The following is a 72089-nucleotide window of genomic DNA, read 5'->3' as shown; positions in this document are numbered from 1 at the left end:
CTAAGAAACAAGCAGGTGTGGCCATACTAATTTCTAACAAAGTTGACTTCAAACTTAAATCAATCAGAAGAGATGGAGAGGGACATTTTATACTCATAACAGGAACAATTCGTCAGGATGAAGTCTCAATCCTGAACATCTATGCCCCTAATATAAAAGCACCCACATACATAAAAGAAACATTGCTAAAACTCAAGGCAGCCATCAAACCACACACACTTCAACACTCCTCTCTCACAAATGGAAAGGTCAATTAGACAGATACCTAACATAGAAATAAGAGAATTAATGGAGGTAATGAATCAAATGGACTCAACAGACATCTATAGAACATTCCACCCAAATAGGAAAGAATATACCTTCTTCTCTGCAGCTCATGGAACCTTCTCGAAAATTGACCAAATAGTCAGTAACAAAGCAAACATCCACAGTTACAAAAAAATATTAGTAACTACCGGTGTCTTATCAGATCACCATGGATTAAAGTTAGAATTCAACAAAAATGCAAACCCCCAAAAGCCTACAAATTCATGGAAACTGAACAGTCAACTACTGAACCATACCTGGATTGAGGAAGAAATTAAGAAGGAAATTAAAGTCTTCCTGGAATTCAATGAAAATAAAGAAACAACATACTTAAACTTATGGGACACTATGAAAGCAGTCCTAAGAGGAAAGTTCATAGCACTAAGTGGCCACTTAAGGAAAACAGAGAAAGCTCACATTGGAGACTTAACAGCCCACCTGAAAGCTCTAGAAAAAAAAAAAAAAGACGCAGACTCACCTAGGAGGAGTAGAAGACTGGAAATAATCAAACTGAGGGCGGAAATCAACAAAATAGAAACACAGAAAACAATACAAAGAATCAATGAAACAAAAAGCTGCTTCCTGGAGAAAATCAACAAGATTGACAAACCCCTATCCAAACTAATCAAACGGCAGGGAGAGAATTTGCAAATTAATAAGGTCAGAAACGAAAAGGAGGACATAACCACAGACACAGAGAAAATTCAGAGAATCATTAGATCTTACTACAAAAGCCTATATGTCACAAAACTAGAAAATGTAAAGGAAATGGACACTTTTTTAGATAAATACCATATATCAAAGTTAAACCAGGACCAGGTGAACAATCTAAATAGACCTGTTAGTCGCAAAGAATTAGAAGAGGTTATCAAAACCTCACTACCAAAAAAAGCCCAGGACCAGATGGTTTCAATGCGGAATTCTACCAGAACTTCCAAGAAGACCTAATACCTATACTACTTAATGAATTTCACAATATAGAAACAGAAGAATCATTGCCAAGTTCCTTTTATGAAGCTACAGTTACTCTGATACCAAAACCGCACAAAGACTCAACCAAGAAAGAGAATTATAGACCAATCTCACTCATGAACTTCGATGCAAAAATCCTCAACAAAATACTGGCAAACCGAATCCAAGAACACATTAGAAAAATTATCCAATATGATCAAGTAGGCTTCATCCCAGGGATGCAGGGCTGGTTCAACATACGAAAATCTATCAATGTAATCCATCATATAAATAAACTGAAAGAAAAAACCATATGATCATTTCATTAGATGTGGAAAAAGCATTTGACAAAATTCAACATCCCTTTATGGTAAAAGTATTAAAGAGATTAGGGATACAAGGGTCATACCTAAATATAATAAAAGCTATATAAAGCAAGCCGACAGCTAACATCAAACTAAATGGAGAGAAACTCAAAGCCATCCCACTAAATTCAGGAACACGACAAGGCTGTCCACTCTCGCCATACCTCTTCAATATAGTGCTTGAAGTTCTAGCAATAGCAATAAGACAACATAAGGGGATCAAGGAGATTCGAATTAGAAAGGAAGAAGTGAAACTTTCGTTATTTGCAGATGATAAGATAGTGTACATAAGCGACCCCCAAAACTCCACCAAAGAACTTTTACAGCTGATAAACAGCTTTAGTAATGTGGCAGGATACAAGATCAACTTCAAAAAATCAGTCGCCCTCTTATACACAAAGGATATGGAAGCAGAGAGGGAAATCAGAGAAGCTTGACCTTTCACGATAGCCACAAACAGCATAAAATATATGGGGGTAACTCTAACCAAGGAAGTGAAAGATCTATTTGACAAGAACTTTAAGGCATTGAAGTAAGAAACTGAGGAGTATACCAGAAAATGGAAGGACCTCCCTTGCTCTTGGATTGGGAGGATCAACATAGTAAAAATGGCAATTCTACCAAAGGCAATTTATAGATTCAATGCAATCCCCATCAAGGTCCCATCAAAATTCTTCACAGATCTTGAAAGGACAATAATCAACTTTATATGGAAAAACAAAAAACCCAGGATAGCCAAAACAATCCTATACAATAAAGGATTGTCTGGAGGCATGACCATCCCTGACTTCAAACTCTATTACAGAACTACAGTGTTGGAAACAGTGTGGTACTGGTATAAAAACAGAGAAGTCGACAAAAGGAATCATATAGAAGACCCGAATTTTAACCCACAAACCTATGATCACCTCATTTTTGATAAAGGGGCCAAAAGTATACAATGGAAGAAAGAAAGCATCTTCAACAAATGGTGCTGGCACAACTGGATGTCAACCTGTAGAAGAATGAAAATAGACCCATATCTATCACCATGCACAAAACTCAAGACCAAATGGATTAAAGACCTCACTTTCAGTCAGAACACATTGAACCTGATAGAAGAGAAAGTGGGAAGTACCCTACTACAGATGGACACAGGAGATCGCTTCCTATGTGTAACCCCAGCAGAACAGACATTAAGGGCAACATTGAATAAATGGGACCTACTAATACTGAGAATCTTCTGTAAAGAAAAGGACACTGTCACCAAGACAAAAAGGCAACCTATTGACTGGGAGAAGATCTTCACCAACCCGGCAAAAGACAAAGGTCTGATCTCCAAAATATATAGAGAACTCAAGAAACTAGACATTAAAATGCTAATTAACCCAATTAAAAATGGGACACTGAACTGAACAGAGAATTCTCAGCAGAGGAAGTTCAAATGGCCAAAAGACTCTTAAGGTCATGCTCAACATCCTTAGTGATAAGGGAAATGCAAATAAACAACTTTGAGATATCATCTTACACCTGTCAGATTGGCTAAAATAAAAAAAAACTCCAATGATAAGCCTTTGCTGGAGAGGCTATGGAGGAAGGGGTACCCTCATCCATTGCTGGTGGGAATGCAATCTTGTGCAACCACTTTGGAAATCTGTGTTTCCGTTTCTCCGGAAATTCAGGATCAACCTACCCCTGGACCCAGCAATACCACTCCTGGGAATATACCCAAGAGATGCCCTATCATATGACAATAGCATTTGTTCAACTATGTTCATAGCAGTATTATTTGTAATAGCCAGAACCTGGAAACAACCTAGATGCCCTTCAATGGAAGAATGGATGAAGAAAGTGTGGAATATCTACACATTAGAGGACTACACTGCGGTAAAAAAAAATGACTTCTCGAATTTTGCATGCAAATGGATGGAAATAGAAAACACTCTCCTGAGTGAGGTAACCCAGACCCAAAAAGATGAATATGGGATGTACTCACTCATAATTGGTTTCTAGCCATAAATAAGGGTCACAGAGTCTACAAGTGGTGATCCTAAAGAAGCAAAGTAAGAAGGTGAAAAAAAAAGGACAAACATATAGTTGTCCTCTTGGCAATGGGAAGTAAACAAAATTGCCGGGGAGAAAATTGGGATCTTGGGGGTGGGGTGGGATGGGGGTAAGGGGAGATGGGGAGAGAAAAGTGAGAATGGGAGGATGTGGGGAACTTGGGGAAAAAGGAGGATTGGGATAAAGGAAGGTTGGATAGGGGAGCATGGAAGCACAATTCTTAGTTAAGGGAGCCACCTTAGTGTTGGCAAGAGAATTGAACCTAGAGGAGGTCCCAGATGCCCAAGCCGAGGTCCCCAGTTAGTTCCTTGGGCAGATGAGGATAGGGAATCTGAAATGACCCTATCCTAGAGCAATACTGACGAATATCTTGCATATCATCATAGAACCTTCATCTTGTGATGGATGGAGATAGAGACAGAGACCCACACTGGAGCACTGGACTGAGCTCCCATGGTCCCAATGAGGAGCAGTAGGAGGGAGAACATGAGCAAAGAAGTAGGGACCATGAGGGGTGCACCCACCCACTGAGACAGTGGAGCTGATCTATTGGGAGCTCACCAAGGCCATCTGGACTGTGACTGAAAAAGCATGGGATAAAACTGGACTCTCTGAACATGGCGTACAATGAGGGCTGATGAGAAGCCAAGGACAATGTCACAGGTTTTGATCCTACTTCATGTACTGGCTTTGTGGGAGCCTAGCCAGTTTGGATGTTCACCTTCCTAGATATGGACGGAGGGGGGAGGACCTAGGACTTTCCACAGGGCAGGGAACCCTGACTGCTCTTTGGACTGGAGAGGGAGGGGAGAAGAGTGGGGAAAGGGGGAGAAGGGTGGGAGGAGGGGGAGAAGGGTGGGAGGAGGGGGAGGGAAATGGTAGGCTGGGAGGAATTGGAAACTTGTTTTTTTTTTCTCCTTTTCTCAATAAAAAAAAGTAAAAAAAAAAATAAAAAAGACACGCCCCTCGTAATCATCTAGCTTCTCACTAGATATCAGCCCTTTAAATGTTCAACACCACCCAGACAAATGAGATAAAGACCATCCTTTATCACACGGCCTTGGGAAACATTCGATATACAAACTAAAGCCAAAGTATAGTGCATGTTTAAATTCTTCCTAGACATTAAATATAATCTAATAAAGGATCAAAGGCAGAACTGTAAAGCTACATAATGTTTTGAATCAAACAAGATTCATAGTCTCAGATTTCTTTGAATTATGGAGACTAGAGGCAGAAGAATCACCTAAGGTTTGTAGCCAGCTTTAAATTCTTGGCAATTCAGTGCTGTAAAATGAGAGCCTATTTATTGAAAGAAAGCAAACAGAAAATACATTAAATACTTACATAAATCATAAAATAGCTACTAAAATTACTAAATTCTAGGAGAAGGAACATAGAATTTTACGAGCACAGAATATATACAAAAATGGAAGTAAGAAATGGAAAGAAAATATAGACTGAACCTGGGGTGCAGAAGGAAGGAGAGGAGAGGGAGAATTACAATTTATTTACAAAACAAGATGAAAGGCTGAAATGATTCTGACTAGAGAAACCCTGCACCAGCACTGGTCTCTCCAAATGTTATACAGGATCTGTCTGTTTCAATATTCTATTGCTCTGTTATAGCTATGACAATGATGTGAAATCTAATAGTATGATCCTATAATCAAATAAATAAAAATACATCTTCATTGTTGTTGAAACAACATGCAACAGAAGTAAACCATTTAAATAACTAGACCATCAGACTAATTCATTACGGATCATAAAACAAATTCCACACAGTATTGCACAAAATTAAATTTGAGTTATTAATGTTTCTATTGAAAGGGGAAGTAAATAATGATTTTCACTGTAGTCAAATGAAGATAGCCTAAATGTTAATCTCTCTCTATCTGTCTATCTCTCTCTCATATTCATTCTCTCTCTCTCTCTCTCTCTCTCTCTCTCTCTCTCTCTCCCCTGTCTGTATCTTGCACACAGACTTTAAGAAACATCAAAATGAACATTCATTATATGATGCAATTAGAAATTATTAGACACGAGCAAATACAAATCAAAACTATGACACAATGCCATTAAAGCAGAGTGTTAATGCCGATAGACTAAAATGTTCATAGCTATCAAGGACAGCTGTGAACAAATGGATTCTCATTCGATGGCTATGAAAATATAACTTTATGCATTTATAAGAATTGTTTGATAATCAGTTATGCTGAATGGAATGTACTTATAAAATAATCCTGCATTTCTCTAGTATATGAACATTCTTATTACTAGTGATCTAGTAATACCGAATGATATTGTTCAAAGTAAAGTTTTATAAAATAAAGCCTGGATGTGTCCCGTGGGTTTCAGGGCTTGTCTAGCATTAGGAAGAATGAGCTTGATTATCAGGTAGTGATGGAACTCATTGTGTGGAACTTAGAACTGGAGAATTGGAGGCAGAATGATCAGAAGTTCAAGGTCACCCACTACTATATTAAAATGCTAGGGACAGAATAGACTACACAAAATCCTGTCCAAAGTAAGAAAAGATAAAACAAAAGGAAACTTAATTAATTATAAATACAGAGTAAATTCCAAATACAATAACATGATTCTTTGATGTAAAATCTTATATGGAAAAAATGTAATGAATAATGCTTGTGTAGTAATGTTTATTTCTGGCATTGAAAAATGGTTAAATAGAAGGAATATCACTGTGGCTTGAAGGAAAGCATCATTGTTAGCTACTGACTCTGAAACAGTTAAAGATGACGACATTTTGACAAATTCTAGTCATGATTTTAAAGCATAGGAATAGACGAGATAAAGACTTATGATAGATTTGAGTTAATTTGATGGAGGACCAGTCAGGGTTCAGTAGAAAGATGTATATATATATATATTGATATAGGCTGCCAACTGAAATTATGTTTGAAACGTGAAATAAAAAAAAGTATTAATTGGGTAAGGAGATCCATTTCATTACACTGACAATTATATGTCATGATAATTTTTTACTTTCCATTCCACAAAATGTATCATGAATACATTTACATGTTATCAAGAATAATGTGAACTTAGTGAGTTAGCAGATGAATTGTGTTCATATCAAAAGTGAAAAATGGCATCCTTAATCAGAAACTAAGTCCATTTATCGGCAAAGCTGACAAATAGAGTTTAAAAGATGACATTAAGAAAAGAGAGAAATAGCCATGTATTTAAAGATTTACCAGTGGGAGATTTCATAATATCTAATAACTAAGCAACCTATGAACAATTGACAATCCAGAATCTGTTAATAATGGAAATTTGTAGAGATGCAAAATGAAGAAAGAAAATGAAGGTTTACAGTCTACAAATACTCATATATGTGCATGTACACACACAAACATATGTACATATATGTAAATGAGAAATTCACATCACAAACATATATATACATACATATATGTATGTATATCTTTTCTTATTTTGCATTTGTGTAAATCTCTAATTTTCCAACCATAGAATAATTAATCTCACAGACTGGTTCTTCTAAAGTCAGAGGTTGATAATTAGCTGTGGTGGGTTGGTGTCTCCTATGTGTATTGCAACAGTGCTTTGGTAAGGGAGTCTTTTCATACATTGTGTCGTGAGTGTCTAACTATGTCATATGCAAGTTGTTGACTGGCTTCTCTCTTTACCAAGATGTTAGGGTTATAATGTCTAAAATTTTTCTTTTTTTCCATAGAGACTGAATAATATTTTTTTCTTCAATCATATTATCTTGTTTCTGTGTTTGGTTCTATTTGATGATTTTTGTTTGTTTGCTTGTTATGGCTAGTTTTTTTTTTTGAAATATAGTCTCATATAACTAAATATGGGCTGGGATGTGTTATGTAGCTCAAATGGATTTGCAATTTTGATTCGTCTTTCTCTACCACATACATGTTTATTTACAGTTATGTGTTAAATGGCAGGTTTTAAAAATATAAAGCTGTTCGAATGCTCACTCATTTTTCATGTACTTGCTTTGAAATGCTATTACATCATGAATAAGGCATGTTAAAACATGTAGTATTTGCTTTTATTTACAAATATCAGAGGAAGCCATGTGACTACAATTGCAAAATCAGATGCTCTACAACCTACATTTGATTGAGATTATATAACAAAAGTAGAACAAACAGCAATAAGGTGATGGATTCCTTTCATGTGTTACTACTATCTGTCAATCAGTGAGAAAAACTGGGTGAGGAAATACAACTTAGTGATCTCTGACACATCTATACTGATGATAAATCATTTACAAAAATGTGTCCCACGTTGCTCTTGTTAAACTCAACAAGTGATCCTCTGGAGATTATGACAAATAAATATTCTACGTATCTCTAAGCATTGTTAGATAATAATTTTGGAGAAATACAGAAAGAAAAGTAAACAAACAATTTTAAAAAAAGGAATTAGGTCCTTCTCTAATCAAGTGGCTATGTGTCACATATTTTTGTAGTTATTTGTTTCTGGTAGGATCTAAGTAGTTTATATTTTTAATACACTAGGGATAGTTTTGATATGTAAAGCAGTAACAGTATTCCAGTGAAGTAAATTAAAACATAGTTTTTAGTATGCTTGGTTACCTTTAAAGGACAGCCTTAGTTTTTTGTTCTATTAATTGCTGCCAAGCAGTGGCAAAGAACCATGTAATAACATCTTCAGTCTTGGCCACCAGGGACAATCGAAAGAAAAGCCAGGACCTCTGCTTTCTAATAGGTGACCTTGTTCTTTTGATTATCAGGAAGTGGGAGGAGACTGTCAATTAATTTTAGTTCATATTTTTTTTTACTTTTACTTTAATTCACTTCTTGACACCTCTTGTGATTCAATGAATTATTGTATCAGCAGGTATGAGGTACTGAAGCATGCAATTTCATGCAGAGAGAAATGAAGCAGTTGAACCATTAAAACTAATGCAAATCGCCTGTTTCTATTTAAGAAAGAAAAGAGAGATAATCTTGAGGGTGAATTTATACACACCGTAATAAAATTCTCTATAAACTACACTTAAATTTTGTACAATTTTCATAAGTAATTATATTATTTTAAAACAGCAATTTTCTTTTCATATATATTATCTAATCTTATATAAATTAAAAGTTCACTTTAAATTTGTCAATTTAATATTATCTCCATCTTGCTATCACCAAAATAATTTTAGTGTATTCACAAGATGCAAGATTTAAAATACATTTGTTTACATTTGTGACAAAATGGCATAAATAATATAATGCCCATGGAAAAGATTCATTGCTATTCTTTGAAGACTTTCTTCAATCATTCTGAGTTTATGTCACAGTGAGATTAACTCCATCATCATATAATCTTTGCATCTAACCTTGGTTCATTGACACAAATAAAGTAAAATGAGATTTTAAAGTCAATAGGGTCTATGGAAGACAAATATAGATACTCATCTCAAAATTTGATAAATCTTCTGTTAGATCTTATCTGCAAATTTTCTTTTATTTAAAAAATTAATCTGTCTATTTCTCACAATATGTAAAGTGAACCTTTTCATGAGTGTATTATCAAGTTAAAGTAAAGATACTCTACTGGTGAAGTTCCTATTAGGTAGAAATTAACAACTGTAGAACATTTGATTTGCCAGCAATTGCTTACTGAAAGGAGCATCACTGAATCCTCTTCAGGTGTGTAATCACTTTGGCTGGATCTACAGGTACTCTTATTAGCGAAATGAATCAGCTAGGATTGTGAAGAGTTTCAAAATGGATAACAACGGAATCATCTCCTGTACATTACTACTGCTAATAATAATAACAAAAATGGCTCAACCTAATGATGGCGGGAGAGACAGGTTCTGCTCCACCTAGCAGCAGCAGGAGCTGATATTATTGCTTACTGCTTGCTTTCTATTGCAAAATAATTATCTGAGGCAGATAAGATCACAAGCTGCTTAGTATCACAGACTGCCCAGCTGCTAAGATGATTATATCAGTAACTGACTGAGCACTTTCTGCAGGGAGGAACCAGACAGAACTGGTGGACTTTTTTTTATCCCCCCCCCCTTTTCTTTTTAAAACCCATTCTAAGGGAAGAGGCAAATGTGATCTACCAGAGTAGTAAAAAGAGCTTCCACTCTCTTATGTTTTTCTGTTAAATATTTTGCTCAGAGAGCTATGTTTACCTCATGGGACTGCAGCCAAAGGCAAAGGTTCAATTCCATGATGCTGAAATATATCATCATGTTTTGGCATAATTATATTTCTAATGGGCTTTCAGAGAAAGGAATGCATAAGTGCCAATTACAGCATGGTACAAATAAAGCATTATTATGTGCTCGGGAACAATCTGCATTATGGCAATATACTCATATTATGCTCTGTTATTTCTATTCCCTCTATTTGAATCTCTGTCAACAACTATATTTTTTTAAAATTTTTTTCCTAATGGAAGGCTCCAGACATGATGTGATTTGACTGCTATAAAAATAATAATTTCTTTATCAATAATGTATATAAAGACATGAGATTATATATTCCGTATACAGAAACCAATATAGACCCATTTGCTCAGATATGCATATAAATAAAAATTAACAATGGCTTAAAATAAATCAACACCCTCAGGTTAAAGTGTTTGATGAGAATAAATTCTGTTTTGTACATCTGAATATAAATAATAATTAGCCTAAAATTCATTGATACATGAAACCAAGGAAAATGAAACCAGGAAAAAAAAACAAAAATCATAACACTTGCTTAAGGTGTGCCAAGGGTCAAATTCATCTTCCAATAAATTTTATGAATATAAGGAAAAACATGTTGCTTATTTTCTTCTGGTCAAAATTTAATTGTCATGATGTGAGTAGAGGTTCCAAGCTCCCAGCTTGTTTAAAGCAGGATCTTTTTGTTTGTTCATGTGTATGCAAACTAGCTGTCCTGTGAACTAATGGTGTTTTTCCTGCATCACTTCTCCTCTAGGCATGTAGAATGGGGGTTTACAAGTGTGAGCCTGTCTCTATATGGGTTTCTAGGAATAAAAACCCCAAGTTATCATAATTGTATGGCATGAACTTCATATAGTTAATTATCTCAACAACCCTATTATAGAATGTATTTTGCAAAAAATAAAAGCAAAATCACAAATGGCAGTTCAAAGCAATATGTAAGAAAAAGAGAAAAAAAAGAGAAAGAGAAAACAGATACTGGTACTAATGTAAGAAGAAAAACTATTCATTATATGTTGCAGCAATTTCTTAAGAAGGTGTTTTGAGAAAAGCGAATTAGTCATATGAGAGAGAAGACCCATTAGAAACAAATGAATCTCATATGCAATAAATAAGCCATACAATAAGGCATTACCTTGGAATAGAAACTTTAAAATTTTATTTGACATGTCACAGGAAATTTAAAAAAGTTAAATTCGGGCCTAATAATTAATTAAATTATAACTTTAATGTTGGGTTAGAAAATTAATTAATTTAGATTACTTTTTATTAAAAATAAAAAAAATAAATTAGAAAAAAAATAAGTTGACAAATAGCATTTAGTGTTAATGACTGTCAAGAAATGTTATCTAGTGCTCTAGATTTAGGTTATATTCTTAAAACTTTCTTTTAATTCAGTAGAGTTTATACTCAGGTATCGCTATAGATGATATTTCTGTACTTAGGTAACTAAGTGCTGCATGAAAATAGCAGATTCCAGAGTAAATGGCAATGGAGACAGTTTATAGAGGAATTCACAAAAAGCATATGCACAGTAATATATTAACTATTCATCATTTGGGAAGATTAAGTAAGCATGCTATGTGTATAAGCTATAGAATAATTAGAACATTCTCACTCTGCTATCCTACAAACACATGTGTTTTCTTAGAGCTTTAAAAACTTGCTAGAAAATCCGGTGTCCTTAATATCTGACACTACAGTGTGCAGATTATCATAATAATGATTTCCATATTTTTTGAAACAAATAATAAATGGAAAATATCATTGACATCATCATTTTTTTCTGTTGATTTTCTGTAAATGCTATTATGTGAAAGCAATAATAGCACACTTATCCCAAAAGAGACCATCCATCTTGCTGGCTCTGTAATCATTTCGGGAAAACATAATTGTCTGCTTTGCATTAAAACGGTCTATTAACTTTACCTCAGAGGGAGACATCCTTTCTGAATTATGCCTTTTGGTAAACTCACCTAACAACTTTAGAACCTAACAGCAACTGCCCTACCCTCTGCCTACAGAAATAAACATTAAGATTTGGATTTAGAAACTGGTTAAAAATTCTTGTCACAACGTATTTTATGATGTAGAACTGGAGTTTTGGCATAGTGTTAAAGATCACTTACTGATTTTTCAGAGAGCACAGAGATGTTGATTTTATTTAATATAACTCTCTTTTCAGAAACATTATTGTGTTTTCATTTATATTTTTTATTTGCCTAACTTGGCCAGTCCTTGCCATGAATCTTTCTTAGTATTTTCTACTCCTCAGTCATCAGTGTACATCTTATAAGTGTGACTAGTTACTTAGAGATTTCTAAAACTACATATGATAGTTGCACTATTTACAAATCTGATTATAGGGAAGGTCAGCGAGGGAGTCTTCTCCGTATTGCTAGGAGTCTTATCTGGGGTCATCTTTGTGGATTCCTGGGACTTTCCCTAGCACCAGGTTTCTCTCTAAACCCATAGTGGTTCTTTCTATCAAGATTTCTCTTTCATTGCTTTTCCACTCTCTTCCCCACTTGCACAGTCTGTTCCCTTATGTTCTCATCTCCCATTGCCTCCCTTTTACCACGCCCCCTTGACCCTAGTTTTCCAAAGAGATCTCCTCTAATTACCCTTCCCTAGGCAATCCATGTTAGGGCCTTCCTTGTTTACCTACTTTCTTTGGAGTTGTGGATTGTAGTCTGGTTATCCTTTGCTATTCACCTAATATCCACTTAGGAGAGAGTGCATAACATATTTTTCACTAAGGATGTTTTTTTTTTCTAGTTCCATCTATTTTTTGAACATTTCATGATGTCATTACTTTTTATAGCTGAGTATTACTCTATTATGTAAATATACCACACTTTATTTATCCATTCTTTAGTTGAGGGACATTTTGGTTGTTTTTTTTTCTAGTTCCATCTATTTTTTGAACATTTCATGATGTCATTACTTTTTATAGCTGAGTATTACTCTATTATGTAAATATACCACACTTTATTTATCCATTCTTTAGTTGAGGGACATTTTGGTTGTTTTCATATTCTGGCTATTATAAATAATGCTGTTCTGAGCATTGTTGAGCAAATGTCTTGTGGTATGATTGAGCATCTTTTGTTTATATGCCTAGGAATGGTACTGCAGGCTCATGAGGAGGTTTGATTCCCAGTTTTTTTGATAAACTGCCATACTGATTTCCAAAGTGACTGCGAAAGTTCACACTCCCACTGACAGTGGAGGAATGATTCCTCTGACTCCACATCCTCTCCAGCATAAGCAGTCCTAAGTACTTCTGATCTTAGTCATTCTGACAGGTGTAATATAGTATCTCAGACTCATTTTGATCTGCATTTCCCTGATGATTAAGGATATTGAGCAATTCCATAAATGTCGTTTAGGCTCCAGAGATTCTACTGTTGAGAAGCCTCTGTTTAGCTCTGTGCCCATTTTTAAAATTGGATTATTTTGTGTTTTCATGTAGTTTCTTGAGTTCTTTTTATTACTTTATAAACAATACCAATCAAAATTTTCACTTCCTCTACTCCTCCCACTTCCCTCCTACTCCCCCACTTACCCTTGCCCTTTCCTGTTCCAGCCATAAGAGAGGCCAGGGTACCCTGACCTTTGGGAAGTCCAAGACCCTCTCCCCTCCATCCAGGCTTAGGAAAGTATGCATCCAAATAGAATGTGAGGGTGATCTGGCTGTGACATCTGTCACCCCATTGATCACCAGTGTAGATTCGGCTGCTCTGGCTGGCTAGGTGGGTGTCCCCGTCCTCCATCACTGCTCCATATGCATCCCTCCCAAAGCTGCATGCTCTGTCAAAGAGAATGACCTTCCCTGAACAGAGGAGGACCAAATGCTCTTAGGTCAAGGATATATGAGTATCTGAGCTCCCTGCTAGAACCTCCAAACAAGTTCTCAAGTCTTTACCCCTTTTTAAAGCATTAACTTAATTCTTCCAATCCTACATACATTTATCCAACTCCATGACTCATGTGGATTTGTCTTTATATCATATCTGTAATTCTTTACTGTCTTGAAGAGCTTTTAAAATGGTAAGCAGCTTGGTTGCAGCCACTCTGGATGCTGGCTCCACCACTCTCACTTTTCAATTGGTGGAGGCTCTGGGGTAAAAGCTTCCAGGTAAAAGCTGAGCTCAGCACTTTAACTCTGAGGATGAGCGAGCAACACATAAACCCTTTTTATCTGAGTAATAGTTAAATATGCCCTGTAGCGCACTGCACGGCCTAGAAATATCTTTGTGCATGATGTCAGAAATCCATCATATTCTCCTGTCTGTGCAAGTCGGGTAGACCTGCTCTGCGATGTGGTTGATATATCTAAGTGCACTGAAAAAAGAAAAACTTTCCTCTAAAAAGCTTTGAGTTGTGCCAAGTTTAAACACACCCACTACCCCCCCCTTCCCCTGGGAATTTGCCTGATTTGAATATTTGGTTGTGACCATAGTCTCTGTAAATTCATCTGCATTAATCCTCTTGTGCCTAGAAACTGTCTTCCATCTTTGGGTCTTACAGCTGATCAATCTCTTCTGTATAGATACATAAGCCTTGAAGGAGTGCGGCATGTTGATAAAGACATCCCATGCAAGTTTGAAAACTCCAGTCTCTTACTGTTTATTGTCCAGTTGAGGGACTTTGTTAAATACCACATACTTCAAGAGAAAGAACACTTCTATGATGAGGGTTGAGTGATGCACTGAACTATGAATATAGCCATATGTCACCAGATGTTGAGTTCTTGCTGTGTTCACTTAATTCAATAGCATGTTTTCTGCTTGTGCCAATGACCTATCTAGACTCAGTTGTTTTGGACTCATAAACTGTGTCATCTATGGTTTATATCCTATGAAGTAGGCATTAAATCCAATAAAAATGATTATTACTCCCATAACATTTGTGCCACTATTATACCAGTCATTATATTTTGTAGACACAACACTATTATAGTTCACAGCTTGGTGAAAATGATGATTATTTTTCATTTCCAGTAACATGTATAACACCTTCCAGCATAATAAATAGTAGTCAATATAGTTGAAGATTCATTTGGATACTATCTCTATTTCTCCATAATTCTGAGGTATCTTTAGCAACAGGGTTTTACTAATCAGACTACAGATATTAACCCCCACCTCCCCCCTCTCTCTTTCTGTGTGTGTGGTGTGGAGTATACGTGTGTGGGAGGTGCAAGTTTCTTTGATAGTATCCATATAGATTTTTAAAAGGCCTTTAGAATTAGTTAATCTTCTCTATATCCTATTTCCTTCCTTACTCCCCTCCCATTACCTACCAAAGTGATATTAGATCTGGGGAAAGTAAAATATTATTTTCAGAAATGTCACTATAAATTTCTGGCTCTTGATTTAGGATGGAGCTCTACTAACTGTAGGTTTAGCTTATGGGGAGAGAATTTGCCTATCATTTCCAAGGTCTTTAGTTTGATCCCTAATGTTTCAATAAATAAAAAAGTAAGCAAAGCAATGAAACATATTTAATTCTAATTTATAAACTTATAAAATTAATTTTATATGATTGGCACAATAAAGTTTTAAAAGATCATTTTGCTTATTTTAACTCTTTTATTTACCATCAAAGCCTCCTAAACATATTTGTCTTTTCAGATAAATATTATTTATATTTCATTGAAAAAAATAATCATAGCAGACCTTGCATCATGCCTTACCTGTGTCACGCTTGCCAATATAAGTAAACTGGACAAGAATTCATTTTTTTCACATATCCTAAGAATTCCAGATAGATATTTTGATGAATATTCCAAGGTATTACTGATGAACTTGATGAATTTTCAAGCATCTATCTTTCATGGTACATCATTAGCAGAGACTTTCCGCTGGATCACTCATATATAAGAATATTCATATTCAAGTCAATCTCATGTCTACAACCGATGAGGCTGAATTTCCCCTGAATTCCCTCCTTACCAGTTTTTATTCTTATATCCATTTTCTAGTTTCATTCGTTGAAAAATAAAATTAAATGAACTAATTTTACTTCTTGCATCCTGTTCTTCTGCTTCTATTCTCCCTGGAATACATGCCTGTGATTATTTATGCCTCTTACCACTGCAATGTTATGCATTTTGACAAAGATGCTAATGACTTCTACATTAATAAGTAAATAGCTGATTCTAAGTGCATAATTTATTTCCCCTCTACCATTTGCATAATTATCCAGCCATTCTTATTCAATACACTTTGTGACTCCTCTGATGATATTATTTCTCGGATATATGATTTACTTATCATTGCAAAATGAGAATCAAGAACTTATTTTTTAAGTTCAACATTTTTGCAGAATTCTAGGACCCAATTGGAAAGATGTATTGTAAATGACAGCTTGACAAATGAGGTCCTTTGATTGAATTAGATTATATATTGATACTTTCTTTTTTGTTTGGTTGTAGGTTTTTTTTGTTTGTTTGTTTGTTTTGTTTTTGAGACACAGTTTGTTGTAACTTTAGGGTCTGTCCTAGAACTAGCTCTTGTAGACCAGGATGGCCTTGGACTCACAGAGATCCACATGCCTCTGCCTCGTGAGTGCTGGGATTGAAGACGTATGCCACTGCCACTCAGCTTATATATTGATACTTTCTAAACTATATATTTACTTAGCCTTTACCCTTGGAATCAGATTTTGAGCCAATACACACTGATCTCTGAAAATTAACTGTTAATATGTTCTAAATTATGTCCTTACTATTTTATGAATCAAGTCATTTCCACTTACTATAGGCAATTTTCAAACATTATCTAATTTGTAATGTGTGTATGTGTGTATATATTAAAATTGTTCATATTAATTGTATGATAAAAATTTCCAGATATCTTATTTCTTTAGTTCAAGTATTTTCCTTTCAGAATAGCTTCAAAGCATAAATGGCTTTCTTCTTCACCATAGGAAGAAAATATTTCCCCTTTCCTAAATAAATATTTTGGTGAACTACCATTTACCTTAGACAATAGCCCAAGTACTTATATTGCCAATATAAATTTATTTACCTAAAATATTTTTATGCTAAGTATATGTATTGAGTCCAAGATGTACGTTATATTACACATGCATGCAGGTATGCATTAGAGGCCAAAAGATACTGGCAAATTTATTCTTAACAGGCAGTTTTGAGGTCTCCTCTGTGATGCTAGGGAATGAACCCAGGTCCTCTGCAAGAAAAACAAACACTACGCGTGGAGCCACCTCTCCAGCCCCTTGTTTAAACTCATAATTAATTTAACATCACAAAGTCTTGAATATACCACTCTATGTACATGATCTTTTTTTGACTTTTAAACTTAAAAAAGAATGAAATGTTCCATATATCTTTCTGCAATGTAAACTCCAACAATGGGAACAAAGTAAACATTTTGTGACTATATCAAACCTTCATAAAATATAATCCCATGGACATTATTCTTTAAAACCCATCTTTATTTCCATATCATATCACTTTTTTAAATTATGTATTTATATCCTCTGTCACATATTTTTTTCAAATTGTATGTTTATTAACTTTTTCTGTGTATCTCTTCAGTAGGAAATGATTCCTATAAAAATAAAACCAATGTATCTGAAACATAGCAGATGAATGATATTATTTATAATGAGTTATCATTAATATTAATAACTTCATTTTCTTAATTGCCATTGTACAACTTACCTTGTTTGTTTTTCCAGAATATTTTCAAATGTTCACTGTTTCTCATGTCCATTACTGGAGAGTTGTACATAAAATCTTAGTGTTCTCTTTGCTTTATCTTTCCTAGCCCATTTGGATTAGTCTTATTACAGTATAAATGGTGAAATGGATATTACCCAGTGGTTAAGAGCACCCACTACATTTTCAGAGGACTAGAGTGTAGCTCCACATCTGGAAGCCCACAAACACCTGAAGTTCCAGTTGAAGCGGAGATGACAATCTTTGAAACATCACATGTGTAAGTGATTTAGATTTCCTGAAACTTAAATCCCATCACAGCATTGTACTACATATTCCTATGCTTTGTCTTACCATTGACAACTTAACAGCAACCTTCTTCCTGAAGTGAGTACAAGACCAACATGTGAGTTTTCTACATGTTACACAAGTTCTAACCCTCAGATTAAATCTGCTGCAATTTATCTTTCCCTTTCTCTATCTTTTTGTAATACCAAGCCTCTGCTTGCATACAGAGAACTCACTCAATTCAAATATTTATAATTTACATTTGTGAATTCTTTTTTGAAAGCACTTCTGTTAATACATTTCAAGGAAACTATTTTGTTATATGTAATTATCAGCTCTAATATTTATTTTTCCATGCTGTTATGTGAGTATACAAGTCATAGTACTATTAACCTCATAATTAAAAATAACTAAAAGTATTACCTTGCTAATGCTTATTTTTAGTGTCAATTAGAGGCATTATTTCTTTAAGCAGTCATTTCATTGTTGCTAAAATCTATGATTACCTTCTATGATTTTTCATTTTATGTTTCTTTTGTCCATACTGCCATAACAGATGTTTCTGAATGTTTAGCACAAGAATTCAAATTTGAGGCCCTCTGTCATTTATACTTCTGGCTAGATAAAGTTGTTGTCTATTGACAATATCACAGGTTATTATTACCTATGAGCTATCGTTTTTTTTTTCCAGAAATACGCCTTCCCCAACAAAATGCAAGTTCAATTTCACTTCAAACATTAATATCTTTATCCTCATATGGCCTAAATCTTCTTTAGCACATGTTGAAGACTGAGTTTTCTATAATGTGTACCTCCACAGAAGATGCCCTCCATTAGAAATCAGCCAGCATTTGACATTCTGTTTCATTATTAGTCAGGACACCGGTATGATGGTGAAGTGAAACACAAAGATAATTTGTACTTTCTCACTCTGATACTACTTCAGAAGAGGCAATTGTAGTCTCCACAGAAAAAGTTTGCTGGAGAAGGATGGAGAAGCTATTAATTAGCACTGGGCTTTGGAGGCTATTAGAGTAGGAGACAAATCATATTGGTAATGAATCATCATAACAATTTCGGGACTCTATATCTCTAGTCTTTTCTATTCAGTGTTTTAGATCTTCATACTATAACATAAATGCTTTTACAATAATAGGGAAAAATCCCATTACACAGAATTTAATATGAATTGTAATCTAACAAGTAACAAGATAAGTTTTTTCCATTCTTTTGGAGTAGGTGCAACCTACAACAAAGGAGGCAAAAGTTTTTATCAGAGCATAAAAGGTGAAGTTTAATGTTCTTTTATGGAAACTTGTAGTGGTAATTCCAATATCACATTTCTGGTTGTATTTTACTACTTTGCTCAGTAATGAGCTAAATTCATAATTTTATTTATATTGAAAAAATATATCTAATTGTTATGTACCTACTAATTAAATTACCTTTTTCATGTAAGTTGCATATCAGAACTATACAATAAATGTATTTTGAAAATATATACTTCCGGACAAGACCATGCACATAAAATTTTCTATTTATTTCTGGAAGTACAATCACTAATGTCACAAAAATCACATGTCATTAAATACCCAACTAGAATGCAAAAGTAGAAATATTTTCAAAATTCTAATTTTTCACACCCTGAAGTTTAGGGACCACCTAAGTTTTCCAGAGGGAACACATCACACACACACACACACACACACACACACACACACACCTTTTGACCCCAGCACACAGCTATTGAATATGACTTTATTCTAACCCCTGAATCTTCTAGTAAACCTCATGGTTATACTCTGCAACATACATTTTATTTTGCGAAATTGTGTTTTCAGTATGCCATCTTGATTTCCTTACTGTTCATTCAGGCAGTGCGTATTTTAAATGTGCAAGGTGAGACGTTTCGCTAGCAGTCTTCAGGGCAATGGCAGAAAGTGTCCTCAATTCTGTAATTTATATATCACATTGAATAGTCTGATGTCTTCTTGTTGTCAGAAAAATAACTCCCAGGTGCTTCATAAAAGTTAACAACTCTAGCACCTGGGCATAGATTCCAGAGGCAACAATATCACGGTTAATGGACTCTGTAGAAGTATTCACAGCTGGAAAATACATCTGGATGATATTTATAGTAAGTATAGTAATTGATTATTTCTTACAAATTTGGTATACCAGTTTATTTGGATTTTGGATGCAAAATTCTTGAACTTTGTGATATATTTATCTCATAAATAGCTGCATGTGTAGCTTGGCTTCAAATTAGCTTTGAATTTGTAGCTGTATCTCAGCAGCCTTTGAAACTGGGAAGCTGATTTTCAGCCCTTCGTCCATTATTTTTGATGAATTCACAAAGTTGAGAGAGGTGATGATTAGTACAGCTCCAGATTAATTTTGAACAGTCAAATATCCAAACTCAAAAAAGAATCACAATACAAAAAAAAATTGTAATGGCATATTATATTACAGAAATCTAATTTCCTGTTGCTGTTACAGATTCACTTACTAAAAATGTCAAGACAATCCTATTTCATGTTTTTAACACAATAGTGGAGAGCTGTAATAATAGAGGGAGTATTTATGATAATTAGGTTTTGCTGAATAATGTGCTTCTTCAAAGATGATAGTTGTGGATATTGATTTTCCAAATGGACTGAGCCATTGATTGAATGCAATTTGAAGAGGAACCAAATTAGTCTCTTGAATTTACCTGGAGCTGCAACCAGTGGAATACATTATCTGAGGAATCCCATAGCTGCAGTTAATAGGTCAAGCACGTCCCCTGTCTATTGGCATACTGTGGAAGCATTTTCTAGTTAATAATGTTTACCTGAAAAACCACAGGTACCCACCAGTATGTTCATCAGTGATTGGCATTTTTTTTCCCCTGTGGCAAATAAAATCTGAAGTAGAATAAGAAGTGCGAAGCTTTTGCTTCATGTATCTGAATAGGAGGAAGGGGTTAGTAGTTTGCAAATACAGATTATTAGTGGAGGATATATGACTTATGTTTTCCTTATTCATCAGAGATTACTGACGAAGTAGCAAAACACAGAGCAACTTCTCAGAAAAAATAGGAAACATCTTGATTTTAAAAATCAGGAGACTATTATGTAATTCTTATTTTGTAAGGGGGGCAGAGATTGAGACAGGGTTTCTCTGTAGCTTTGGAGTCGGTTCTAGAATTGGCTCATAGAGAAAAGGCTGGACTTGGACTCATAGAGATCTGCCTGCCTCTGCCTCCCCAGTGCTGAGATTAAAAGCATGTGCCTCTACCACCTGAAATATTATGTATATTTTTTTTGGACTTTTGTTGGTTTGTTTGTATTTTGAGACAGGGTTTCTCTGTAGCCTTAGAGCCTGTCCTTCTTAATAAGCAATCAAGCTTTTGTTCAAGAGACTCTCATAATTTCAGGCAAATAAAAGAAGTCCAACACCTTTTGTTGGCTATATTTCTCATCATTGTGCCAAACAATAAGCAAAAGTAACTTAAAATAGGGAAGAATTATGCTGGCCCATGTTTTAAAAAGTTCCCTGAATTGGTTTCAAGTGGGTGAGTAGCCATCATCAGCATTATTCATCACATGGAAGCTATGGCAAAGATTTGGGAAGAGCCCCCAAACAAGAGAAAGAGCTTGAAAACATGGCCCCATGGCTGGTTTTATACAGTTGTTTCTTCTCCTAAAGTTTTCTATTCCCCCATAACTACTCTCAAAGTTATAGGCAGTACGTTGATACATGATGCTACAAATTATTTTTTATTTCACTGTATTTTTATTTTTACTCATGCTTTAGCAAAAAATATAATGTCATTATGGTGTTAATAAAATGAATATGCTTTTGGAATAAATAGGAATTTTAACTTTAGTGTAAGAAATATCATACACAAAGGAAGGTATTTAGAAAATAAAATTTGAATTTTTTTCAATAGTATTCAACAGAAATAGAAATGAAAGATAAAGTTGAATGTGCTTTTTTGTTTTTTATCATAGACATATTTTAAATAAATTTCCATCATATTTAAAAGATGAAGATGAGTAAGTTTGACAGACATCATGCATGTTGATATTCTCACAATATTATATGAACATATGATTTTTGAGCATGTGTGAAACATATAAAATGATATGTTATCATATTATGACATTTTGTTTTCAAAATTTGATTTATGCTTTACATTTTATTATTACTGGCTTGTCAATGTTTATAATGTGCTTTCTCTTATGAGATTTATTCTAGGTCATTCAGAGGTTCATCATGATAGATTCTATGTTTTATTTTACTGTATATTTCATCTTTTAATATTTTTGTATTAATCTGTATACACATATATTAATCTGTATACACATATATACTATATACCCTAGTAAATTCTGTAGACATTTTTCAAAAGGACCTGAATAATTCCACCTTTGGGTGTCCCAAGAATATTTATTGTTAATTACTTCTCTTTATACCCTCAAAGTAGTTACTAGTATGTTCAATCAAGTCTACCCATTGACTTTTTAAGCATTAATGGTCGTAACTTCTCACTACATTATTTGATTATTTTTATAATCAAAAAGAGATCTTTTTGTTTTGTTTTATTTTTTCACATTGCATCCACTTTGGCTGTTTTGTTTGTTTGTTTGAGACAAGTTTTCTCTGTAGCTTTGGTCTGTCATAGAACTAGCTCTATGTAGACCAGGCTGCTCTTGAACTCACCGTGAACCACCTCTCTCTTTCTTCTGAGTACTGGGATTAAAGAAGTGTTCCACCACCACCTGGCGTTTCCACTTTTATATATAAGATCATAGCTGGGTCTTGTATCTTTCCAGTAGTTGACATTTTCCCAGAATTACAGGAGCATAATCTTTTCATTTCAATGATGCCTTATCTTTCATGCATCAGAACTCACTGATTCAGTAATTATGCTGTTCTTGCCTTTATTATTATTAAAAAAAGAAGCTGACCAAATGCTGCATCTCTTGTTTGTTTGTTTTTGTTTTCATCCTGGCTGAATCTATAGCAGTGTGTAGGGCAAACTTACCAACTTTGTAGTTGAAACTACTTAAAAGTCACATGGACACCAGCATCTTATACCCTGCTAAACTTGTTTTCAAATTATTTCTTCTTCTTTATTTTTTCTCCTATTCATCCTTAATATTATATGTTATAAAGAATGTGATGTTAAGTTTAATTCCCAAATCTTAATTCAAATACCTGTTGTGGAACATTTGTTTCTATGTAAAGATGTGTTGCGTTTGCTCAATTATGTAAATTATGCTATTATTTTCAACTATGTAAAGATATGTTGCCGGTTTTCCTGGACTATTGAAGGTACTTGATTGATCTAATAAAAAGCTGAACAGCCAATAGTGATGGAGGAGGCATATGCAGGACTTCTTGGCTGGAAAAATAAGTAAGAGAAGAAATTTACACTCAAGGGAGAAAGAACAGGAGATACCAGGGAGTACCCAGGTGTCAGTCAACCAGACACAGAAGTGGTAGGAGAGTAGGACGTACGGAATGAAAGACAGATAAAGAGACCATGAGTCAAAATGTAGATGAAGAAGAACAAGTTAAATTAAGGCAGAAAAGCTAGTGGGACAAGCTTAAACTAAGGTCAAGTTTTCATAGTTAGTAATAAGACTCTGTGTCTTTATTTGGGAGCTGGTTGGCAGCCAAAGACAAATCGACTGCAGTCATATGCCAAGTCATATAAAGTTCTATACTCTTAAATTCAACACTTTTAAATTCAAATAAATCTCTAATTATCACATTTAACAATCTATTACTTTTTAATAAACCCACTATATTAATTTAAATTGTATTTTAACCTTAATACCAGCTATTATTTTTAGCTACTTCTATCAATTTTTCCTAGGAAAGATCATCCATATCCTTTCATATGGTGATATCTTGCTTGTACAAATAAAGCTCGCCTGAAGATCAGAGGGCAGAGCGAGTCCCTAGCTAATCATAGAGGTCTGGTGGTCTGTACTGATTAGACAAGAATTGATATGGATGGTTGGAGACAGAAGGTGATAAGGCAAGAGAAGACAGAAACTCAGTCTCTTTTCAGTTGAAAATCTGAGCAGTTAAGGTTGTTGCGATTTTGCTCCTTTGTCTTTCTGATCTGTCAGACTTTATCCCTATGTCTGACTCCAGGCTTTTATTATTAAGACTTATTAGAAGTCATGGTGCATATTTACGCCTAACTTAGAGGCACAAATTCATGGAAGAGTTGCTTGCCTGTGACTTTGAAGACACAGGCCTAGGTTGAAGCTGCATGCTGGGCTCCTGCCAGTGTCTCCACCCACCCTGATAGGTTTTCTTTGCTTTTTTTTCCCTAAGCCTCTAAGGGAGTTTGTGAAATTGTGTTGTTGCTGTTGCAGCCTCTCTGGAACAAACTCTACAGGTACAAACTCCACAGGCACATGGGTTCTAAATGCCACAGGACTTCCACACCCACCCTAGACCTGCTTGTTGTGCATTTGGGCAGCCACTGTCATATGTGCTTTTTCTGCACTATCCCATGTGCATTTTTTTCTAGAGAGTCATCTCTCTCACTCTCTCTCTCCACCAAGATTTGCAGACTTTTATTACACTTCCTCTCCTTGAGCTGCCACTCATAGCTCACGACTATACACTAGCAGCCACAACTGTCTTCAGCCCAACTGTTCTTCACCTGTGTTCTCCACTCAGACATGCTACGTCTCACAGTTCACTGACATTGTAAGCAGGTTCGGTAAGAAAACTGGGAATTCCTGATTCCTAAAAGAAAGAGTTTTTCCCACATTAAAGAAAATGGAAAACACAACTACAATGGAGGGATTTAGGTCTCTGAAGGATAATATGCATTTTAGAAATGGACATTTTAAAAATGGAACAAAATAAGAGGATAATTGGTTATAAATATTATTCATTTTATCATTTTTGTCCTACCATTAAAAAGATGGTTAATATGAGAGCTAAGATACAAGTTTTAGAAAAACTTAATAAAACAAATTATAAAGATATTCAGATCCAGACAGAGGAATTTAATGGTGAACAATTTTCAGCATTCCATTTTGGGTTTTGGGAGGAATAGCCTAAGGTTTTCCATCAGCAAACTTTAATTTATTCTGTCAACTTATAGGAACAAACAAATGATAGATATCCCAAGACTGTTTAAAACTAAAATCAACTCCTGTGGAAAATTTCAACTTAAGGAATTTTAAGGAATTGGTAGTCTCATATGCATGCCTTCACCTTTTGTAAAGCAGATATTAAACTCATCATAAACTTGTAATATAATTATTCCTAGAAACTGGAGAGGCTTGGTTAAAATAGTCTTGTAGCCTGGTCCTCAATTATAATGGAAGACTTGGTAGAAAGATGAGGTTGGGGCCATTGAGGGCTAGAGGTATAGAAATCTCCTAAGACCGACTCTTGGAGAGGGCACTTACACTGATGTACAAAGGCACTCTCTATATTATGACCACATCATAGATTATGCTACACATCAGTTTTGAATGCTTGGGAACAGAATTGGAGAAGTATGAAAGAAAATTGAGTTGTTTAATAAAGTTATACAGGGCCAACAGAAACCTTCATGGGTTTCTTATGAAGACTAACTTCAGCAGTAAATAGAATGATACCAGGTTCAGAAACAAGACAAAAATTATTGAGTCTTGGCTTCAAAAATATTAATACACTATGCAAAAGTATAATTAGGTCATTAAAAGCAAGATCAACACCCTTGGAAGAATCGATCTCAAATACAATCAACATTGAATCATGACCATGATGATGATGATGCCTGCATAGAACAGGTCATTTCTAGAGATTTGATGAAAAAAAAAATCAAAATGTTAAGTGTTCAACTATGGTAAACCTGATCTCCTAAAAAGTAACAGTAAATAAGGCATTTACAGGAAACAATGCTTTTTCTTATATAACAGACTGGCCTCGAATTCACAGAAATCTACCCGCCTCTGCCTCCCAAGTGCTCCAGTTAAAGGCATGCGTGACCATCCTCTGGCTTAACAATGTTGTTTTCTAAACATATTCTGAAGAGAATGCCTCTCACTTCTTGATTTTGTATAAGGTGTGGCAAAGGCAACATAACATGTAGTTCAACAAGGATCAGTCTAGGTAATTCTTTGCTTTCAGGAAACTCTTTGAGGGGCCTCTCACATGTCCCTGTGTCAAATTCAGTTTAGTCATTTCCAATAACCATGGAGGAGACTCCTTCCCAGAGCAAATTGCTTCTGAAAAATATAAACAGGAGAATTTGTTAATTATTTTGTTTATAAAATGTTACAAAATATTAGAACCTAAAAAGGAGCAAATGAGGAGAGAACCATTGCAGATTATTAATAACTTTCAACAATAAATTGTAAAAATTTTCTATCTATAGCTCACCATTCAAATAAAAACTTATAACTGTGTAATTTGGTTAAAACCTTAGATGGTTACAAGAAGTTAAATAATATCAAGAAATTATCAGACGAAATTGAGAGACAATTGACTTTGGAGGAAGAACATTTAAAGTCTCATTTTGAATACTCCCACTTTTTCCATTAAGAGTTTGTTAACAGGTGACTATACATGGTGTCAAACTACATTAATGGATAGCCCGAAATGCCTTAATGATAGTGACTAAGGAAATGTAGGACCCTCATAGATAGGGAATACAAAGGACAGATGATGTATTGTGGACTACTTTTGACCCTGGAGAGTATATGGGAATGATTGATAGAAAGTATGGGACACATTTGAAAAGTAGATAATGGAGCTTACCATGCACAGTGATGACTGACATGGCCTATTCAGAATGAAGAAAACTGAGTGAGAGACAAAAATCTATAAACATTGTAGGTGGAAGTTGATGACTTGAGCAGATACATTCCAAGAAATAGTCTGATGTTCAATGAGCTATGCGCCTGAAATAGTAGTATAAAGTAGAAATTAGGATGGTTACATAATCAGCACCACATAACTGAATTCTCTATTACTATCTTGGCTTGGCATTGCCATGTGTTACTGGGTACTGTTCTGAATAGCAGATTTTTCATGTATAGCAAACAGTAAAATGTAACTACACAAATAATGACAAATACTCCCTGGCCACATACTGAATAATTTAATTGTACACAACTGGATTAATTAATTTTATAAAACAGTTAACTTATTAGTATTGTTTATAAATTACACACACAAGGTAAAATGTATTTCATTTTGATACATGCAAACATTTCTTATGTACCTGTGAAGTAGTCATAGAAACAACATCAAAGTTAAACTGTCCCTATGAAGAAATGATTTGTCTCTCACATATTGCTTGAGCTATGTCAATTTAGTTTTCTTAACAAGGCATGTCTACATTGTCCATTAAAATAATAAAGTCAAGAAATTATGTAGTTTTTATTATTCTGATGGCAAGAACATGTGAACTGTTGCACCTTGCCTAATTAGACTAAATAAAAAGTCAGCATGGCTGCTCATGTTCTATTTTAAAATACCAATCATTCAAATGTAAAATATTTATGTTTATGTGTTACAAACTGTAATAGGATGGAAAGAAGCTTTATTGGTTAAAAGTTCTTGGAATGAGTCTCTTTCTTGAACATTTTTGTGGATTCATTATCAGGGTGACTGTGGCATATTAAAATAATTTTTTAATATTGCTTCAATCAATATTTTGTGGAATAAACACTTTCAGTAGTGTAGTAGGATACAAGATTTACTCAAAAAAATCAGTAACATTCTTATACATAGATGATAAATAGCCTGAGAAAGTAATCAGAGAAACATGACCCTTCACAAGAGCCACACATAGCATAAAATATCTCATAGTAACTCTAACCAAACAAGTGAAAGACTTGTATTATAAGAACTTTAAATCTTTGAAGAAAATCACTGAAGACACTAGAGAGTGCAAAGATCTCTAATTCTCTTGGGTAGATAGAATTAACATAGTAAAAATGGCAACCTTACCAAAAGCAATCTACAGATTTAATGCAATGCTAATTAAAATTCCAACAACATTCTTCCCAGACTTCAAAAGAACAGTAATCGACTTCTTATGGAAAATCAAAAAATCCAGGATAGCCAAAACAATCTGGTACAATAAATGAACTTTTGGAGGCACCACAATTCCTAACTTTATTTTTTTTTCCTGTCTTTGAGGTGTTACACTTTATTTTTTTTTTAATTTATTATTTATTAAGGATTTCTGCCTCGTCCCTGCAACCGCTTCCCATTTCCCTCCACCTCCCCCGATCAAGTCCCCCTCCCTCATCTGCTCGAAGAGCAATCAGGGTTCCCTAACCTGTGACAAGCCCAAGGACTGCCCACCTCTATCCAGGTCTCTTAAGGTGAGCATCCAAACTGCCTAGGCTCCCACAAAGCCAGTACGTGCAGTAGGATCACAAACCCACTGCGATTGTTCTTGAATTCTCAGTATTCCTCATTGTCCGCTATGTTCAGCTAGTCCGGATTTATCCCATGCTTTTTCAGACCTAGGCCAGCTGGCCTTGGTGAGTTCCCATTAGAACATCCACATTGTCTCAGTGTGTGGGTGCACCCCTCGTGGTCTTGAGTTCCTTGCTCGTGCTCTGTCTCCTTCTGCTCCTGATTTGGACCTTGAGATTTCTGTCCGGTGCTCCCATGTGGGTCTCTGTCTCTGTCTCCTTTCATCACCTGATGAAGGTTAATATTCATGAGGATGCCTATGTGTTTGTCTTTGGATTCACCTTCTTATTTAGCTTCTCTAGGAACATGAATTATAAGCTCAATGTCCTTTATTTATGGCTAGAAACCAAATATGAGTGAGTACATCCCATGTTCCTCTTTTTGGGTCTGGCTTACCTCACTCAGGATAGTGTTTTCTATTTCCATCCATTTGTATGCAAAATTCAAGAAGTCCTTGTTTTTTACTGCTGAGTAATACTCTAATATGTATATATTCCATACTTTCTTCATCCATTCTTCCGTTGAAGGGCATCTAGGTTGTTTCCAGGTTCTGGCTATTACAAACAATGCTGCCATGAACATAGTTGAGCATATACTTTTGTTGTATGATAGGGCCTCTCTTGGGTATATTCCCAAGAGTGGTATTGCTGGATCCAGGGGTAGGTTGATCCCGAATTTCCTGAGAAACAGAAACACTGCTTTCCAAAGTGGTTGCACAAGTTTGCATTCCCACCAGCAATGGGTGAGTGTACCCCTTTCTCCACAACCTCTCCAACAAAGGCTATCATTGGTGTTTTTTATTTTAGCCATTCTGACAGGCATAAGGTGGTATCTTAAAGTTATCTTGATTTGCATTCCCCTGATCGCTAAGGAAGTTGAGCATGACCTTAAGTGTCTTTTGGCCATTTGAAGTTCTTCTGTTGAGAATTCTCTGTTCAGCTCAGTGCCCCATTTTATAATTGGGTTGATTAGCCTTTTGCGGTATAGTTTCTTGAGTTCTTTATTTATTTTGGAGATCAAACCTTTGTCAGTTGCGGGGTTGGTGAAGATCTTCTCCCAGTCAGTGGGTTGCCTTTGTGTCTTAGTGACAGTGTCCATTGCTTTACAGAAGCTTCTCAGCCTCAGGAGGTCCCATTTATTCAATGATGCCCTTAGTGTCAGTGCTGCTGTGGTTATACGTAGGAAGTGGTCTCCTGTGCCCATGTGCTGTAGAGTACTTCCCACTTTCTCTTCTATCAGGTTCAGTGTGTTCGGACTGATATTGAGGTCTTTAATCCATTTGGACTTGAGTTTTGGGCATGGTGATAGATATGGATCTATTTTCATTCTTCTACAGATTGACATCCAGTTTTGCCAGCACAATTTGTTGAAGATGTTCTCTTTTTTCCATTGTATACGTTTAGCTCCTTTCTCGAAAATCAGGTGTTCATAGGTTTGTGGGTTAATGTCAGGGTCTTCTATTCAATTCCATTGGTCGACTTCTCTGTTTTTATGCCAATACCAAGCTGTTTTCAATACTGTAGCTCTGTAATAGAGTTTGAAGTCAGGGATGGTAATGCCTCCAGACAATCCTTTATTGTATAAGATTGTTTTGGCTATCCTGGGTTTTTTGTTATTCCATATAAAGTTGATTATTGTCTTCTCCAGATCTGTGAAGAATTTTGATGGGATTTTGATGGGGATTGCATTGAATCTATAGATTGCTTTTGGTAGAATTGCCATTTTTACTATGTTGATCCTCCCAATCCAAGAGCAAGGGAGGTCTTTCCATTTTCTGGTGTCTTCTTCAATTTCTTTCTTCAAAGACTTATAGTTCTTGTCAAATAGATCTTTCACTTCCTTGGTTAGAGTTACCCTAAGATATTTTATGCTATTTGTGGCTATCGTGAAAGGTGAAGCTTCTCTGATTTCCCTCTCTGCTTCCTTATCCTTAGTGTATAGGAAGGCAACTGATTTTTTGAAGTTGATCTTGGATCCTGCCACATTACTAAAGGTGTTTATCAGCTGTAGGAGTTCTTTGGTAGAATTTTTGGGGTCGCTTATGTACACTATCATATCATCTGCAAATAAACTCTACTACAGAGCAACAGTAGTTGCTGAAAACAACCTGGCATTGATATAAAAATAGACAGGCATGTTAAGTCAGGAGCATAACCTTAGCCCCTGGTATCTATCCCAGCCCCCTTGTCTGGGAGTTGCATTGGTTTGACTGGAAATCCCGCAGGGTATTTACATAGCCTTTCAGTGGAGAGTTGATGTAGGAGGGTCTTCTGTTTTGTGTTAATTTCTTTGGTTAAATAAAGAAACTGCCTTGAACTTTTGATAGGACAGTAGCTTAGATAGGCAGAGTCGACTGAACAGAATGCTGGGAGAAAGAAAGCAGAGTCAGGTAGACACCATAATTCTCTGGCCCTAGATGGACACAGGCTAGACTCATACTATGCCCACAAAATGTACTATGGATATTTTTCTTTGTTAAAACAAAACAAAACAAACAAACAAACAAAATAAAAAAACAAAGGGACAATTGTCTGTATTCTGTTAATCATGTTTTACATAAACACTGATTGGCCAGACAGAAAGTATAGGTGGGTCAACCAGTCAGAAAGTAGGGGCAGGGCCATGAGAACACTATTCTGGGAAGCAGGAAGCTCCCTCCACAGTCCTGCCTAGACCAAGGAAGAAGCAAGATGTAATCAACCTGGCTGAGAAAGGTACCAAGCCATGTGGATAATATAGATAAAAACAGTGGGTTAATATAAACTATAGCAGTTAACAAGAAGCTTGAGCTAATGGGCCAATCAGTTTTATAACTTATGGGGATCTCTGTGTGTTTTTTCTTTGTGGTTTGCCAGCTATGGGGTACTGGGAGGGACAGAAACCCCAACAAGCAGGCCCCTTCATGTTACAGAGAATACCTACTTCAAAGCATAGGATGGAAGAGCAAACAGACTATCCTGTGATATCAACCTCAAGCTTCCACATTCTTGATGAAACGTGTGCACTTAACTTCATGACACACATGCACATGCATGCATGCATCCATCCTAATGAACACACACACACACACACACACACACACACACCATGAACAGGAAAAAATTGTATTTCCATGTAGTGGGAGCTGTGGGGCTGCATTCTGCCACTCAACTCCCACCACCGGCTAGCTTATGCCCCGAAATAACAACACACAAACTCTATTCATTTAAACACTGCTTGGCCCATTTCTATCTAGCCTCTTCTAGTCTAATTCTAACATATTAATTTAGCCCATTTCTAATCATCTGTGTTGCACCCCAAAGTGCACTTACCAGGGAGATTCTAGCCTACGTCCATCCTGGGTCAGAGCTTCATCGTGTGTCTCTGCCCAGGAGAGGAGAGGATGGCATCTCTGAGCTCACTTCCTCTTCCTCCCAGCATTCTGTTCTGTTTACTCCACCCACCTATGTTCTAAGCTATGAGCCCAAGCAGTTTGTTTATTACTTAGCCGATGAAATCAACAGATTGATATATGACACTCCCACATCATTTCCATGAGTCTACTTATAAGTTATACTCACTTCTATTTTGAAGTCAATTTGAATATTATAATTAACATTCTCAGTGCTTCCTATGAACAAATATCCACATTTGGATTTGGTCACTACAGGTTTAATTGAAAAAGTAAGTATGTAGAAAATATTTAGAGATGTCTATCAGCAGCAATTAAAGGTCTGTCAGTGGTCAATTTTAGATTATTGGAAATGACAAAAACTGCTAAAGACTGGCAATTGAAATTATTAAGAAACATTCTACAAGAAAGAAATTGTGATGGATACCAGAGTGGTAGCTAACAACAATTTGGACACATGAAAATTAAGTACAAAATAATCTTCCAGCAAAGTCTCAGTGGGAATACAGTGACTGGCTGGTGTGTTTGTGTTGAATTCTGGTTTTATTGCTTATGCACATAGCAGAGTTATAAATACATACCCCTGGTGATGTAAACCCAACTTAGAATTCATTCTTTTAACTCCACATTAAGTTTCCTGTAGAGATATGTTCTGTTTTATTTGACCTTTATGGTATGAATGTTTTCATGGAAGAAATATATTAGAATTATGAAGGATCATTTTATAACTATGAATAGTTGCTGAGGAATAGGGCATAGACTCTGAGGAAAAGCAAATAAAATGCCATGGGATTCCTAACATATGTTTCTAACACCATGTTTCTCTTCATCATAGGTAATATAAATTATACACACATGATACAGGCTATAAAATACACTTAATTTCTCTAAATATAGCATTTTCTAAAGCTTGTGATTTTATAGTTTTAGCTTATTTTTGAAAGTGTCATATATTTATTCAGTATGTTTCAACTATATCAACTCACAATTACTTCTCACTAATGCCTCCTGTGTTTTCTCTCTCTCAAATTAATATCCTTCATTTTTTGTGATTAGTAATTATGAAGTATAGTAATTACAGTAAGTAATACCATTTCCATATAAGTGGGGGACCATCCATGAGAATATAGACACGCTTTTACAAATCATTTCTCCAAATGAGAGAGTCCTACGTTTTTCAGAAGGCGTCAAATGCTAATCGATTCCCAGCCAATGGTAGGACAACAAGAATCTCCTCCAACATCCATGTAAGAATTTTAATTGGCATGGTATTCTACAGAGTTTGTAAAGTTCTCACCAATAAATTTAGAAAGAGTTGTGATTTATGAATTTATTATGTTGTTATAAAAACTTCATAAAACTGCTCTCAGTTCGATATATGAGTTTAGAGAAACTGAATCTGTGATCCTGATTCATTGTTATTTCTATATGGTTTCAGAATGATTTTCCATGTCATTTCAAGGGTGAACTCCATTATTTTCTTTTTATATTATTGAGTGTATGTTTGGTGCATATATGTGTGGTGGTGGTGGTGATTTTGTGTGCTATGGCATGCAAGTAAATGGCAGAGTATTACTCTGTGGGGTTGGTTGTCTCATTAAAAATTACATAAGTTTTGGGGCTCAAACACTGACCATCAGACCCGTGGCAAGTGCATTTACCCATTCAATTATCTTGACTGCCTAATAATTTTATTTTTATATCATCAAAATTCCAAGAAAGAGACCTCTCAAACTTTTTCAATTTCTTTCAATGGTATGGAGACTCCATTACAGGTCACAGATCTGCAGGCTGGTTGAGGGTTTCTACCAGATCTGCCATGCATAAACTTCCATGCATGCATCAGCTAGTAAGGCTATAAATAGAGAGAAATAAATTTTTGGTTGTATGCCCACAAGCAAAAATAAAACCAGAATTCTTAGTCCTTGCCTCATTGCTTATTTAAAGGCCTGATTACTTGAGATGTAAAATCTAGAGATCATCTCTGTACTTCTTTTATTTTTTTTTTCTGCCAGCTTTTTCTCTGTTTATTCTGTTGATGTCCAAGTAACTTAACCTCCTGACTTCAGTAGTCTATTAATGTGCCTCCTATACATTTTTCCACTCTTGCTACTTTCATTCCATTCACAATCATTTAAATAATTTTCTGGAAGTGATGTGTGTTGTTATTTGAAAACCATATTTTATCCTTTTTTGTATAAAAGACCAAAATAACAACATCATTAATAAGTATATAAATGATTAAAAGAAAAAGTCTATTTTGCTGTATCCACCTACCATAGTTTCCCTGCATTTAACATCTAATGTTTTCCTTGCATTTACTAAACTTTGCATTTTCTCCACTCTCAGAATGGTCAGATGACTTTAATTCTTCCTGTGTTTGATACAGCACTCTGCAATAAACAGTCATTTAGCCCTGCACACTTTGATGCAAAAAAATAATGCTCTTATACACATGTGTGTCCACATGTATTTTAGTCTAGCTATTATTATCTGTTAGTTTTCCTTCTCTGCACATCTACTTCTTTTCAAAGTTCATCATAATCTATAGTTATATATTTAATTTTATGTCTTGACATAAAAGAACATATCTGGTTTAATGACTATTGAGAAGGTGAGTTATACTGTGACAAAGGCCACTTAAGTCTGGAAATAGGTTCAAATTGCCCAGGGAAGTCTGTTAAAGCAAAGATAGTGTTATAGCCACAGCTATGAGCATCAGAGATCAAAACTGACTCCTTAGTAACAATTCAAACAGTAAAATAGAAAGTGTCTAATTACATAGCATTACATTAAAGAATGTTTCTACATTGTCCTCATAATGGAAGAGAATAAATAGTTAAGGTAATTGCTTTAATGCCAGTGTTAAGTTGGCAAAACTTCAGTGTCCTATATAGGGCTCTGCAGTTCTCCACACTCCCCTGTTCTGGAGCATACTGATGATATTTTCAACCACCTTCATTTGCAGTATATTGATCTCCAAATGTTGACTGGCTTCACAACCATTATCTCGAGTATTTAGCTCAGCCCACACTGATACACTTTTATGTAATAACAACATGCCACTCTCTTGTGTTAAATGATGAAACTTTGGATCTATTGCTTAAATTCTTTCCTATGTCAGCAGTCTGAAATATGAATTCCCCGATACACCTTTGCTTAGCTGGTTTTCTTTCTTCGACTGTGCATTTCTTTTGCATAATTTAACATATAAATTATTTTTTAAAAGGACACTTATTTCAGCTACAACTTCTAGGATCTTAACCAAGGTTCTTTGCATAATAAATTGTGATGATGGATTTTTGAATACATAAAAGTCCTATAATTGTCATAAGTCTTATTGTTCAGAAGCAGTCTGATCTATTATATTAAAGTACAATAAGGTAAATCATGATTTATGGAGGAAACACCTGCAAGCTTAGAGTAGTTTTGTAAGATGTAGCATCTCTGTTACAGCAGATGCAACATTTAGAGTGAAATTCTTTGCGGAAATCTTAATTCATGAACTATGAAACTAGAGCAGGAAGTGGTGACTGTCACCATAATTCGGGATTCAAATAATACATTAATTGGAAAATGCTACTTTTCTCTCTTCCCTCTTATATTTTGTGGGTTAAGAATTCACAAGAAAGGTCTAATTTGACAAGAAAAAAATTTGCGGTATGGGACAAATGGGAAAGAAATGCTGGGTATTGGTTCTTTCTTGTGAAATTAAACCAAAAAAAAAAAAAAATGAAGCAGAAATCGTTCTGATTAATGTGATTTGTTTTTATGAATCAAAAAGTGGTTTTCCACTCACAACATCAGAGAATGATCATCAAAATCTCATTGACCCATCTATACTCTCTACTGATTATATATATATATATATATACGTATACATATATATATATACATGTATATATATATATATATCAATAGATACATATATGAGGAGCCAGAATATTCTCTATATCAGCATCTTTACACAGGGGGAATCCTAAGACCATTAGAAACCACTAGTATTTACATTACAAGTCATAACAATAGCAAAATTAATGTAATAAGCAAGCAAAGAAGATAGTTTTATGGTTAGGGGGTCACCACAACATTAAGAACTGTATTAAAGGGCTGCTGCATTATGAAGTTTGAGAACCACTGCTAAATAATAAAAAGCAATGTGGTGGAGGCTTATTGCCTTTTAGATTAAAGTGTTTATATAGAAGATACATTCATATAACTGATAATATATATTATAGCTTCTAACTTTTAACTAATAGCATATAAAACTACATTAAATGTTTTCATACATAACACAAACAAGATACATTATGTTACTTTCTTTTCTCATGATATTTACATAAGACTGAGCTCTCATTTGTTCAGAAATTTACCACCCCATAAATGAAATTCTCCTGATCACTTCTTAATTAAAGTGCTTGCACTTCAGACAAGACATCTGGAGTAATTTAAAAGAGCACTTGGTGAAGATTTAGAAATTTCAGGTGTGTAAATTAGCTTTGCTTTTCACTTAGCAATGCAATATTGTAAGACTTTAACTGTTTAAACTTGACTTGGATGGAGCTAGAAAACATCATTTTGATTGAGGTAACATAGACACAAAAAGACAATTATCTGATTTCTTTCCCAGCCCTTTTATCATCTGTGTACAGGAAGGCTACTGATTTTTTTTTTGAGTTAATCTTATATTCTGCTACATTACTTGAAGTGTTTATGAGTTGTGGAAATTCCTTGATAGAATTCTTGGGGTTGCTTACGTCAACTATCATATCATCAGCAAATACTGAGAGTCTGACTTCTTCCAATATGGACCCCCTTGATCTCCTTCTGTTGTCTTATTACTCTGGCTAGGACCTCAAGAACTATGATGAACAGATATGGAAAGAGTGGACAACCTTGTCTTGTTCCTGATTTCAGTGGGAAAACTCAGAGTTTCTCTCCATTTAGTTTGATGTTGGCTGTTGGCTTGCTGTATATTGCCTTTATTATGTTTAGGTATATTCCTTGTATCCCTGCTCTTTCCAAATCCTTTATCATGAAGGGATGTTGTATTTTGTAGAAAGCTTTTTTTTGGCATCTAAAGAGATGATGTGGTTTTTATTCTTCATTTTGTTTATATGGTGGATTATGTCGACAGATTTTTGTATGTTGAACTATCCCTGCATCTCTGGGATGAAGTCCAATTGATCATGGTGGATTTTGATTCTGATGTGTTCTTGGATTTGATTTAGCAGTATTTTACTTAGTATTTTTGAATCAATGTTCATGAGTATGATTGGTCTGTAATTCTCTTTCTTAGTAATGTCTTTCTGTGGTTTTGGTATCAGAGTAATTGTAGACTCATAAAAATAATTTGGCAATATTCCTTCTGTTTCTATTGTATAGAATAATTTGAACAGTATTTGTATAAGTTCTTCTTTGAAAATCTTGTAGAATTCTGAGCTGAAACCATCTGATCCTGGGATTATTTTGGTTAGGAGACTTTTGATGAATATTTCTATTTACTCAGCAGTTATAGGTCTGTTTTATTTGCTAATCTGGTTCCCAATAGCCAAAAAGATATCATAAAATATCTCAGAGTAATGATAACCAAACAAGTGGAAGACTTGTATGATAAGAATTTAAATCTTTAAAAAGAAATTGAAGAAGACACCAAAAAGTGGAAAGATCTCCCATGTTCTTGGATAAATAAAATGAACGTAGTAAACATAGCAATCTTACCAAAAGCAATCTACAGATTTAATGCAATGCCCACTAAAATCCCAGCAAAATTCTTCACAGACCTTGAAAGAACAGTTCTCAACTAAATATGAAAAAGGAAAAAAATAAATAAATAAAAATAAAAATAAAAACCAGAAGAGCCAAAACAATACTTTACAACAAAAGAACTTTTGGAGGCATCACAATCACTGACTTCAAACTCTACTACAGAGCCACACTCTGTAAACAGCCTGATACTGGCATAAGAACAGAAAGGAGGACTATTGGAACCAAATAAAAGACCCAGATATTAATCCACGCACCTTTAACCACCAGATTTTTGACCAAAAAAGCAAAGATATCAAATGGAAAAAAGAAGGCATATTTAAAAATGGTGCTGGCATAACTGGATATCAACATGTAGTTTAATGAAAGTAGACCCATATTTATCACCATGCACAAAACTCAAGTCCAAATGTATCAAAGACCTCAACAACAAGCCTGCCACACTGAAACTTATAGAAGAGAAAGAAGGAAATACACTTGAATGCATTGGCACAGGAGAACACTTCCTAAATATAACCCCAGCAGCACAGACAATGAGAGAAATAATAAATGGGACCTCCTGAAACTGAAAAAACTTCTGTAAAGCAAACGACACAGTCAACAAGACAAAACTATAGCCTACAGAGTGGGGAAAGATCTTTACTAACCCCACATCAGACAGAAATATGATCTCCCAAATATACAAAGAACTCAAGAAATTGGTCATCAAAAGAACAAATAATACATTAAAAAAAATGGTGTACAGAGCTAAACAGAGAAGTCTCAACAGAGGAATCTAAAAAGACTGAAAGACACCTAAGGAAATATTCACCCTCCTTAGTCATCAGAGAAATACAAAACAACTCTGAGATTCCATCTTACACCTGTAAGAATGGCCAAGTTCAAAAACACTGATGGCAATTTATGCTGGGAAGGTTGTGGGGAAAAAGGAAACACTTCTGCATTGCTGGTTGGAATGCAAGCTGGTACAGCCCCTTTGGATGTCAGTATGGTGATTTCTTAAAAAATTAGGAAACATCCTTCCTCAAGACCCAGTAATACCACTTTGGGGTACATATCCAAAGGATGCTCAATCATGCCACAAGGACATGTGCTCAACTATGTTCATAGCAGCATTGTTTGTCATAGCCAAAACCTGGAAATAACTGAAATTCCCCTCAGCCAAAGAATGGGTAAGGAAAATGTGGTACATTTATACAACGGAGTACTACAATGCAGAAAAAATGATATCTTGAATTTTTCAGGAAATTGGATGAAGCAAGAAAACATGATTTTGAGTGAGGAAACCCAGACACAGAAAGACAATTATCACATGTACTTACTCATAAGGGCTTTTAAACATAAAGCAAAGAAAACCAGCCCACAAATCACAATCTCAAAGGACTTAGACACCAATGAGGACCCCAAGAGAGACATCCATAGATCTAATCTACATGGAAAGTAGAAAAAGACAGGATCTCCTGAGTAAACTGGGAGCATGTGAACCTTGTAGGAGGGTTGAAGATTTGTGTTCATTTGTAAAATATTCCTTGGCCATATATATATATATATATATATATATATATATATATATATATTCCCTACATGACCAACTTCTAATCATTTTTCCGATTTTACATTTGTACATAATTATTACATAAAGATACATGAATTTATATATATGTATGTATATATATATATGGCATATAAATAGAATTATTTTGGACACATGTTACATAAATGCAGGCAGACAATATAAAGCACAACAACTTAATTAAATGCATTTTAATAGTGGTTAGTTTATAGGATTCTACAAGACATTTTAAGGTTCTAAGTTTATTTTATTTGTTTCTTTCTTGATTTTGACACATGTTTATCCTATATTTTTGCATTAATAGAAATTTTTGAGTCATGTTTTATTAAAATTTATATGATCAAAATAAGGTTAAGTTGCTTGTAATACCAAATACCTACTTATAAGTAGTTCTTACAGAGAAATGAATAGGTTTATCTTCTGAACTTTCTTGCCATGTATTAATTCATTACAGTGCATTACTATATTGATATTTTATTCATACTTGAAATTAACTGTAATAGAAATTAACATACGGTTTCTTCTTTCCCAGTAGTAAAGGGATGCAAAAAAACATTTACTGAACTTTCCTGGTCATGAGACTGTAGTTTCACTAAATGCTAAATTATCTAAAGAATCTTGTCTTATTCACTTAATGGAGAAAAATAACAACAAACCTGATTATACAATTTTAGAAATACTATAAATTATGTTCGATACTCTTAAAATTAATGGTCAAGAATTAAAATCATTTTGACATGACTAAGTTCTTGGGACAGATGGAGTTCCATACCAATGTGTTTGTACTTCCTAAAATAAATTATATATTTTCATCATCATTTCAACAACTGTCATATTTATGTAAATATCAATTTTTATGTAATTATTTATACTAAACACATTGTAATATTACAATATAATCAATTTTCATTTAGGATATGGAAAGAAGTTCCTGATATTTGGATAACTGTAAAGAACAAAGATTTTAAGCATTTTAAACCAATGTCACTAGTAGCTCCATAACAGATATTATAAAGTTCAGTAAGAATCACCATGGAACTACTAGATGATGAATATATAAAAAGTATTTATGACTCATTTATTTGTTAAATGGGTATAGTACTGAGACTATGGGAAATAATGAAAACTATAAATATTTGAACCATTTATATTTTTAAGCACAAGAATATATGTAGGAATTGAATGAATCACTAGAGTAATCCATTAAGTTGACAATCTTGGTAAATCAATTGGTATCACTTTTTTAAATCTGTAAAACAAATTATAAAGGAATATGAGTAAAATTACTTATCAAATAGTAATTTTTGATATCATTTTTTTAAATTTAACATTTATTTTTCCCCTTTTAAAAAATTATATGTCCAACCTGAAAATAATACTAAAAGAAGCAAAGAATATTATTATCCTAGTAACAGAGGAACATTAACAAAAGTATGCCTTACAGATCTTTTAGTACACACACGCACACACACACACTGTACCTTATAGAATAAAAGATGAATGATTCTCTAGAATTACATTTTAATGCTTGATCTGAGTATTGTTGTAAACAATACCACTGTAGAAATATTAAAGAGATATTGATGAAATATTAAACTTTGATTCAAAAACGAATTTACTGCGAAGGATCTGAATAAAATAGAAGTAAAGTGTAGATGCCAATTCTTCCTGAAAATGAAATCCAAAGTAAATAAGTATCATGCAAATATCGTACCAAAAAAAACGCCATTTTAGATCTAAACAGAAAAATTTATTAAAGAAAGAAATTATATATTTCAAACTTTAGTTTTGGAATAAAATATTCTTTGATAATTTTATAGCATATGTGAAGGGAATGGTTACTTTGAATTTGCTGGTGGCTTTAAAGTCAGTAAAGAAGATATACATCTATTCACGCTGATCAAACTAATTAATTACTTAAATCGACAAAGAAAAATGAGTACAAAGATATTTTATTGGTGTATTAAATAGAAATTAGATTATGATACTGAGTTATGAAGTATCAGAGTATATAAACTATTAAAGAAAAAGTTTTGGAAGGGTTATTTAGAGGGTGCTCAATATTCACCATTAAATACAAAAAAAAAAAATCTGATTCTAAGTACAGAATGTACTCAATTACAAGTCAGAGATACCAAGATAAAAATCAAATTGTTCTTATTTTAAGGGAACAGAAGAAGAGATCTATTGCAACTCAGTGAACTAAGTGTTTTGATAGAAATGTGCTACCGCAGTGTAGAAAAATATACCAAATTAAAGCATGTGATTCATGGTAATCCTGTCTGCACTGTGCTACAGTTTGAATTATAAATTGTCTATAGCTATCTTAAATGGAAGGCCAGATAAACTGTATATATAAAGCTGTGTTCAGAAATAACTTTCTGGATTACAGAAAAATTATCAATTGAATCTCACAAACAATAATCCGCCAAAGGACTGTGACTCCTATATTTTGAAAGGAACAGCTTACATGTCATTTATGAGGTCAAGGCTTTCGGTTCTTAGTTGTGGAATTGAACGACTGTACATAATTTTAAGTTTAGAAGTTCTATTTTTGGGTTTATTTTCTACTCCGTTGTTCAAATGCTGGGTATTTAAAGTATATTGTATACTCCATTCTAGCACAGAAGTGTACAAATGGTATAAGATGTTTTCAGTTTGGTATTTCATCTTCCAGAGAACTAATGCTGAAGGCTATCTCTATAGTCAAAAGCACTAAAAGGTCTGGAATTTATCATACGTTAAAAAGCCATTACTTCAGTACCCAATAAAATTATCAAGCTGTTACTCAATGAAACTAAAGATAGAATGACTAATAAAACTTAATTTTAATTATATCATTTTAGTGAATCATTGAGTGTGTCCAGGATCATCTTGGGTATAGAAAAGGATTGGGTAAATAAATCTTTTCTCCATTCTTGCAAATGATTTAAAAAAATAGCTCTTATATTGGAACAAATCAACTGTTCCCAGTATGATTCATCTTAAAGTTAAAAAAAGAAAACACTCTAATTTAAAATTTTCTACAAAGTAGTACCTGTTCTTTCTCTTACAATATCTCAGTAATTATAAAGAAACTTTGAGGCATTGGATCCTTGATTTGATACAGTTGCAAGTTTATTGAAAAACTACAAGATTGCTCATGTTCAGAAACTATGAAATTGTATCTAAATAATAATGATGAAAACAAAGAAAAATTGATCAAAGGAAGGGAGAGAAATTAAAAACATAAAGGATAAATGAAAATTTGCTTGAAACTTACATATGAATAAATAGTGGAAGATAAAAAATATACCCAATTTACTTTTCTGTTCTTCATTTCCTAGTTTTATGTCAACTTGACACAAGCTATAGTAATCTGAGAGGAGGGAACTTCAGTTGAGAAAATGCCTCTATAAAATCAGGCTATAGGTAGGCCTACAGGGCATTTCTAAATTATTGATTGATGAGGGAGAATTCAGCTCATCGTGGGAGAAGCTATCCTTGAGCTGCTGTTCCTAGATTCTGTAAGAAAGCAGGCTGAGAACGCCATAGAGAACAAGATAGTAAAAAACACTCCTTCGTGACCACTGCATTAACTTCTGCCTCTAGATTTAAGTTTCGGTCCTGACTCCCTTTGCCAATGGAGGATGATGCAAAAGTGCAAGCCAAATAAACGTTTTCTTCCCCAACTTGCTTTTGGCCATAGAATTTCAACATAGTATATAACAGTCTAAACTAAAATGAAGTTTATTAACATTAAGAATCTGAAACTAAAGTTTTGCTTATGTAATTAGTAACCATTTAAACATATGTAAGTGAAATTTTAATGAGAGCAAAGAAGAATGGAATTTTATGCACCTATTTTTATATGAGAAATCTATTCATTTTCTCCAAAGAACAATGAATGTGCTTTCATTTAGTAATATATTTTATACTATTTCAGTATTTTCTTATATGTCAGGTCATGACAATATACTATACTAGTAAGCCTATTGTAATTAGATTTAACAAGAAAAATATTGTTCTAGTGTTCAGGATTCTTTGGATGTTATTGTATCAGATATGATCTAATCTAAAGCCAATTTGTATGTGGGTTTATGTATATGCTATTCATGTGCTCGCATGTCTCTATGCATGTGTGGGGGTCTGTGATCAATTTTGGGAGTCTTTGTCTATCATTATCTACCTTACTTTTAATGTCAGAGTGTGGGGGTCTGTGATCAATTTTGGGAGTCTTTGTCTATCATTATCTACCTTACTTTTAATGTCAGAGTCTCACACTAGACCTCTTGCTCAGTGCGTAGCTAATTACTCAGTGATTTCCATCAGTATGCCTAACTTACTCAAGAGTGCAGGAGTCACTTAGTCTTATACACATGTCCTGCTTTATTTATGGGAACTGGGGATCTGAACTCAAATTTTCTGGCTTATGTAGCAAGCATCTTATTCGGCGAACTATCCCTGATAATCAACTTATTTTTAATTAATTAGTTAATTAATTAATTTTGCATACCAGAAACAGTTTACCCTCTCTCATCTCTTACCATTCCCCCTTTTCCCTTCTATCCCCTGATATATTCCTTCTTTTTCTCCATCAGAAGGTAAGGCCTTCCATAGAAGTCAACTTGATGTTGAATTTTTTAAAAGAATTACTATTTTCATAAATAGAGCAACGGCTGATTTATTCATTAGAAGTTCTAAAACAAATTGGAACCAACCTAAGAGACTACCCAACTGATAAGTACATAATGAGAATATGTCACATTCTCACAATGGCTTCTTCCTTATTAAATGTTGTAAGCAATATTAAATCATGAAATTTGAAAGTGAATGAAACTGGAAAACCTTACACTGATTGAAGTCAACCAAGCTTCCAAAGACAAATATGTGGAAATAGGGAAACTCGAAATTTGCCATTGAGGTGAATTCATAGAGGAGAAAGAGCAAAACAGAGGTTAAATGAAAACAGAAAATGGAGACTACTTGTGCAGGAAGGTCCAGGCATGGAATAGAGCGATGGTGACTGGGAAATGACTTGCAGAAAAAAATGGCTATAACTAGATGACACAACTCTTCTAATGAAGATAATAAACACTTTAGTTGAAGAACAGATACATCAATCTGGAAATGTCCAGGAAATTCCTTTCTTTACAAAAGTTTTCATAGTGCTGAAAGTCACTTTTAAGGTTGCAGGAGATAATATACATTAGAGGTTTTAACCAATGCTAGATCATAAATGCTATAACATCATGGCAAGCAAGATATACCTCCTGTTATACCAGTTACAACTGTGTATAGGGTAGCTAAGTACTCTGTTTGGGGATTTGAGGCCCATTGAAGAGGCTGTTAATGTCTGGTACTTGTAAACATAGACAAACACCATGAGTAGGCGAGTCATTAACTCTTAAGGCAAAACTATTAATGATATTTTCTTAATGGTGTAGTTGTATAACAGTTCTACTTTTTTTCAAAGTATTCTCTTCATATTATGTTCAGATCCATTGATTTGGGCTGCTTTCAGATTGTCCAGAGAATCTACCTATTGTAGTGGTTTGCAGTTATTGTAGAAGTCCAAAACCATTCCCAGGACTGAAAAAGTTGTATAATTACTCAGTCTTTACAAGAATATTATATATCTGGCAAAGTGGATTGGAAGACTGCAAGAGCCAGAGGATGTGTTATGTAAGAACAATGTTATGAAATTCTATCTTTTGTCCTTGCTATGGAAATAACATGTAAGCAAAGTGTAATGTAAAGTAACCACAGAAATACTCCTCCATAATTGAGGAGGTTTCTATTGTAGACATGACAGAGAGAATAGACAGAGGCATCTGAGAGAGTCAAATTCAGCCTGGTCATGGCAAGGGATATCTCTCAGATGTTGTATGAGAGAGGAGTGGGCCTGCTTTTTGTCCCAGCTGCCCAGCTAGCTTACATCCGAAATAATTACACAGAAACCGTATCCATTATCGCTAGCCCCCTCTTGGATAACTCTCACATCTTGATTAACCCATCTCCATTAATGTATATCACCACTTGACTGTGGCTTCAGCCTAAGCAGCATTTGTCTAGGGTAGGAGAAGCATGGTGTCTGCCTGTCTCTGCTTTTTTCTTCCCAGAATTCTGTTCTGTCTTCCCGCCTATCTGAGGGCTGCCCTATCAAAAGGCCAAGGCAGTTTCTTTATTCAACCAATGAAAGAAATACATAGAAAGAAGAAACTCCTACACTACTCAGAAACAGAAATTACAGTGGAAAAATATTGGAGAAAAGCCATAGAAGAGAATAGGAGAGAGAGAAGCAAGGGAGAATAAGAGGCGGTGAGATTATCCAGATAGGGGTAGGGCATGAGGACCTTGCCATTATAAGAGACCAGCACCTCTTTCTAGGAGAGTGAGAACTAATTTGGAACAGCCTGGGATGTACCATGGTGAAAAGGAGAAGGAGGAACTTGGGAGATTTGAAGGGTCAGGAAGCTACTTTGATATTCATCAAAGGTACATGTTACTTGAGGCCTGAGGACCCTGGAGGTTAGCTTTGGACTTTGATATGTAATCACTGGAAGTGGAATATTCTGGCAGGCAGGTCAGTCTCACAGGTTCCTGAGGAATGTTGCAACTTTGATCTAGCTTACTGAGCTCAGGGTATCTTCTTGGTGTGATCAACTGTCTTTAGGGGAACTAGGGATTGCTTTGGACTTGGTACGGCATATATGAAATTACTGAAAATGGCATTGCCTTCAAAGAACCTTTACAAAGTCAAAGCAGCTAAAGTTTCTTGCATAGACCTAGAAAAGGCTTCAGAGACCCTAAAAGCTGAGAAGCTGTGGCACTATATGGAGCCTGAGGAGAAAGAGAGTCACTCTTCTTTGGGAGATGACCACCACTAAATTAACAATGTCTCATTGTATGACTTCAGAACAATTATCACATGAATATTGCTAATGATGTCTGTATGCTAAGGGGAGAAAGGCACAATAATTTGGTAGATAGATATGATGTGAAAGCTTTCTAATTGAGTCAGTGGGTTGGAGTGGGTGTAAATAGAGCCAAGCTTCATTGTCTACATGCATAAATTTTCAAAGAACAACAGAAAGAAGTAAAAGTAAAAATCAAAATATCTTAAATTTGTTTTAATATAAAAAAATAGAAAAGTTGAGTTTTTAAGTAAAATATTGAATAATAAGAGTAGTTCATTTCAAGATACAGTATCTTCTAGGTTTGAAATCGCTAAAGTATTTTTAGATATTCATTATTTCTTTAAGAATATTGGCAGGCCAAATCTTAATCTCTGAACAGACCTTTATCTAGAAATTGGTTTTGAAGGATTTGTGTTTTACTGATAACAGTCTTCAGAGAAATAGAATTGTACATCTATAACTGGTCTCTGCTTTTGAACCTTTTTGTGTGAATTGGAGATCCAAAAATATTTAATCTGAAAAGTTGGATTTCTTAAAATCCTAGATAAGATTTTATGTGATTCTTTATTTTCTTACTAATAGAAATGGCCTGTAGTCTACACAATCACCTTTTGCTCCATGGATTACTTGTACTGGAATAGTCAAGTCATTCATGCTAAATATATCCAAACTTTAAAAAAGGGAAGTATCCCAGGAGCTTACTGTCCTCATTGTGCTTCCCTTCAGTCAGCAGTCAGAGTCATTTTAAAACCATGTTTTTATATTAGAATAGAGTGTAGCACATATCATTATAGCATTTTCTAAACAAAGCATGCTTCTTTAAATTCACTGTCCCCAATCATGTCTAGTATCTCTTCAGCCAATTTGTTAACATCTTTCAAATCCCATATTTTCTTATTAGGATGGATAATCTAGAATAAATTCTAATCTTTTGAGTTGATCTACATTCATGACCATGTATGCATTTTAGGCTAAGATTAAAAGATGACAGAAACCATGAAGTTTAGGTGACTTTGTTTAAGACTTTCAACTCTTTATTTTTCTGTACAGTTTCTAAATTCCATTGCGTATATGTATCGCTTTTTCACATCTACATTTAGTTTAGAATAAATGAGCATACTTATCATCTTAAAATTTATTATTTCTTCATAGGAGTTTTCTAAATTTTTGTTAATATATTCTTACACCTGTAACATGTATCATACAGTCTCTTTTTTGGTTATATGCGTGTACATAACCATTTTCTATCATGGAGATATTTGCATACTTGTGAATGCAGCAGTTCACTTCATAGAGCAAGTTCCTAAAAATAGTCTAAATCATCATCAACACATAAATGGTTATCATTATAGATTTTTTTTCTAAACCATTTGTATTTTCAGAGATCAGATGCTTGTTTCAAGCCTCTGCACATTCTCTATATATGTATTATATTTACATACATTCGGGCAAACCCCCCCCCAACAAAAAAATAAATATTAAACATATAGTATTTCATATTTCATTAGCTTATTTTTTTTCTTTTAATTTAATATTTCTATGGTACGGCAGAGAGTATATAGGTAATTTATTCTAGTTTATTCTGTAATCATTTATTATTGAAAATAGCATATTTTCCCACATAAAATATTGATTATGCTTTCCCCGCCCCATATTCCACCCAGTTTCTCCCTGTCTTTTCTTCCATCTGAATCTATTCCCTTTCTGTCTCCATTAGAAAAGAACAGGCTTCTAAGAGGTAATAATAAAATAGATCTCTCAATTTGATTACTTTCTGCCATCTAGTTCTCTTAGGTGAGATTGCTTCTTTTTGTTCTAAAGTTTTCAAATGTTCTGTTGATCCACTAGTGTGGGATTTTTCCAGCTTTTTTTATGTAGGCATTTAGTGCTATAAACTTTCCTCTTAACACTGCTTTCATTGTGTCCCATAAATTTGGATATGTTGTGTGGTCATTTTCATTAGATTTTAGGAAGCCTTTAATTTCTCTATTTCTTCCTTGACTCTTTGACGATACAGTTGAGCATTGTTGAATTTCCATATGTTTTTGTGCTTTCTTGAATTAGTATTGCTGTTGACTTATAGTTTTAAACCATGGTGTTCTGATAAGATACATTGGGTTATTCCGTTTTTTTATTTGTTGACATTTGTTTTGCTACTGAATATGTGATCAATTTTTGAGAAGGTTCCATGGGGTGTTTGAGAAAAGGGTATATTCTTTTCTGTTTGGATGGAGTATTCTATAGATGTCTGTTAAGTCTATTTGAGTCATAACATCTGTTAGTTCCCTTATTTCTCTGTTCATTTTTTCTCTGACTGATCTGTCCACCAGTGAGTGGGGAGTGCTAAAGTCTCCCACTATTAGTGTGTTGGGTTTAATATATGATTTAAGCTTTAGAAGTGTTTCTTTTTCATATGAGGCTGCCCTTGTACAAAAAAAAAAAAAAATCAGTGAGACAAAGTGTTGGTTCAAGAAAATAGATAAAACTTTATCCAAAATAACCAAAAGGCAGAGAGATAATATCTAAATTTGTAGGGAGCACTGAGGCCCCAGATCCTGAATTTCTTGTAATCCCCTGATCTGAGTGCCTACATCTGCTCTGAGCACGAGACCTTCAGGAGTTCCTGATGGCAGGAGATTGATTTCTGGTGGGTTTGGCTGGGGCGTGGCTATCTCTATATAATCTGCCCCTGAACACAATAAAGGGAGCATTCTTGGGGAATTCAAGTATGACCAGTGTCTCTGTCTCTCTGTCTGTGTGTGTCTGTGTATTTTAACCTCCAGCCCCTTTGCCCGAAGCTCAGTAACTGGGTGCCAGCACACAGAACGCAGACACAGGGGCATGGTGGGTGGCATAAATTAACAAATTCAGAAATGAAAAGTGAGAAATAATAAAAGACATGGAGGAAGTAGAGAGAACCATTAGGTCATATTTCGAAAATCTGTACTCCAAAAAATTTGAAAACTTGAAGGAAATGGATGATTTTTTCTGGATAAATATCACTTACCAAAATTAAATGAATACCAGATAAGCAAATTAAACAGACCTATAACTGCTGAAAAAATAGAAAATTCATCAAAAGTCCCCCCCCCCAAAAAAAGCCCACGACCAGATGGTTTAAGCTCAAAACTAATACCAATATTCCTCAAATTATTTGACATAATAGAAACATTGCCAAACTCTTTTTATGAGGTTATAATTACGCTGATACTCAAACCAAAGAAAAATATTACTAAGAAAGAGAATTACAGACCAATCTCACTCATGAACATTGATGCAAAAATACTAAATAAATTACTGGCAAATCGAATCCAACAACACAGCAGAACCATCATCCACCATGATCAAGTTGGCTTCATCCCAGAGATGCAGGAACCGAATAAACAACCCAGATATTAAGCCACACACCTTTGAACACGTGATTTCTGACAAAGAAGCAAAAAATATCAAATGGAAAAAAAGAAAGCACAATTAACAAACGGTGCTGGCATAACTGGCTATCAACATGTAGAAGAATAGAAATAGACCCATATCTATTACCATGCACAAAACTCAAGTCCGAATGGATCAAAGAAAAGCATAAAGCCAGCCACACTGAACCTTATAGAAGAGAAATTGGAAAGTACACTTGAATGCGTTGGCACAGGAGACTACTTCCTAAATATAATCCCAGTAACACAGACACTGAGAGAAATAATTAACACATGGGACCTCCTGAAACTGAAAAACTTCTGTAAAGCAAAAGACACTTTCAACAAGACAAACGACAGACTACTGAGTGGGAAAAGAATTTTACTAACCCAACATCAGGCAGAGGTCTGATCTTAAATCGCTAATGACAACTTATGCTAGAGAGGGTGTGGGGAAAAGAGAACACTTCTGTATTGCTGGTGCGAATGCAAGCTGGTACAGCCCTTTTGGATGTTAGTTTGGCAATTTCTCAGAAAATTAGAAAACAACCTTCCTCAGGATCCAGTAATACCACTTTTGGGTATATATCCAAAGGATGCTCAATCGTGCTACAAGGGCATGTGCTCAACTATGTTTATAGCAGTATTGTCTGTCATAGCCAGAACCTGGAAACAACCTAATGCCCCTTGACCGAAGAATGGATAAGGAAAATGTAGCACATTTACAAAATGGAGTTCTTCACAGCAAAAAAAAAAAAAAAAAAAAAAAAAAAATGACATCTTGAATTTTTCAGGAAAATGGATGGAGCTAGAAAACATCATTTTGAGTAGGTAACACAGGCACAGAAAGACAATTATCAAATGTACTCATTCATAAGTGGTTTTTAAACATAAAAAAAAAAGAAAACCAGCTTACAAATCACATTCCCAGAGAATTCAGACAACAATGAGGACACTAAGTAAGGCATACATTGATCTAATATACATAGGAAGTAGAAAACGACAAGCTATTCTGAATAAACTGGGGACCTTGGGGGAGGAATGAAAGAGAGGAGAGAGTCTGGAAGGGGAGTAGAGAGAAATATAGCGTTCAATAAAAAATAAAATAAAATAAAATAAAATAGAGCGATAGTGATATTTTATTTATGTTTTAATAAATAAAGCTTGCTTGAAGAACCGAGAGCACAGCTAAGACACTATAGGCCAGGGAATGGTGGCACACACTTTTTATCCCAGGAGTCAAGGCTACCCTATGCTACATGAGATTGCAACTGTCTAAAAGAGAAAAATTGAACTCACACAAAGGTGCTCCCAGACTTGGGAGTTGCACACCTTTCATCCAAGCACTAGGGGGATAAATATAGAAGTGATATGGCTGGCTGGAGGGAGGCATATAAAATAGAAATAGACAAAAGTTTTTCCTAAGTATAATTCAAATAGAATACCCCTCTTTTCTGGATTATGCAGACGGTGGGCAAAGGGAGGCATTGGAATAATGAATGTAGATAAACAAGAAAGATTAAAAATAATCCTTTGCCATCAGATAATTTCTTGTGGGGCCTCCCGCCAGCCCCTGTGCCAAATCTGGGCCAGTCATTTCAATGAGAAGACTCCTTCCCAGAGCATTAAAGAACCCAATGTTATTGTAAGGAACAATAAAACACCTATATAAGAGAGAGCAAAAACTTTAGGAGAACTCATAAAGCAATTATTTTGGAAAACTTCTATAAATAAAGACCAGAATTTAAAAACATGAATAAATGGCATTGTCATTGAAAATCTAGTAGACATGTGTGCAGATGTAATAATAATTTTATAAGAATATTCATCTTTTCTGGAGTTAAATGTTCAGCTTTTAGAGACTAGAACTTTAACTCAGTTAAAACATAAATGGGTCAAATGTATATAGCCAGAAGGACAGAGAAGAAAATTAAGGCCACATGGTTAGCATAGCAATGAATGTGTGGGAACATTTTTGTTGTTGTTGTTTTTGTTTTACAAGATAGGGTTTTTCTAAGCATTGGAGCCTGTCCTGGAACTAGATCTTGTAGACAAGGCTGGTCTCGAACTCACAAAGATCTGCCTGCCTCCTCCTTCCGAGAGCTGGGATTAAAAGTGTGCACCACCACCACCCAGTTGGGAACATGTTTTGCTACAGCAATAAAATACTCATTTCTCAATAAAATTAAATTGACATATGTTTCTTGGAAAAATACAAGGAGCTATTATAGAGAACAGTCACCGACAATTTTGATTGTACAAGATAATGGCACAACAGCTGTTGTTCTGCCAAAAGCATCAAAAGACTTATCTTTTAAATGGTTGAAAGGTGAACATTCATTGGTTGCTCAATATCTTTTAACCACAGAGAAACTGCAGGCTTTAGAATAGCTGATAGAAGCGCAACGAAATGCTCAGCATATTTAAGAATAAACTAGCCCTGGAGATTCTCCTCTATTTGTTATTTAAAAGAAGCCTGGAAAATGGAGGATGGTAACATAGCTAAGAACTGTTAAGAAGGTAATTCTGCCAATAGCCTCTCTATAATCTGGCATTCCTTTGCCTTCTCTATTGCCTAACTGATAGCCTCTTAATAGTTATTGACTTAAAAGATTGTTTTTTTTTCACTATGCTTTTACAAGAAAATGACAGAGGTAAATTTGCCTTCACAGTATCTACTATAATAATTCTCAGCCTGCTAAGAGATATCAACAGAAGATTCTCCCACAGGAAATGTTAAATAACTTCACTAAGTGCCAATATTTTGTGGGGCACCTATTGAAAATGATACATAATTAATTTCCTCAATCTATACCTTACAATTATAAGGATGACATTTTACTATTTGATTCGAGTGTAGATAATATATAAAGAATGATTAAAGAAGTAAAAAAAAATGCCTTCTTGGGGATTACAAATTGTTCCGATAAAAATTCAAAGAAGAGAGTATATTAATTATTTAAACTATAAAATAGATTTACAAAAAATACACCCTAGAAGATTCAAATTAGAGTCCTCAGTAGAAGACTCTAAATGGTTGTCAAAGATTACTAGAAGATTCTCCTCTATTTGTTATTTAAAAGAAGCCTAGAAAATGGAGATCGTTTTTGTTAGAACACACTGTACATACACTTCATGGCATCGTACCTATACAGCTCATGTAACAATGCAATGTAAGTTTCTAGTTCTTGAAAGTTACTATTACCAAATATTTAGGAAAATAAAAAAATGCAAGTTAGCAATTATTCTCTGATTACAATTAAACTTATAGTCATATTGGGTATGCTTTCATGGTCAAATTGAGATATATTTTAGATATACAGGTCATTTTTAATCACTTCAGAGATCTACAGATTATGGCACTTAAAATGTTTTAATAATGTTTTATCACAATGACACATGTCTTCTCCTGGCAGCACCAATCTATTTCTGAGAAGATAATGGATATCAAAGTAACTTCATATAGAATTTACTTTCTCTGAGGCAAAAATAAGTCACTGGCCAAAAAAAAAAAATGTTTTTGCCTCATCTTCTGACAGTATAATATCCAAATTTCACAAGCAGAAGACAAAAGTGTGACTTCCAGACTTTGCCAAGAAATGACATGACAGTCCTTCAAAATTCCTGATTAACAGAAAAGCCCACCGAATATTCTAGCCTTTAGGCTGAAGATGGCCCAATGTTGTGAGGAACTTTGAATGATTGTCCCAGCAGCCTGTTCTTTCTGTCATTTCTCACATTTTTTGGAAGTCACTTACTTGTGCTTCCTGCTTACTCGGTTAATATTATTATTTCCTTCTTGGGTTTCGGAGGGAGTTGAAAACTTGATATTTATAGTTGTAGTTTTCCTTGTTTATGAGACTCAGAAAGAAAATTCACTGAAGAAGTGTCAAGTGTATAAGATTGAGATACAGAAAAAGATAGTTTTGGAAAGTAATGCAAGTTATAATAGAAAGCAAATTAGATACAAGACTTTGGACTCACAAATATAGGATCGAGAATGGAGTATTGTCTCTGAATTTGTCTAATGCAAATGTATTAGACATTGTTGATGTACTTAGTGCCTGTATATATTGTACATAGTCATTGTACTCATTGTATAAAGTTTTTCTTATATTAGCTATAGCCTTCTTTTTATTTTAGACTAAAGGGGAAATATTGTGATATTTTATTTATATTTTAGTAATTAAAGCTTGCCTTAAGATCAGAGTACAAAGCTAAACCACTAAAAGCCAAGGATTGGTGGCACACACCTTTTAGCCCAGGTCTCAAGGCCACCCTGGGTACACAAGATTTGGTCTGTGTAAAAAGAGAAAAAGAACTCACACAAAGGTTCGCTCAGCACTTAGGAGTCCGAAGCCTTTATTCTCAGCACTAGGGAGGTAGAGACAGGATTGATATGGCTTGGCAGAGAGTGGCATAAGGCAGAAGGAGACAAAAGCTCGTGGAAGTCTGAGGTTTGGTGTGTGGCTTTGCAGTACGCAGCCATGCTTTGGACAGGATCACCCCTTTGTTTTTCTGAACATTGCTAGAGTTAAGAACCTTCTCGTGGCTTGACTGGTTTGCTTTTCTAATCTTTAGCTTGAGCCCCTATATCTGATTCTGGGTTTTTGTTCATTGTGCTACATATAGCAAAATAAAATGCAATAGATAAAACAAGTAGGATCACATGGCAGTTGTACAAACCAAAAGAGAGGAGAATAAAAAAGAAAATGGAAGGCAAAAATCATAAGAGGAGAGACAAGAATAAGCGACCAAATAATTTGTACACTCATAAAAAAACACTAAACTGGAAGTCATAACATCTATGCAAAGAAAATGATATCAGTAAACTTATGCAGATCCTCTACAAAGAATTTCAGTTTCTATGAGTTCATATACTTTGATCATGATGATTTAGAAGCTCTTGTATTGTTGCTGACCTTGATTCCCTCTGGCTCTTATAATCTTTCAGTTTCCTCTTTTGAAGTTCCCTGATCTCTGAGGGAGAAATTTTGTGGAGACATCCCATTTACGTATGTTACTCTCACACTCTTTGCATAATGTCTATTTGTGATTTTCTGTGTTTGTTTCCATATTGTTCACATGATGGCTGAGTAAGGCACTGATCTGTGAGTAGTATGGGATGCCTTTAGGAGTCATTTTATCACTGGTTTATTTGTATTTTTTTCTTATTTTTTTTTAATTTTTTAATTCATTAATTTATTTGTTTTACATCCTGACTACATTTTCCTCTCCCTTCTCTCTGTCCTACTCCCATCCTCTTTTCCTCTGTTTCTATACAGTTAGAAGCATGCCTCCTATGTGTATCAAATAAGCAAGACATTTGGTTTTACCCTAGGGCACCATGATATCTAGTCTCTAGTTCTAGTTATCCCACGCCGTGTCTGCTATAGGTTCCATCACATGGAATAGGAATTAAGTAAAACAATTTATTTTTTTTTGGCTATTTATATAAGTTTTGTACAACCATTGCCCCATAATATTTTGCAGGCAGTGCATCACTGTGTATCAAAGAGTTTGTAGATGGTCTGTTGTTTCTCTTTTGGTAGCACATAGAGCACCTTCAAGTCCAAAGATGCTAAAATGTAGGTGTTCAGGCTCTATGTAGGCAGCAGCATGGCATCTCCATGTTCAATGAGCTATGTAGGTGCTGTCTTCAGCCATGGGGTCTTGCTTTTCATTTGTGGTGAGCAACTTAGTGTCTTGGCAAGAGCGTGGATTGTTTGTGGATTTTCATCGGACTGCTTTGGTCAACAACTCAATTACAAGTAGTTCAATCCTGACACTGAAATCTTCATTTGATGACAAGACATGGCCTGTTGGGACTTGTGTCTTATCATTATTTGGTACTTTCATTTAGATTGCCATCATATATGTAGATATTTTAGGAAATTTTACTGTGTTAGTTTTTCATATTGTCCCTGAAAGACATCTTAATTTTAGCTGATTCTCCTCTTATTTTCTTTTCCAGTCTCCATCCTCATCCCTTCCTCAATTAATCTACTAATATTATGGTTTGGAATAACTTTAGAGAATCCATAATCAAGAAAAAAGAGTGGTGAGATTTTATTAGTATGCAACAAATGATGTCCAGAAGTCCTACAACTCCATCTTTGCCAACTCAAGAGAGCTTTATTAGAAAAATGAGAAAAAATATTAACCATGCTATTTCCCCATGACAGTTTGGAAACTTGGTGACTTAAATATCCTTTTCTCTAGTCAACCATTTATTAGTGTTCAGAACACTCAAGAAATTAACCGTGCCTATAAATGTATCATGTGAGGCCACTGACAATTCATTATTTGCAATCATTAGACTTGGGGTGTTTCTTTAGTAGATAGATTTATTTTCTTCAATTAATGAAGTCTGTTTTATTTGAAATGATTTTTCCAAGACATAATTTTACCTCAAGGGATTGCTAGTAAATTCACTTTTCCATGCGTGATTTCTAAATTACATTTTAAAATTTATTATATGCAGAGGGAAACCATCTAAAAACTTTATAATAAATTTGATGTATGCCAAAATATTCTTTTGCAAGAGTTAACATGGCTGTTTTGCAGCCATAGAGACAGTTCATTTAGAGTCTCCATAAATTCATGGTTTGTTTTCTAACTTTCAAAAATAAGAATGAAGAAATAAATATTAGAATATTAAAGTTGAAAATTGAATCTGAAAAAAATGGACACATAAGCTAACTGAAAATATACTTTTATCTTCATCATTACTTATACCTACAGAAGAAACATAAGTTCCACTATATTCCTACTTATCTACCTTTTATTAGAGATTAAGCAGGTATATGTTTGGTATAACATTATTTTTTCTATATCAAAAAAATGTAACCCTAATGGTTACCATTTATCTAAACAACAAACTAATTTATTATATACCACAAGTAGACACACAATACATAGAAGGTGTCAACAACCAGTCAGCTTATATTTACAGCCAGTGATTGAACTGTGGTTTTCTGAGTCAGTCCACTGGAGAACAAGAAGAGAAGAGTGAACAGAAAGCAGAAAGGGAAAGATTATGGGTTATCAAGGTCTTTACTCAGCCATCAATAACACCTTGATTCTGTCACTTGCGACACAAATGACTTCCCTTCATACAATATAAGGTCACTGTGGAGAGTGCATTCTCTACCTATCTGGAACCCAAACTGAATGTAAAATATTTGACTTCACACAAGACAATTTATTGAAACAGACAGAGCTAACAGTGTTTTAGAAACAGATTGCTCCGCACATGCCCAACATTTTCTACTGCCTCATTAGGCTGATATCTTATTGCTAAAGGCCAACAAAATATCATCTAAGGCCATGCTACTGAAAAATTAGATTTTACATTTGGTTTCAGAATCATTTAAAATAACTGGAAACAACATACTCCATACACAGACACCAGATTTCTTGCTAGAACACAGATCCTACAGAAATTTTTTCACAAAAAAAAAAAAAAAAAATTAAGAGACTTAACAGATTTCATTTGCAACACTTGATAAAAATCACAGCTATAATTGATCTATGTAAACAATTAAATTATCAATTCACCTTTGTGTTTAAAGGTTTATGCTCAATCAGTCAAGTGTTTTTTAATTATAATGTATTTTGTCTATTTTAATGATTTTTTAGTAATTCCATATATGTATAGAATATATGTAATTCAATTCTGCTTCCTCAATGACTCCAGCCTGGTCTACAGAGTGAGTTCCAAGAGAGGCTCCAAAGCTACACAGAGAAACAGTGTCTTAAACAAACAAACAAACAAACAAACAAAAAACAGGTGGATCAATGGAATCTAATCAAAGACCCAACTGTAAATTCACATTGCTGTGGACACCTGATTTTCAAAAAAGAAGCCAAAATAATACAACAGAAAAATGAAAGCAACTTCAATAAATGGTGCCATAATAACTGAAATCACCATGTAGGAGAGTACAAATAGAACCATGATTATTACCATGCACAAAATTCAAATACAAGTGGATCAAAGACCTCAACAGAAAGCCAGATACAAAGAAGCTAATAGAAGTAAAAGTGTGAAATTGCCCTGTGTACATAGACATAGGAAAGAGCTTACAGAACAGGATACCAATAGCACAGACACTAAGATCAGCACTTAGTAAATGTGATCTAATGAAATTGAAATGTTTCAGGAAGGTAAAGGACACTATCAAAGGGAAAAATTGACAGCCTATTCAATGGGAATACATCCTCACAACCTCACATCTGATAGAGGGTTGATTTTCAAAATGTATAAAAAAAAAACTGAAGAAACTAGCCATTAGCAAACCAAATAATACAAATAAAAATAAGGTACAGATCTAAATAAAGAACTAGCAACAAAAGAATCTCAAATGGCTGAGAAATACTAAAGGAGATGTTCAAAGTTCTTAGCCATCTGGAAAATGTAAATTAAAACTAATCTGAGATTCTATTTTATACCAATTAGAAGGGCTAAAATCAAAAACACAAGTGATAGTTCATGCTAGAGAGGATGTTAAACAATGGGAAGATTCCTCTAGTGCTGGTGAGTGTACAAACTTGTATAGCCACTTTGGAAATCGGTGTGACAGTTTTTCAGAAAACTGGGAATGAGTCTACCACAAGACCCAGCTATACCACTCTTTTGCATATAACCAAAGGTTGCTCATCAATCATACCACAAGAACACTTCCTCAACCTTTTCCAGTTTTACTTGGAATAGCCAGAACCTGGAAACAACCTAGATGCCCCTCAACTCAGGAATGGATAAAGAATATGTGGTACAATTACACATTCAGGTAATAGTTGTTAAAAACAAGGACACCAGGAACTTTGAAGGTAAGTGAATGCCACTAGAAAAAAACCATCCTGAGTGAGGCGACCCAGATCAAGAAAAACAGTACATACTCACTCAGAAGTGGATATTAGCAGTAAAATAAAGGATATCCATGCTACAATCTCCAGACCCTCCAAAAAACTAGGTAACAAGGAGACTTTATGGGTAGACTAATGGAACTCCTCGGGAAGCTGACATAGAAGAGATTTTGTGAGTGGACTGTAGGCGGGTAGGGATGAAAACAGGAAAAATCAGGTTGGCAGGGTGGGGCTACAGAGTACTGAAAGAAAGTACTGGAAACGGGGTATTTTGTAGTTCAACAAAAATCTGGTACAAGGGAATATCCCAGGAAACTACAAGGTTGACCTCAGCTAAGACGCCTAGAAATAATTGGCCATCTATGTGACCAGTCAAAACTTCCAGATGAGGGGATGGGACACTAACTCTGCCACATAACTTTTGATCTATAGTGGTTCCTGTCTATGGGATGTGCTGGGTAAGAGTGGCCTAGAAATTGAAAGAGTGGCCAAGCAACAACTGATCTAAACTAAAACCTATACCAAGAGAATAAGCCTACACTTGACACTGCCAGTAGCACCAAGACCAACAGGTTGGATGACACAGAAGCTTATATAGATCTAAACATGACTGGAGAAAAAAATGACAATGTAATGATGCCTAACTATATTCTATTGTACACAGAGATTGATAAATAGGCAAGTTATCATCAGTGAGGCTTCATCCAGCAACTGATGGAAACAGATGAAGATCCACAGCCAAATATTAAGCATAGTTTGTGGAATCCTGCAGTAGAGAGGGAAAAGGGATTTTAGGAGCCAAGGGAGCCAGAGGAGTCAAAGACATCACAAGAAAACTTACAGAATCAATTAATCTTTGCTCATAGGGACTCACAGAGACTGAACCAGGGAGTCTGTGCAGGAATGACCTTGTCCCCCTTCATATGCATTACAGTTGTGTAACTTGGTCACCATTTTGGACTCTACAATGAGAGCATCAGCTGTCTCTGCCTCTTTTCTTTCCTTTTGAGATTCTATTCATCATACTGAGCTGTCTTGTCAGTTGATACTTATGGATGACCTGTCCTTCCTAACAGGAATGAAGGAAAAGTGGATGGGGGATGAGAGTGGGAACAGAAAGGTTGTGGAGGAATGACTGGGAGAAGAGAAGACAGAAGATTCTGCAACTAGGATAAAAAGTAAACAAATTCTGAAAAAGATAAAAGAAATGGAAATGTAGATGAAAATTCTTCAAGATACAAAAATCCAGTAGTTGATTAAAACAGTTATCACTTTCACTCAGAGCAACCAGCAGCAGGGGCAACTATAGAACTTCTGTTTCCAGGAAAAGACTAATGAGCAACACTTAAGAAAGAGAAAGAAAGAAAGAAAGAAAGAGCCTTGACCACATCCTTGTCTTACACTTAGTGAGATGCTTCTATAATTTTTTCCTTGTCTTTTGACTGGGGATTAATTTAAAGTACATAGCTGCTAACCAACATTGACAGGAAAAGCCCAAGCAACTCATATTTGCCTGAGGCTGTACAGCAACACAGCCCTGGGGACCACTTCCTGCACTTTCGACAGTCTCTAATTGGGAAGATAATGCTCCTGCCTTCATATTGTCTGGAGGGGCGGTTAAAGAGGAAACTAAAATCATTACTATAATTCTACTACAAAAAAAATTTCAAATCACAGTAAGATATAAATTCAAAAGCTTAAACTTTAACAATTATAAAAAGACATGCCTAGGACCCAAAGCCCATTGTACCTTTCCTCCATCAAAACAGATACCTTCCTAACAAGTAGGATGTGAATACATTTCAAGCCAATCAAAATCAAAGTTACTTTCACCATTTTTAACTTGTATTTTTATTTTTGATTAAATCTCTAGAATAGTCATCACAATTAAGCACCTTAAAGAACATGAAAATTATCTTTGAAAAATTCTTGGCCATTCACAAATAAACCAAAATAAAAATATGTCCCTGCACCATTGGACAATATAAGCCCATATTAGTATTTCTTCCCATTAGCAAAGAATTTCTATGAATGCTGTATTACTGATATTCAAAGCAACAATGATTTATAGCAAATGCTCAATAGTGATTTAAATTTTCAAATTTAAACTTAAAGTTAAATTTTATATTTTCTTTTTGTTTCATTATACAAAATTTAATCAAATTGAATTTTAAAATCAGTTAGATGTTAACTATATATTGTCAGAAAGGTTATCTGATGTTATAAAGCATGGCAGAATGTTCCCTTTCATAGGTCTAAAATGTTGAAACTAAAATGAAGTCTGAAACGTTTTCATTGTGATGAGACAAATACAAATCTTCATAGACACGATTGTCAAACTATATGAATGTAGTTCATATATTTATTGCATGGGAAATGTTGAAATTAAACTTCACTTATCATCATGAATGATCAATAACTACACAACAAAATAGGGTTTAGTAACATTTGGTACAGATTTTAAAGAATATGTGCATGTGTGTGGATGCACGTGAGTGCAGGTGCACTAAGACATCAGGCAGCTGTAGAGACAAAATAGGTGAAATCATTAGGTTTACAACTTTTTCATCTTATGTTTGGAAAAGCCATCCTACAGAATCACAAGTTCACTGTTTCTAGTAGATAGTCCTGTGAGGGTTATCTGCTTCATGTTATATCCTGCTATAGCTAGTTCAAGTATTAAATGTATGAAGTTCTCATAACTCTTCAACCAAAGTACATACTTTTTCAAGCCAGCTACCTTACATTAGTCATTAATCCACTATTTTACAATTGTAGAAGATACATGAAAAATAGATAAAAACAGAGTATCTATTGGTTGACCTAAAAGAGTAAATAGATAAGAATTGAAAATGTATAATTCATGCATGTTTTAAAGATATTACATATTTTTGGTTGTGAGCCTAGCCTTTAACGGCTGAGCCCGGGTTCAATTCTCTGTCAGGGAACCAAAAAAAAAAAAAAGATATTACATAGAGATTAACATTTGAATTTGGGATCTATTGATTTATACTTCTTTTATTATACTTCAATCTTAATTTTTCCTTAAAATAGTGCTCAATACTTTTCAAGAGAAATATTAGAAGTGTCATCACCCTCATCAAGTCAACTCTCCTTAACAGAGACCCCAGCAGGAATCCATAGCCATTTTATAAAAATAGAGATTGACGGTTCTTTTCCAATATCCATAACATATTACAACTGAGTAATTAGGTAGGTTTCTTGTGCCTGGTTTGGTTCACTTCTCATCAAGTAAACCTCAGTACAACTAGAGAGCTGTTGGTCACTAATGAGGTCCATATTCGACTATTAAAATCATAGAAGTGCTGTGTAAATGACAAACAATCAAATGTTGAGAATTTGAGCTTAGCATCAGTAGCTACATGTACAACCCTTCCAAGACACACACAACCAAAACTTAGAGCATATTGCAGAGAGAAGAGCAGAAAGAATGTAAGAGGCAGAATATTAGGGCCTTTCCTATGAGATGGTGTGTTCTAGAATATTAGAAGTTATGCCCACAACGTCTTACCCATATGACCGCGTTAACATGATCCACAGAAGGGCGGCACCAATAGACATGGCAAAATGGACAAAGAAAATCCCAGTAGGCCTCAAGAGTATACAAAGAACTATAGTTTAGAGTTAGGAATGCTGAGAGAGAGAAAATAGTCTCCAACTGTGAAGAGCTTGCTAATTAATTATCCAATACCAGCTGCTCAGTGCTGAATACATACATACAAGTAACATCATACAAACTGAGTAGTTTAAATTTAGGAATAAAAAGAGGCCATGAATTTATGGCTAGGAACGCATTATGGGAGAATATTTTTGGGTAACAAAAGACCAGGAGAATCTTGTAATTACATTGCAATCTCAAAAATAATGAAGTATTTAAAAAAGGAAAAGAAAAGCTAAGGATTATAAATACCTAGAAAACAATTAGAATTTTTAAATCAGTTAACCTCATGATAATTCATGAAATATTTACACAATTTTAAAGCAATTATATTAGTTATTTTCAAGATATACTGTATACTAATTGGAACTAGTTTTGGTGTAAAATTGAATTAAAGTTGATTCCAAATGACCTTGTAACATGTCTTATCATTCTAGGTATTCCAATTTTGCTAAGAGATTAATATTTACAGTTTAAGATCTTTATATCTGAAATGAATCACCAAAGATGAAAAAATCTAGGTCAAAATACATACCTTCTTTAAGCAGAAATAAAAAGGTTTGTTTAACCTTTTTAGAAAAAAAGTTAAATTTGTCCAAATAATAAAAACATAGAATTTTGAATGTCCCAATAACAGAGTATATTGGGTAACAAAAGAAGCTCCTTCAAAAAGCAACTTTTGTAGAATACTGAAGGACATTTCTACCAAGTTTTAATTATTTTCATTAATACAGCATAAAGGGTGAATTTCAGAGGACAAGTTTTGGTGGTCATCTCCCTCTACAAATCATTTGGGCTATGAAAATCAAATCAATTTCAACACACTTGGCAGTGTCCATGTCTTTTACACTCTGTATTTGAATATCACTAAGAACTAGTAAAAAATGTATTATTCAGGATATGAATGTAAAATAACTATTGGTTTTATTTTATTGTTTTTTTAAAAAGAAAAAAACTGTCTTTGTTTTTTTTTATATATATATTACACCAATCCCAGTTTCTACTCCATCCCTTCCTTGCATTCAATCCATCTGACTCCCATCCACCCCTCAGAGAGGGTAAGGCACACTGATTTGGGGAAGGTCCAAAGCCCTTCTTACTATATCAAGGCTGAGCAAGGTATCCATCCAAAGAAGATGTTTTACCAAAACCCAGTACAAGCAGTAGGGGTAAATCATGGTGCTACTGCTGCCAGTGGCCCTGCGGTCTGCCTCAGACATATAACTGTCACCTATAATCAGAGGGTCTAGTTTGGTTCTATTCTGGTTCCTTTCCTGTCCTGAAGGAGTTGGTAAGCTCCCATTAGCTTAGGTAAACTCTTTCAGTGGTTGTCCCCATTATGGTTCTGACCTCTTTGCTCATATTCTCACTCCTACCATCCTTTAACTGGACTATGGAAGCTCAACCCAGTGTGGGTCTCTGCCTCTGTTCTAATAAGTTACCGGATGAAGGTTCTATACTCACATTTAAGATATTCATCAATCTGCCTATAGGGCAAGGCCAGTTCCGGCACCTTCTCCATTACTGCTTATGGTCTTAGCTGAATTCATTCTTGTGGATTCCTGGGAATTTCACTAGTGTCCAATTTCATGCTAGCCCCATAATGGCTTTCTCAATTAAATTATCTCATTCCTTGCTCCATCTCTATCCTTTTTCCATCTCGTCTATCTGATTCATGCAAGTTCGCCTCCCCCTTCTCCTTCTCCCTTCATTCCCATTCCACCCTCCCTTTTCCCCACCTCCATGCTCCCAATTTTGTCAGCCAATCTTATATATTTACCCTTTTTAGGTGTATCTATATAAGTTTTTCTTTTTCTTTTTATTGCTTTTTATTGAGCTCTACATTTTTCTTTGCTCCCCTCCCTGCCTCTCCCCTCACCCCTTCAAACCTCCCCACAAGGTCTCCGTGCTCCCAATTTACTCAGGAGACCTTGTCTTTTTCTACTTCCCATGTAGGTTAGATCAATGTAAGTCTCTCTTAATGTCCACACTGTTGTCTAAGTTCACTGGGTTTGTAATTTGTGGGCTGGTTTTCTTTGCTTTCTGTTTAAAAACCACTTATAAGTGAGTACATGTGATAATTGTCTTTCTGGGTCTTGGTGACTCACTCAAAATATCGTTTTCAAGCCCCATCCATTTTCCTGAAAAATTCAAGATGTCATTATAATTTTCTGCTTTGCAGTACTCCATTGTGTAAATGTACCACATTTTCCTTTTCCATTCTTTGGTCAAGGGCATTCAGGTTGGTTCCAGGTTCTGGTTATGACAAACAATGCTGCTATGAACATAGTTGAGCAAATGTCCTTTTGGCACAATTGAAAGTCTTTTGAATATATACTCAAAAGTGCTATTATTGGGTCTTGAGAAAGGTTATTTCCTAATTTTCTGAGAAATCGCCACACCCAAGGGACTGTACCAACTTCAGGTTCATAAGACTGCATAACATCTAGCTCTTTATTTATAAAACTCAACATAAATGCTATGGCAGCTTGAGACTAAATATCAAGTAAGATAAACTATTTAATATTTATTTTCCTCTTGAATATATTAGAGAAAAAAATCTCAAATCTGGAAAAAATCTTAATATTTTTTAATTTATGTGTCTTATTAATAAATATTTTTTATAAATAATTTTTACAAACTTAAAATCATATTTGGAAGAAAAAAATTCAATATAACATATTGGTAATACCAAACTCCAGTCACAGGATCTGTAAAGAGAGGCATATATTTATTTTGCTACAAATTACTTAGCCTGTATTTTCCTATTTCATAGCCCACAGCTGAGTATCTTAGTCACTATGGTAACTATACTTTTGCAGAAATACAAGCTTCTACTCATGGCCAAATAATCCCAAAGAAGGTTCATAAATAATCCATGTAAAGAGAATCTTGCTGTTACAATTTTTTTCTGGTAATCTTGTCTCAGCAAAGATATAATTATGATTTTGAAGGTGGTGAAATGAATTGTTTTCCATCTTTAGTAATGATGTAGCCTGTAGTAACAGAAACAAGAACCATTTTAGAGACGACCAGACCCACAAAAATGGCAAGGAAAAGCAAGTTCTGAATTCTTTTTTTTTTTTACTAATAATTGTTTTATTACTTTATAAATAACACCATTCCAAATTTCCACTTCCTCCCCTGCTCCCACTTCCATCCTGCTCCCTAACTCACTCTCATCTCTCCCCCTCTAGTCCTAAGAGAGGGCATGTACCCTGCTCTGTGGGAAGTTCAAGGCCCTCTCCCCTCCATCCAGGCTTAGGATGGTAGGTATCCAAATAGACTAGGATCCCAAAATGCCAGTACATGCAGTAGAGACAAATCCCAGTGCCATTATCATTGGCTTCTCAGTCTGCCTCAATTGTCAGCCACATTCAAAGGGTCCAGTTTGATCCTATGCTCATTCAGTCCCAGTCCAGCTGGATTTGGTTAGCTTCCATTAGCTCAGGCACACTGTCTCAGGGGGTGGATCAACCACTCGCAGTCCTAACTTCCTTGCTCATATTCTCCCTCCTTCTACTCTTCAACTGGACCTTGGGGGCTCTATCCAGTGGTCCCATGTGGGTCTCTGTCTCTATCTCCATCTGTCGCCTGACAAAGATTCAATGGCAATATTAAAGACAGTCATCAGTCTGACTCCAGGACAAGACCTGTTCGGGCACCCTCTCCTCCACTGCCCAGGGTCCTAGCTGGGGACATCTTCGTGGACACCTGGGAACCCTCTAGAGTCAAGCTTCTTGCCAACTCCACAATGCTTCCCTTAATTAAGATATCTTCTTCCTTGCTGCCATATCCGTCCTTCCTCCATCTCAACCATTTCACTTCCCCAAACTCTCCCGAACCCTCCCCTTCTCCCTTTGCTCTATCCCTCTCCCCTTCCACCACCCCTACTTCCACCCCCATGCTCCCAGCTTTGCCTGAAGATCTTGACTGCTTTCAGTTTCCTGGAGGATCTATAAATGTTTTTGTTTGGGTTCACCTTATTACTTAGCTTCTCTAGGATGGCGAACTATAGGCTCAATGTCCTTTGCTTATGGCTAGAATCAAATAATAAGTGAGAACATACCATATTGATATATTTGGGTCTGATTTATCTCACTTGGGATATTTTTTCTATTTCTCTCCGTTTGCATGCAAAATTCAAGATGTCATTGTTTTTTACCACTGAGTAGTACTCTAATGTGTACATATTCCACACTTTCTTCATCCATTCTTCCATTGAGGGGCATCTAGGTTATTTCCAGGATCTGGCTATGACAAATAAGGCTGCTATGAACATAGTTGAACAAATACTTTTGTAGTATAATTGGGCATCTCTTGGATATATTCCCAAGAGTGGTATTGCTGGATCCTGAGATAGTTTGACTGCCAATTTTCTGTGAAACTGCCACACTGATTTCCAAAGTGGTTACACAGTTTGCATTCCCACCATCAATGGATGAGTGTTTCCCTTACTCCATACAAACACACATGCACACCTACACTCATACACTCATTTCAAATATATTGTTAATATTTTCTGAGTCCTAAGTTTCTTCTTAAGTCAAGGCAGCATCTACAGAACATTTTTGAAGTAGTCAGATATAGACCCCAAAAACAATATGCAAAGTTCATGTTCAACATCAAACACATTGGGAATTTGACCTATATGACGAAAGTCATACTGACCTGTTCAATATCTCAGTCATGCAGAAACAAACTCATAAATCCATCTCTCCAAGGGCTAGTTCTGAAAACAAGCCTATTTTGGGAATCTGCCAGATCTGAGCAACCTGGAACTGCTGTGTTGACCTTTTACTGCCAATAGCTAAAAATTTCAAAACTAAAGTTTCAAAGAATCCTCTTCATTTCTACAATAGTGCTGTAGATCAGGAAAACAGATTCAGAGGAACTCTCACTAGGTTGTCCCTGACAGGCAGCTATGATGGTCAGAGACATTGTAACCTCAGATTCCCACAGAGGTTGTACGTCAATCTCACTTATGGGTACTTGAAAAAAAAATACTAAGTACTTGTAAGTTCTTTTACTGAGAGGTATAGTTCCTAGCTGCTTATTGACTGAGAACCAGCCTCAGAATATGTCTTTCTTCCTTCAACAGAACAGTCCAAATCTTCAAGGGAAAGAGCAAATAGTGATCATGGAGAATATTCTGTTAAGGATAATGTCATTGTACTCAAAACCACTCATGGAAGGGGACTCTATATCTCTTGACATACTGTATATCAAGGAAGTTACTATGTACATCGTACATTACAATTATTACCCAAGAGCATAAGAGTTGAGTGGCTTTCCTGTAACTAACAAGTGCCACTGATGTGTTTGAAATGTGGAATTTCACTATTCCTTCTCATATACTTCTTGATCAGGAAGACACCAATATCTTGTGGCTTATAGTAGAATACATATTTTATGCCCCACCCCTCCACTGTGTGTGTGTGTGTGTGTGTGTGTGTGTGAGTGTGTGTGTGTGTGTGTGTGTGTGTGTGTATACAATTCTAGTTTGCTTTCTGTTACCATGATGAATTACTGCTCAAATAAACTTGGGTGAGAAAAGTGTTTATTTATTTTTTTTAATATTTTTTTATTGAGAAAATGAGAAAAAAAAAAACAAGTTTCCACCTCCTCCCAGCCTCCCATTTCCCTCCCCCTCCTCACACTCTTCTCACCCTCCTCCCACCCTTTCTCCCTCCACCCACTCATTTCCCCCTCCCTCTCCAGTCCAAAGAGCAGTCAGGGTTCCCTGCCCTGTGGTAAGTCCTAGGTCCTCCCTCCTCCGGCCATATCTAGGAAGGTGAATATCCAAACTGGCTAGGCTCCCACAAAGCCAGCACATTACGTAGGATCAAAACCCCTTGCCATTGTCCTTGGTGTCTCATCAGCTCTCATTGTTCGCCATGTTCAGAGAGTCCAATTTTATCCCATGCTTTTTCAGTCACAGTCCAGCTGGCCTTGGTGAGCTCCCAATAGATCAGCTCCACTGTCTCAGTGGGTGGGTGCACCCCTCGTGGTCCTGACTTCCTTGCTCATGTTCTCCCTCCTTCTTCTCCTCATTAGGACCTTGGGAGCTCAGTCCAGTGCTCCAGTGTGGATCTCTGTCTCTATCTCCATCCATCACCAGATGAAGGTTCTATGATGATATGCAAGATATTCGTCAGTATTGCTATAGGATAGGGTCATTTCAGGTTCCCTATCCCCAGCTGCCCAAGGAATTAACTGGGGACCTCGGCTTGGGCACCTGGGAGCCACTCTAGAGGTAACCCAGACCCAAAAAGATGAATATGGGATGTACTCACTCATAATTGGTTTCTAGTCATAAATAAGGGACACGGAGCCTACAATTGGTGATCCTAAAAAAGCTAAGTAAGAAGGTGAACCAAAGGAAAAACATATAGTTATCCTCTTGGCTATGGGAAGTAGACAAAGTTGCCGGGGAGAAAATTGAGATCTTGGGGGTGGGGTGGGATGGGGGTAAGGGGAGATGGGGAGAGACACGGGAGAAGGGGAGGAAGGGGGGAACTTGGGGAAAAAGGAGGATTGGGATAAAGGAAGGTTGGATAGGGGAGCACGGAAGCACGATTCTTAGTTAAGGGAGCCACCTTAGGGTTGGCAAGAGACTTGAGAAAAGTGTTTATTTCATTCTATTATTCCAGGCTACAATCAGTGTTTGGAAGAAACCAGGTGGGAACCGTGGAACAATACTGCTTATTGGCTTTCAACACAGCTTCACAGGCCCAGCTAATATCTTCATTCCTGTTTCTCTTATTTACTCTCATAGGAGTATTGACATTATCTATTCATGCCACAGCAACTAGCATTTAGCACAAAACACTTCTCATACTGAGCTATCTTTGCACCCTAGCTTTATCAGTAATTTCTAACACAAAAATTATGAAATCAGTTTATTCTAAATCTTCTTCATAGACTTATCGCCTGTTTTCATTTGGAATAGTTTCCCTCATAGTACAACAATGTAATAAACTACTTTTTTATTGTGATTCCTGTGTTTTTTAGCTGGTGGGTATTGATAAAAGCCTCTGCATTAGTAATTTTATTTGTATACTTCTATTTATATACACAAAACTAGGAAAAGATGCTTACTGTCATAAAGTCACTTTTTCTGTAACAAACACAGCTGAGATTTAAAACGCATAAGGATATCTCTTGCATGAATTTTAAACTTCGTCCATGACATCATTGCATTGGCCTTTTGCCATGTACTACCAGAATAGTGTAATGGTATATTTTTATGCCCGTCTTACTCATTAAGCCTAATAATTTTATTTTGGAGGGAATAGATTTTTAAAGGTTTACTTTATGAAAAAATATTGTCCTAATTCAAATATTGTTATTTATATATATAGCTGTGTTTTATTTTCATTCTTTACTTCCATTCTGTTCATAATTCATATAATTTCTTCAAAATACTGGCTTCATGTTTCCGTGACAGGGTCATGCATTTCTTCCTGACCACCTTGTGTCTTTCTACTATGTGTATGTTTGCTTTTCGTATGTGTCATGCTACTTTCCATGTCCTATCTGTGACTTTCATCCTGTGTCAATTACCTTTCTAAAGATGACCGGTTTTATGGAAGTATACTCCTCTTTGGCAATTTATCCCATTGTAACAAACTCATGCTCACCTGAATTTGAATTACGTATCCTTAAACTAATAGTAAATAAATTTCAAGGCTTCTGAAGACTTAATAAGAGAGACAATTAGTACCCATATCTGTCACTTTATTGAGTCTCCACCATCTGTTTTGTTCTTTTGGATCAAAGACAAAGTTTGCTCATTATTTTATGTCTGCACTGCCCTTTCTCAACGTATTAAGCTTCTATGGAATTGTGACTGAACCCTGAATATGTTACACCTAAGTCCTATATGACTGGGGAAAAATATCTGCTTGAGAATTGTAAAAATAATAAAAGGTCCTTAAAACTATCATCTCTTTATAGTACAATGACATACAATAATCTATTTCCATGTTCAATGTATACCTTTTCTTAAAATGTGATATTATGTTACAAAATTCATTGGTGCTTATTCTGTCCTATGTAGCAACTTTACTCTTGGGGATATAATACATAATTTTTTGTGTATTTTAACTTTTCAAGTCTATATTTACAACATATAGTCTTCCTATGTCAGTGAGACTTTGTTAACCCAAAAGACATGCACATGAACAATTATGCATTAATAGTTCTTAAGATGCGTACACACATGCCTATATCCATAATATCACTCTTTTTACCAACACATTTGTTTTGTGAACTTGAAACACTATTATCTAAATCCAATCTGAAACTGTCATTGAGGACTTCATTCCTTACCTGAGCTACATTTTAAAAGGAACAAATGGTGATGATTGTGAAAATCCTTGAAGAGTTGTTTCTTAAAGTAGAAAAGAAATGACACAGAACACTTTAAACTGTCTGCTAATCGAAACAGCTCAATGAGTCTTTTGTGAATGTAATGGGTTCCTAGTTCTTCACTTCCCCAGAAGTACAAGCTGAGACAAATAATGTGTGGCATATATCTCACTTGGAACATGTTTCTATGAACATTCCTAGGGCAATAGGGGAATGAATCACTAAAGCAAGAAATGAATAAGGGTTAAGTAAAATACCATTGTGGATCAGCAGAGTTCAGCTCTGCATGAGAATTTCTGAAAAAGTTAAAATATAAGCTTGATTGATCACAGTGTGGGAAAAGGGTGATCTTTTCTCATTGATTAATGTGTCATGAGCTGAAGGCAGCTTCCCATGGCCATGGCTTCCCACGATTTCCAGTTGGACTTTTCTTCCAGAGAAGATTGACTGAAAGACCAAGTCCTTTGGCCAAATTTGAGAGCTGTGATGTAATTTGGCATTCGAGTTAGTTCTCATGGAAGAAGATCTAGTAATATATTGATTCTAACTATCATTTAAAGCAAACAAAAAATAATAATTATAATGTGAGAAATGTGGATGCAATGCAAAGTGTTTAATATGAATAGTTTTGCTTACCCTGCATAGCACCAGGTAATAGATTTTAAGCAATAAGGACAAAAGAACCTATATACAATGGCAAATGTTGTGATCACTTTGTTGCCTTTATTGTATATGAAGTCATTCTGTTTCAGTGCTTGCGGAGTCATTGTCAGTATGTGACTGGTCCACCATAATAAAAAGAATCTTTGTTATAATTAAAATACACTAGCGCAATTATACATTAATCACATTGGTTAAGATTCTACTTTCCATTCTGCAGAAGCTTTCTGATCCTGCTGCAATAGGAACATAAGATTGACAGTCTAGCTCTATTAAAAGAATAAATGCATGAAATTAATTTGCTTCCCCCATGCAATTGCATTCATTATAAATAAAGCTAATTCTATTCCTATTCTTCCAAGCTCTGCAGCAGTTTTTGGAAGAAAATGCTCTGAAAGAGCAAATTAGATATGTAAGTTCAAAATTAGACTTCATTTGGTGTTTATGTTGTTGTAGTGGATTAATAAATTTTCTCAATTCTTACAACATTGTGCAGCAGGTTTTGTTAATACTGGGGGCTCCTGGGAGCCATTTTCTAATCAACGTGCTGACGGCACTGCATGATAGATACCTGAAGGTTTCTGCTAGATTCTGAAATACAGTTGTCAGTATTGAAAGAAAGCCTAGAAGAGTCATGTACCCCTTGGTGGTTGTTTTTTCCTCATTCCTCTGTGATAATATTGGACAGTAACTTGCAGTGACAGGATCTATTATTCTTCACTCTTCTAGAGCCTAACTTCTTACAAGAGTTCAATGAACATCATTGATCATCTCTACATGTTGACAAAGTAGCTTTGAAAACTTATTCAAGTATATTAATGATCAAATAATGAATTGCTGCCCATTGAGGTGACATTAGTGGATCAAGATCATCTAGTGAGGTACTTAAAGAACTGTATTAAACTACATTTTATGAGAAATTAAGTGAACACAGAAGCGTGTGTGTGTGTGTGTGTGTGTGTGTGTGTGTGTGCATGAGTGTGTAAGTTAATAATTTGTTTTCTATTCAGGAGTATATGACCTACATAAAATGGACTCCATAGGTTTTTGTTTTATTTTTGTTGTCTTTTGGGGGGTTACAGTTTAGTGGTATTTTTGTCATTTTATTTGTTTGTTTGTTTCCATTGGATTACTCTTATTTTGTTTTTGGTTTTGTTGTTTTATTTGCAG

Source organism: Microtus oregoni, unplaced genomic scaffold, assembly GCF_018167655.1.
Source record: "Microtus oregoni isolate MIOR12 unplaced genomic scaffold, Mior012 000010F_ref0000083, whole genome shotgun sequence".
Lineage (NCBI taxonomy): Eukaryota > Metazoa > Chordata > Mammalia > Rodentia > Cricetidae > Microtus > Microtus oregoni.
The sequence above is the reverse complement of the archived record's forward strand: the minus strand, read 5'-3'. Positions refer to the sequence as shown.